General features: G+C 42.3%; 1 protein-coding gene across 1 annotated transcript; it reads right to left on the reverse strand.

Annotated features, from left to right (window-relative positions):
• Positions 1-39,878: 39,878 nt before the first annotated feature.
• Positions 39,879-49,469, reverse strand: BMP2 (bone morphogenetic protein 2). Its single transcript, XM_084777118.1, has 3 exons — positions 49,015-49,469; positions 47,600-47,952; positions 39,879-41,679 (listed from the first exon to the last, which is right to left on the reverse strand). Exons 2-3 carry the CDS (start codon positions 47,943-47,945, stop codon positions 40,838-40,840), a joined length of 1,188 nt encoding a protein of 395 aa, XP_084633244.1. The 5' UTR covers positions 47,946-47,952; positions 49,015-49,469; the 3' UTR covers positions 39,879-40,837.
• Positions 49,470-72,089: the final 22,620 nt, after the last annotated feature.

The raw sequence follows: 72,089 nt of genomic DNA on the forward strand, positions 1-72,089 counted from the left end.
GGTGACCTTGAAGAAGATATGTGCTAATTATGCTAAAGTAGAGAGATGAACCAAGATTCAGACTTTGATAGAGGTAGGGATCTTTTATCACATCCTTGTACTCTATTCTTCAAAACTTCAAATAAATTAAGAAAATCGCAGTTTAAGTCACTGTGCCTTAAGACTCTACCTTTGAAAGCCTCACATGTTCTAAGTGATAGTGAGACTCACTTATATGCACCCAAAAAATTGAACCAAAGAAAAAAATTTTCTCTGAACTTTCATCTGGTTGCATGAAAGACGTGGGCAAAAGTGTGTGCCATGACTCTTTTAAACTAAACTGGGTAAGTATAAAACATTAAGAGGGCCAGGAGAGATGGTTCAGCTGTCAAGAGTGTGCGTTGCTCCCCCAGAGGATCTGGCTTCCATTCCCAGCACCTGCACAATGGCTAAGAACTGTCTGCAGCTCCTTTTCTCGGGGACCTAATGATGCTCTCTTCTGGCCTCCATGGCAAAGGCACACATGTGTTTCACAGACAGACAGACAGACAGACAGACAGACAGACAGACATGTAGGCATAAACATCCATACACATAAAAATACAAATAAGGAAATCTCTCAGTATATGTGGTGAGTACCCCCTACTGGGAAGTCTTGTGGGTATCATAAGACATCACTCCTGATACTCTTTCACTTAGAAATACCACTGCTCTGGTTATGCCATCCACTGGACCGCACGACAGCCAGCCAGTGGGAAAACTGTAAGGCTGTGTTCAGAGTGTGGCCAACTCTGTTGTTTCCTGGAGGAGCCAGACAGCATCACCTTCAGGAACTCCCCCCTCTCAGGACCCTGGTCAGCAGCCTTGCCCTGGACTTCACCCTCTTCTGCTCTGAGCCCTCAATCCGCCCTCACTTTGTCTCTAGTCAGCCTGGCAAGAGAGTGGGGCATCCAGGAGTCCGGAAGCAGCTGCTTCTAAGGCAACAGCATGTGCACATGGGCTTATTTCCCCTTGAAGGAAGAACTGTTTATATCTGTCATGTTGGTTAACTTAAAAGTGTACTTGAAATTTTTACTGCCTTTTTTTTTTTCATCTTCAAGGATGGAAACTTGCCTCTAGAATTAAAAAAAAAAAAAGAATGTAAATATTTTAGAAAAGATAGTCTTTATCAAGGTCTGGAGATGTGTTTTTACGAAGTTTAGTAAAAGGATGTTATTGCAAAACTATTAGTCATCTGTTTTCATGAAATAAAGGATGAATGAGGAAGCCCCAGATACAGTCAACTTCCCATTCCACAGGGGAACAAATGGCAGTGTTGGACATTACAGGTCATAATATTTTGATAGAGAATTGGCATGGTTTAAAACCTCCGTCTGCCATCCCAAATGCCTTGATGTGCTCCAAGGAAACTAACACCTCTTATTAAATAATGCACACCCTTGGGTGGCTATTTTATTGGTTAGGATATCTTCTCAGTGAGCTGACGTCCTGTCCAGAGATGGGATCTTTTCCATTGCTTAGTTTAACTAAGGTGCAAAGAATTTATTTAACTTAGAAAATTTAAATTGAGTACTTTATTAAATAGAGTTTAAAACATTTCTGTTTGAAGGAGGTCTTCTAGAGCGGGCAAGAAGGCTTCCTCAGTCAGAGAGAGGGGCCGACATACAGAGAGGAGCCACTCGCCACTACCTGCACTCCCAGCCCCATACTCCAATGGCAGTATGAACAGCTGCTGCACTATTTTTCTATCCATTTGAAAAGCTACCCACCTACATGGTGGCAACTAAGAGAAACGTTCTCATGTTACTGCTCTTTGGCACATCCAATCCAACAGGATTAAACATCTTCTCTTTGAAGAAAAATGAACACCCTATTTCCTTTGGCTTTGGGGTGGGGGGGGGGTGAAGAAATTAAAATGAAGACATGTCCCAAAAAGGTTGGGATCATGGCTGGCCATTGTCTCTTTTCGGCTCCCAACAGTTACCCAAGCTACACTCTGGCCACCCGGTGTCCAGTCTGAAGACCAGCAACACTGTGACTTGGGAACTTGTTAGAAATCCATATACTCAGGTTCTGCCTCACACCTGCCAAACCCTCATGTTAAATGGAGGAGGACCGCGGGCTCTCTGGAGCTCAAGAAACACGTGATACTCAACCCATCCTGAAGTTGGATGAGAACATAACCAGAATGTCCTGGATTTGTGGATCAGAGTAGCAAAAGCCAATTAAATCCAGGCGACATCGTGCAGACAGACTTCAACTCAGGCGTTGGCTTTAAATCTGGCTTCTGAATGATGAGAGATTGCTGTTTCTCTTAACCCCCCAAGAGCATATGATATGTGAGTATAAGTTAATATTAATAAAGCTTAATATTAAAGCTGAAGTAAGTAAGCCCTCAGGAGACGAAGAAACATACCAGACTTCCTGCCCATGCTTTCCTCTACTGGGCCCAGGCACAGATAGCCGCGCTGCCCAGTTTTCTGCACAGTCTCCTTGGATTCAGCTTGGCTGTTTTTCTGTTCTATCTTTTGTAAAGACTGTTTGTTAATCATACAAAGGCCTGCCCTTAGAAGTGATGGAAGAGACTTTCAGTGACAATTTTTACAAAAATATGAGCATGTATAAGCCTATCAAAAACCTTTAGAAAACGTGTTCAGTTCACAAGCGCTTTCTTATTGAAAAGAAAAAATTTATTTGTTTATGTGTATGAGTGTTCCACCTGTATGTATGTACGTGTACCCTGTGAGTGCCTGTTTCCCAGGGAAGCCAGAAGAGTCCACCAGAATACCTGAAACTGGAGATGCAGATGGTCATGAGCCTTCATATGGGTGCAGGGAACCAAACCCAGGTCCTCTGCAAGAGCCATAAGAGCTTTTCTCCACTGAGAAGTCTCTCCACCCTCCACCAGTGCTTTCTTAACACATAGCTTGTCTTCAATTTGTTTGCTTCTGTGGGGTTTACATTTGCACAATGATTACACCCCATTAGTGCTGGCATTGATGCACAGTAAACTCATCACAAATCTTATTGTGGTAGGAGATTGAGAATGGATGAATAAGTAATTATTGCTGGGCTGGAGAGATGGCTCAGTGGTTAAGAGCACTCCGTTCTTCCAGAGGTCCTGAGTTCAATTCTTCGCAACCACATGGTGACTCACAACCATCTATAATGTGATCTGATGCCCTCTTCTGGCATGTAGGTGTACATGCAGATAAAGCATTCCTATACATAAAATAAATACTGTTTTTGTTTTTGTTTTTTTTTTGTTTTTGAGACAGGGTTTCTCTGTTTAGCCTTGGCTGTCCTGGACTCACTTTGTAGACCAGGCTGGCCTTGAACTCACAGAGATCCACCTGCCTCTGCCTCCCAAGTGCTGGGATTAAAGGTGTGCACCATCACTCCCAGCTAATAAATTTGTTTAAAGTAGTTATTGCCCAGGCTGGAAAGGAGATGAGTATAATAAATAAATAAATAAATAAATAAATAAATAAATAAATAGTAAAAAGGGTGAGTGTGAGAAAGGGAGCGATCACTGGAATGCTGGAGTGGTAAATGAAATCCACAGAAGTCAGGAAGTCTAAACTTTAAGGCTTCTATTGCTCTATTAACTATGCCAGGGATGGTAAGCCTCCCCAGCTTTGTGTGTGCCTTTCAATTCCAGGTCCCCTAGTGCTTATGTAACAGAACCCACTTAGGATAGCAATGAAGAAGCATGTGGCTTCCTGTGAAGGGAGCTTTAAATGCATCGAAAGATTAACAACTCGTCTAACAGGGTACCTTTTCCTATAAAAGTTTAATGTTAATTATAAAATCAGATGATGTTGTTATTGTGTGAAATATGTAACACACAGGGCAATATCCCCTTGGGGGGCATATTTGACAGGCAATGTGTTCATAGTGGAATGTTCCCAGGTTCAGTGTTTTTTTTTTCCACTGGGAAATAAATGAAAATTAGATTATGTAGCAAAATGCCAGAACCTTCATTCATTTTCCTTTGTATGGGAAAACATCTCAGTCTCTAAAGTACAGTTAACAATTTATTAATGAATGAATGTAGGGTCGGAGGTACAGGATAACAAATGATTCCTTCCCCCTCTCTTCTCCTCAACACCTGAAAAATCATAGGTGACTTTGGAAAGGCCCTGTTTCATTGTCTCTTCCTTCCTGTTTCTCTCCCTAGTGATGTCCATCCTCCACACATAGGTGGGGCTCAGAGTGTACCCAAAGAAGAGGGGATCACTGTAAGTGTGCCTCCACCGAACATTGAGACAAAAGCAGCTGATATCAATAAAATATCAAATATCATCTTCAGAACAACATGCCCTCCCCATAGCACAAGTAAGCAGTAGCCAGAGGGATCATTGGCAAAGAACATGGAAACAACCTACGTGTCCCTCAGTAGAAGAATGGATAAAGAAACTGTGGTACATCTACACTATGGAATACTACTCAGCTATTAAAAACAAAAAATTTCCAAAATTTGTGGACAAATGGATTGAACTAGAAATTGTCATAATGAGTGAGGTCACACAGAAGCAAAAAGAGCTAAATGGTATATACTCACTTATATCTAGACACTAGTCCAAGGTGTACGTCCCCATGAAAAACTGTACCTACCAGGAAAGTTGGTAAGAGGGGAGGACATCCTATTGAAACTTTAGGTGTGAGAAGCCTGGGAGAATGAGGAAATAGAAAGATCCAGCGGGTCCTGGAAAACTACAGGTGAGTCTGGGCCCTGGGGTTCTCCGCAAACTATGACAATAGCCAAGGAAAATATAGGCAGTAAACCTCGAACCCCTACCAAGACTAGCCGATGGACAGGACATTCTCCACTGTTGAGTGGAGAAGGAGATCTGACTTTCACACAAACTCTGGTGCCCCATATTTGAACATGTCCCTTGGATGGAGACGCCTGGGGGCACTCAGAGGAAGGATAATAGGTCACCAAGGAGAGACTTGATACCCTATGAGCATATACAGGGGGAGGAGGTCCCCCTCAGACACAGACATAGGGGAGAGGAGTAGGGAGGAAGTGGGAGGAAGGGAGGAATGGGAGGATACAAGGGATGGGCTAACAACTGAGATGTAAAATGAATAAATTAATAAAAAAACTGAAAAAATAAATAAATAAATACCAAAGCTGGGAAAGGGGAAAGCAAGAACGAATGATGCGGTTAAGCTGCTTAGTGGAGCTTAGGTACCTGCTGCAGAAGCCTTTGGTAGCTGAAGTTTGAGTACATAATATGTTATATTAACTACAAAATGGAAACCTGAGACCCATTTCAAACATGGAGAAATGCAGGATGCCGAGCAGCACACCAAAGCAAACCCAAGCTTGAGGGCAGAGACACCAAGACAATAAAGAAGACATTCGCTGTGCTCGGTCCATAGCTAATGGACAGATGTTCAAAATGCCCAGCAAGACAAGGCAACAAGTTTCTATGTTGACAATGTTACAGTCCCAACACCTGTCAGGAGTCCTGCCACTGCCACCGCGCTTCCTGGACGAAGGTGGCACAGTAGCACAGGGCATCCAAGTGCTGGAGAATATTGCAACGTCAACGACTCACAAAGACCTTGTGGAATCAGCAGCTCCTGAGCATCTAGGGTGCTAGGCCCTGGAAAAACTAAAACACAGATGAGTTCCTAAATGAATTTTAGGGACAGAGATCTTCTCAACCTGAGGCTCATTCCTTCATCTGTCCAGGCAAGAGATGCTGGAGGCATCTGTGGAAGGAACCGTGCTGATATTCAGTGCTGTGCCTTTGGGGAGAGGAACATAAGGGGTTGTTTGTGTGTCCTTAAGTATTGGTGCATGTGTGTGTGTGTGTGTGTGTGTGAGAGAGAGAGAGAGAGAGAGAGAGAGAGAGAGAGAGAGAGAGAGAGAGAGAGAGAGAAAGAAAGAGAGAGAGATGCATAGTCTGGGGAAGGAAAAAGAAACCAGAATCCAGCATTTGGAGATTCCACAGAACACTTAGGAAGATCCTTGAATAGACAGAAAACAACCACAATAGATGGATTTCCAAAGCAGGGTCTTATACAAACTTTTTTTTCCATGGGGAAATCCTGACAGCAAGGCCTCTAGTTTCATGAAATAAGCCAGGTTGACCCTGAAAACTGTTTGGCAAGGAAATTGCACAGGGGCAAGGGCACTTCACACAAATCTCCCTTTGGGTTTTCCATTCTTTTGGAGTTCCTTTCGGTGGAAATCCACACCTGCCGATTCCCACTCCCGCCCCCACTACCCCCCCCCCCGGGGGTCGTTGGGGAGTCAGGGAGCAGAAAAACAGGGATGACATGCATTTCCTAGGCTGCTGCTCTCCTAGAAGCCTGCAATGAGGCCACAGAGAAACTCTATCTCTAGTGCCCCCTTTATTTAGCATGTTCCTGCTGTTTGGAGCCTTGAGAACAGGAGATAGGAAAGTATCCGCGCAGAGTTATCTGGTGTGTAGATATGAACCTGGGTCAAATGCCAAAAACAGCATTGTTTTTACAGTGTTTTGGTAATGATAAGAGTTCTTTGTGTTTACAATGAGAAACTCTTACTCAATAAACCCAGGGGACCTTGAAATCTCTAAAAAGAGTTGCCTTCAGCGAAATCAGAGCAGAGAGTTTTACTACTTTCGGTGCAGCCTGCTGAAGTCACGGAGACAGGTGGTCACCAGCTGGTAAGCAGGAGGTCAGCCAGGTACCTCTGAGAGGCCCTCTGAGTAGGGATGCATGGTGATCCCGTTTGCACACACCACAGTGGCCTTGCTGCGTCCTGCCTGAGCTCCCATCTCTTTCAGATACCTGGCTAAGTGCCTTCCCTCTCCTCCCACAAGAATTTAAGTTGGGAGAAGTTTGCTTTGCAGTTCTCCCCACACTGGGAGGGGACCCCAAGCTCTCTCAGGGGTGTCGGCCAACAATGTGGCTTCTGAAAGGTGAGAGGTGTTAGGGGGTAACGAAACCTAAATAGAAGAAACAAAAGTGTGGATTCATTCACAAATGTTTAGGAATACACTGTGTGTGACCTCATGCAGTATTTTCAAAGAACACAGAACTTGTGTTGATTTTTTTTTTCACTCTGCAAAATTAGCCTTGCTTCTGTCACAGCATTTCAGCCTTGACCAAGATATTCAAGGTAAGGCTGACATAAATATAATTTGCATGCTTAATATTAATATCACTGGAGTTTTTGTATTTAGTTTGTGTCAGGGATTTTTGTTTTGTTTGTTTGCTTTTGCTTTTTGCTTGTTTGTTTGTTTGTTTGTCAACATAACACTAGGTACAGTCGCCTGAGAAGAGAGAACCTCAATTGAGAAAAATGCCTCCATAAGAATAGCCTTTAGGCAAGGCTGCGCTTTGGGCATTTTCTTGATTGATGGTTGCTGTGAAAGGGCTCAGCCCACTGTGGGTGGCGTCATCAATGGACAGGTGGTCCAGAGGCATATAAGACAGCACACTGAGCAAGCCCAGGGCAGCAAGCCATTAGACTGCATTCCTCCAATGCTTCTGCTTCAGTCACGGCTCCTGACTCCTGCCTTGAGTTCCTGTCTCTCCAGTGATGGAGTGTGATCCAAACTGAAGCAAAGCCTTTCTTCCCCAGCTTGCTTTTGTCATGATGTTTATCACCATCACACAAACTCTGATACAGCTTCTTTTCTTTGCTCTTTTAAAATCCTTTACACAGCTTTGGTGAGGTCAAGCTTGCATACCATAATTTGCCAATCTTCAGTAAGTTAAGGACTTTGAGTATACCTATAGGCTTGTTTAATCATTATCAAAATCCAATGTTAAAACATTTTCATCTTCCCCAAAAGAGCCTTCACCCCCCTTGCAGCCAGTCATTACTCTAGACAACTAGTGATGTGCTTTCAGTTTCTACATATTTCCTTTACTAGTCAGTTCATCTAAAAGGAATCTAATTTGATATACATGTGTATATGCAGATATATTATTATCTTATTATTATATGGTAATAATAATATGTGTGTCATACAATATCAATATATACAGATAAATATTGTATATCTTTTGCCTCTGACTTACTATTGTTGCATAATTGCTTTTATATTCATCCTTAACACTGCACAATAGTTTTTATTGTTTAATAATATTCCATTGTGTGAATATGCCACACTTTATCTGTATAATACTCAGTGGCATTTAGATGGTTTCCAGTTGCAGTTATTTTACATAATGGTTGTATAAGCACCCCTTCAAATTATTTAGGAGTAGAATAAAGTTGGAGCTTTATTTAACATTATCAACTAAAACAAAGCAAAACAAACAAACAAAAAAACAAAACTCAAAATTGTAATACTCAAAACTTAAAAGAAAAGCTTTAAAAAAAAGACCCAAAACTGTAACTCTCAGAAGAAAACACAGACGAAAGTTTACAAATTTTAATTTGCCAGTGATTTCTTAGATATAGCATCAGAGAAAGACCAAGACAACAAAATAGAAAGAGAGGAAATCACATATCATGCAACATGTGTAAGAATTTTTGTATCAAAAGATACAGGCAGTAGAGGAAGCCGGCAAGCAAGTGATGGTATTCCTGTAAATAATTTGTCACTGAGGCATTGATGACAAGAACATGCCCAGACCCCTTGACAGTCAACAACAACCCCAGGTGCCTAACTCAACAAGAGCCAAAGGACTAGAACAGTCTTTTCTCCAAAGGAGGCGTGAGAGGAAGCAATGAGCAATGGAGAAACTCCATCACTACTCTCACCACAAGGGAAATGGCACACTGTGCTCAGGTCAGGCCTTAACTACCTTGTCTTCTAGGACAAGTGCCATTTGGGTATGATACATAATCCTTATCTTGTGGGATCTGACTTGCTAATAATATTTCATGTGTACTTTCAAAGAATACTGCCTTTCAGAGGCTCTCTCCCAACCACTGTTTTTGTTTTGTACCAAATAATACTGACCTCCCAGAATAAGTTGAAAAATGTTCCCAATCATGATTTCTATGAGAGGGTATGTTACAGATCAGGTATAGGCATCTCTTAACCATTTAATGGGACTCACAGTGGAGCTCTCTGAGCCAGGCTTCACAGTCCAGAAAGATTTAATTATTATCCTGTCAGAACCCTAGCCATGTTTCTGCTGCTCCTTGCACCAGTTTTGGTCATTTCAGTCTTTGTAAGCTGATCATTTCATCTATGTTGTCCTTACTTGTTGGATGAATATTCTTCACAGTGTTTCCAGATACATCCTTAAATTTAATAAGGTTGGTACTGCTCTCCTGTCATTTCTGATGCTGTTGAGTTGTGTATTTCTTTTTTTATTGATTAGTGTAGATAAGCTATGATTTCTTAAGGCAAAAGCCTGGATTACGTTTGGAGTGTTTGCTCGAGTCTAATGTATTTAAACATTTAAATTTCTTGATAAACAATTTAGCTTTGCCCTACAAGTTTTGATGCTGTGATTTGATTTTTTTCCTTAGCTTAAACAATTTTCAAATTCCCATGTGGCCTTTTGATCTATAGGTTATGTTAAAAAATTATTAACTTAAACCAGACGCTGTGTTGCATGCCTTTAATCTCAACACTTGGGAAGTAGAGGTAGGAACATCTCTGTGAGTTTGAGGCCATCCTAGTCTACAAAGAAAGTCCAGGACAGCCAGGGCTTGATACACAGGGAAACCTTGTCTTGAAAAAAAAAACAAAAATTATTAATTTATATTTGTGAATAGATGTTCCTTTCCAAACTATTGATGTGGGTTGGTGATGTTTAAACTATAATTGTTAAGTGACTTTTTGTACCTTTCCATCCTTTCCATTTTCATATTAGGTATACATGGAGTTGGTGTTACATGTATACATATTGACTAGTATAATATCTTCATGATAATGGGCTGTTTTACATAATAAAATACCCTTCCTTCACTGTCTCTCCCTTTGTCTGTTTTCTGTCTTTTGTTTCTTTGTTCTCCTTAACTATTTCCTTTTATTGTCATAGTACTCTGGTATATTATATTAAATTCTTTTATATATATATATAAAACACACACACACACATATATGTTTTTAAATGGCCAATTCCAGACTTCCAATATAAATCTTAATTTATACTCTATCTCACATTAGTGTTAGTTCTTATAAAATGCAGGCACTAATTCTAAAACAATTCATTTGTTTCTTTTTAACTCTCATTTTCATATGCATTAAGTTTTTACAGGTGGTAAGAACACTCCTGCAGTTATATATGTGCTGGCCAGTTTTACATTGCTGTGACAAACATATAAGAAGAAAACTTAAAACGAGGACATATTTGGGCTGGAGAGATGGCTCAGTGATCAAGAGCACTAGCTCCCCCTCCAGAAGCCCTGAGTTCAATTCCCAGCAATCACAGTGGCTTATAACCATTTGTGATTCTGTCTTCTGGTGTGCATAAAAACAAAGCATGCATATAGATAAAACAAATATTTTTTTTAAAAAATGAAGCCTGACTTATTTTGGCTCATCATCTCAGAAGCATCAGTCTGTGGTTGGCTGGGTCTATTGCCAGAGTGATAGCAGCAACAAGTGAGAGAGGAAGCTGCTAACTCATCCTAACCTGGAAACAGAGGGAAGGCAGCGAGAGGCCAGGGATAATTTACAGCCTTCTTGTTTTGGTTTGAGTACGTAATCTTCCCTACAAGCCTATGATTTGAGTATTTGGTTCACAGATGGTGATGCTATTTGGGGAGGCTCTAAAAGAAACGATAACTGGGAGAGAGGAGAGAGAGGTCCTTGGGGTGCATTATCTCTGGCTGCCTTTTAGGTGAACAGTTTCCCTCTACCACTTAAGTGCATGAGGCCAAGTGACTATTTAAAACAAACCTGATGCCCTTAAGTTGCTTCCGCCATGTACTTTGTCACAGTGATAAGAAAAGATAGTGGGCACTTCAAGGACATAAGCCCAATAGCCTGGGTCAGTAAGAATTCAATGCGTTAGATCATAGAGGAATGTAGCACCTTCCTGATACAATCACCTCCTTGGAGGATCACCAGTGGACCAACATGTAACAAATAAAATGTGGGATAATTTTCTATCTAAACCACATAATTAGTTATAAATCTTTGTGAGCATACATTTTAAAGAAAAGGAAAAATATTCACTCAGTTTTATGTCTTTGTCTGCACATTGATCTTCTAGGTTGTTGGTTTCTTTCTGCAACTTCTAGTTACTATTTTGTGTAATTATTTGTATTGCCTTTAGGATTTTCTGTAAGACAGGTTGGCTAGCAACAAATACACCCATTCTTTGATTATTTGGTAATGCCTTTCCTTTACCTTCAGTTTTAATGGGTGGTTGTAATAGATTTTACATTCTGATGCACAGTCGTTTTATCAGAGTGCAACATGCCATCCCAGTGCTTTCATTTTTTTCTTTATTAATTTACTCAGATTACATCTCAATTGTTATCCCATCACTTGTATCCTCCCATTCCTCCTTCCCTCCTGTTTCATCCTATTCCCTTCTCCTAGGTCTATGACTGAGGGGGACCTCCTCCTCCACTATATGGTCATAGGCTATCAAGTCTCATCCTGGTAGCCTGCTTATTCTTTCTTTGAGTGCTCTCAGGCCTCCCCACCAAGGGGAGGTGGTCAAATATGGGACACCAGAGTTCATGTCAGAGTCAGTCCCTGTTCTCTGCATAACTGTGGAGAATGTCCTGTCCATTGGCTAGATCAGAGTAGGGGTTTGATGTATACTATTTGTATTGTCCTTGATTGGTGCAGTAGTTTGAGCACGATGTATAATATTTGTATTGTCCTTGATTGGTGCAATAGTTTGAGCAGACCCCGTGATATGTTTTGTTTTCAATGAGTACCATATTTTTCAGACTATAAGATGCACCCAGTTTTTAGAGCCGTAAAACAAGAAAAACAGTAAAAACAGCAATCGGACCATAAGGCACATCCTAATTTCCCCCTCACCTTTGGGGGGAAAAAGTGCATCTTATGGTCAAAAAAAAAACCGGTCATCAGCTGTTAATCCTGTTCTTGTTCCTTGGGCGTGGTGAGTTCATGTTTGTTATTCTTTTCATGATATTCTTTGCCTTTGGTTTCAGTAGCATGACAATAGCATGGCTAGCTTTGGTTGTATGTGCGTCTATGCTAAGTGCAGTTGTTGGCTTTGTAGAATCTGTGGGTTCATTTCTTGGTGAAATTTTGGTTTGGCGATTGCTTCTTTTTTTTCCCCCTTTAATGTGTTATCACACTTCTCTCCTTCTAATAATTCAATATGCTTTTGTGCATGATTAACGGTAACTAAGTGACATAATTGATAACTTGTGATCGACAGGCGATATCTTGAGAGTTCTAAAGGGGGTCTTTGAGATCTTTTATCATTTAAAGATAGCTTTCAGTTTTAATAATTTCAGTTGCAATAGTTGCAATGTTTTGATGCTTTCTTTTATGCACTCACACGCTATAGTAATTCTTCATCTTAGGTACTTTACTTTCAAGTATTAAATTTTTACTTGGTTGTTTTATATAAATTATAGCCCCTGAGTAAGATTATTTGATTAGTCTTTAATTCCTTAAAAGCTGCATTGTTTTTTACTTTCAACAGCTACTGGGAAAAACAGGAGTCCATCAGGCTGCTCTTACAAATAGCAGGGCTAAGCTTCCTTTAAATGTTGGTAACATTTTCTCTTTGTTTATTATCTTGCCCTTTACTGTTGAGAATTAGAAATGTTAGATAACGTGTTATAGCAACTCTGAGATTTCTATTGTTTTATTTAGGGGTTGTTGTCAACACGCTATTGTTCCCTTCTTTGTCTGGTAATTTCCCTGACCTAATTTTGTGGAGTCTGTCTTCCCCTAAGTAGATGGTTTACTGCTATCTTTGCTAGATCTCTGTTGTTACTGTTTTTGAACCCGATTTGTTGACTGGCCTCCTGCGGGTAGTTGTGAGTCAGCACAGCTCCATAGAAACTCAGTGATTGGCAGAGGTCAGTCTAAACCCTTTGAGCAAGTAATGCTTCTGTCATTTGATAATGCTGGTGTGGGGACTGGGAAGTGCATTTTGAGTTCAAGTGGTTTACTGAGATTGCTCTAGTTTTTGCCACCTTTGTATGCAAAACCCTGAGTGGAGACCCAGTGAGCATCTAGCTGAGCACTTCTTCAGTCTCTCCAGATGACCACAGGTACCTTAATGTTTAGCAAGGCTCCCCACATTCACTGGTACCCTTGTTTTCCCTGTTGAATTTCTTTTTCCTACCCGCAGTTCAAAGTCAGTTGTGGTGCTGCTCCCCCTGCCCCCGACCCTCGTTTGTTTGCCTGAGATGATACTGTTTTCAGGGACAATGAGGATGGGTTGTTTTTCTAAACTCTGCTCTAAAACACACCCTCGGGTCTGGAGTACACCCCTTGCTCCTTGTCTCTGCTTACCACACCCTAGGGGGACAATGCCCACCCTATCACTGCAATGGCTTTCTGGATGGGGTGAATGGGTGCACCAGGTCATCGATTTTTCACAGTGTTAGGCAAAGCTCACTATAAGGCTCTGTTTCATTTAAACAGCATCTCTTTCAAGGATTGCCATTGCTTTGTGTGGGACTGTGGGACAGATATCCTACCTCTAAAGTAAGACTGTGTGCCTTGTGAGTACTAGCAAAGCGTCTCTTCGGGGGCAAGAAATCTAGATAATATCACCTAATTCTAAAGTAAATATCAACAATTAATTTGGAATTTGCAAAGTCTGATCAAATAGCAGGTGTGAGCTGTAGTCACATGCATTGTGTGCACATTTCTCTTGACACATAATATTTTAGTGTGGGGCTAGGGTATCCTGGTTCTGACTTTGATGTTACAACCCAATAAATTTCCAGTCCTAACATTCTGCTCTACCTGGCTGAACCTTGCCTTCCTTGACTGTCAGAAAACAGGTATAATTTAAATTTCCAAAATATCTGGACAGTAATAATATTTGTACTTCGGGCTAAAATGGCAGAATAGCACTGAGCCATGCTCAAAGTGTCATGGCAACAGGAAAAGCATAAACAAGTCTGCTTGGAGCTAATGATGTTTGATTATAAAACTTGCTGGTAAATACGGTCTTAGCTCAGTCCACACTCAGTGAGGGGACATAAACATGCCCTGTACCCAACTGAGGACCCATAGCGTTGCAGTGCACTCTTACATGCATCCTTAGCAACATGACTTGCTTGTTTTAATGGCTAGATAACTGAAGCCTTGACACATCAAATGACTAATAGGACATAGTATTTCCTCATCTAAGGACAAAGGGTCAGACTTTTTCTCCCTACTCAGTAAGCATGGCAAATAGCCTTAGTCATTCTAGACCTGAAGTTTCTCATTTGAAAAATGGATATGGAATGGTTTAGTCCTTGGATAGCTAGGAGGATGAAGACGATGGGATGTTTCCGGTCACTGGGAGGGAGCCAGTGCTTGTTATCAGACTTATCATCAGTATGGTGTTCCATGGTGACAGTGAAGATGGTTCCTGCATAAAGGTGGGAAGCCACACCAGACTTTTATCTCTTTTCTTTTGTCATATAAGATGTTTTTTTTTGGGGGGGTGTGGTGGCTCACACCTGTAATCCCAGCACTCAGGGAGGCAGAGGTAGGAGGAGATCACTGTGCGTTTGAGGCTAGTTTGGTCTACAAAGAGTGTCTAGGGCAGCCAAGGCTACACACAGAAACCCCATCTGGGGGGCTGGGGTATGGTTAAGTGCTAACGACCTTGCCTCACATGTGTAAGAGCTCAGTCTTTATCACCCCTCTCCCCAAAGAGAAATAACACTTCCTACAAACCCATTGCATTATGTAGAATTGTGACAATTCTACGTAACTGAAGAACTGGGAGGGGAAATAGGATCGATGAAGAAAGCCAAAACACTGATCCGAAGGCCACTGTACCGCTTCGCCTGGCGCCATAGAATAAGCAAGGCTAGAGCAGAAAAGAAGCTCAGGTCTGCAGCAAAGCAGACTGACGTGGCCTGGAATGCCATGCACAGGTTCCGTGGCAAGGATCCAAGGGCTTCCCTTGCCTTACCAGCATCAGTACAGCAGATCTAGACCACCCCTTTCTCTTCTTCCCCAGTGAAACACAGTTAAGCTCCTCCATCTTGCCTCTTACTTTAGTTAGTCCAGAGCCCAGAGTGTTCTAGAACCGTGGTCTGCCTATCCTGCTTGGCAGACAGAACCAAGAGTGGTTCCCAGGATGACTTCTTGCTTCAATTGGCCACAGGTACCTGCTCTGATCCACCCTTCCTCTTGATGGAAGACATGGAGACAGACCATTCAAGTGCATCAGCATGGGCTAGAATGTTAGAGCACATGTTGCCCCCGTATCGGGCAAGGCTTGGCTGTAGAGTAGCATCAAATGTGGTTCTGTCAGGCTTGTCCGATGTGGTCCTGTGAGCTCTAGCCCTTGCTCGCCATCAGAATCAGCCCAGAGCTGCTTCCAGAACTGTTGAGTTCCTGTCTTTAGAGATGAGAGAATCTCCTTGCCAAAGTTTCCTTGAAAAACAAACCTATTTCTGAGCCACTGTGATCAGGGAATGCCAGGACCTGGTTAGCTAGAGCCTGCGTCCTGAAACTCACATTATGGCAAACTCCTAATTTCATAGCTGAATGAAAAAAGAAGAAGAAGAAGAAGAAGAAGAAGAAGAAGAAGAAGAAGAAGAAGAAGAAAAGAAAAGAAAAGAAAGGAAAGGAAAGGAAAGGAAAAGAAAAGAAAGGAAAGAACATGACTGTTCCTAGGTATGGTAGAAGAGTAAGTTTATTACAGAAACGTTGGCAAACATAGGCAGAAGTGGACACATCTGGTCCTTCTTTTTATTATCATATATGCTGCATACAGCAGTACCCCTGAGTTCTAGAGAGGCAGGAAAGAAACGTGGATAGGCTTCCACCTGAAGTCCACATATTCATCTAGAAAGAGGCATCTAGGGAGAAAAGGACAATATAAAAAACCACACAACCTTGTGAGCCCTGGAATTTGCCCACCCGGATACCCCAGTGAAGTAGCTGTCCTGGAGCATTGCAGAATGATGGTCACCTTTCAACAGCTGATGCTAAGATGAACGTTTGCGGGCTCCCTCCCCCATCTTGTCTGCTGGGGATCAGGACCCTCTGCCAGTAAGAGGGCCCTTTGGTGCTTGAGAGAAAAGTATTGCCCGGTTCCTACATTTCTCGGCACTTTCTCACCAGGAGGAAATGCATTTATAACTTCTACCTATTTCTTGGAGGTGTAATTAGCTTCTTGGCAGTGACAGCATACTAGATTGTAGATTTATAAGTACTTTCTTAAGGCTGTCCTGCCAAGCTCCAAGGGCTGAAGATTCTGCACTGGCTTATGTATGACTGGCTTTTTTACGGCGGAAGACTTAGTTAGAGAAGAGGAAAGAAAGCTGAAACCAGAGCTTTCCCATCCTATCCAGAAGATGCCCGAGACAGAAGAAACACTGTCGATCAAGGCTTTCATGGTCCCTGGTCCATGTAGGTCCCAGAGAACTGGGGCTTCACACAAGACAGCAGCGAGGAACCGGATCAGCAGCTGAGAGCAGGCAGCTCCCCACACCCCTCTGCAGGGCAGTGCCACGGGGCCTCAGCTGCTATTCCTGAATTGACGCAGTGGGAAGACCAAGGTCAGCCTTAAAGACAGAGAGGCTCTAGAGTAGAGCCTCCCCAGCGGGTAGCTGGGGTGGAACTTCAAATCCCCAGGTGAGTCCTGCCTGGCTGGAACTCTGACTCATCCTGAAAACAAAGCTCTTCTTTCATTCTGCTTCTACCAACTACCCTCTGCATTCTCTGTGTTCTTCAAAAGAACTCCTGCTACTTTGCCCATCCTCCCTGCCTGCAGCTCACACCGGGCTAGAATTCACTTGAGCGGATGGAGCACAAATGGCACAGAAGGAACCAACTAAGGGGCCAGTGGCACTTAGAGGTCTTTGTCTCCCAGCACCATCTCTAGGTGTAGACAAGTGGCTTTGAAGAGTGATGCTGAACATTGAAAGTAAAACAGGGCAACAGGGCCTGGAGGCTTGCGCACAAGTATTAATACAAATTTGCTTTTGCAATTTAATTCCCTGTGCTCTCGCTCATTGCATTTGAAACACAAAAGTCCTTAAGAACCTCCTATCAAGAGCTCTGAGGGAGTGTCTTCCTGTCCTTTTTGAAATGAAAGCCACTGAGACAGTGCCCTGGAGTGAAGGTTTTCTGCTAGAGAAAACAGGCTGAAGGTGACTTGTGACCTCATCCCCATTTCCGTGGAAGTCCTTGTCAAAAGACTGAGAGTGGTCACTATAAGTGAACCTTGCCACTTGGTTTCGGCACACCATGTAAGTGATGCAGTCATTTATAAGATACTCTGTAATTAAGAAATCATATAATTAATTTTTCTAAATGAACATTTCAATGTCCAGAGAACTCGTTAGTATTTGTTGACACTCCTTCCAAGTAACAAAGTGGTTACTTCAGCCTCCTCTGACTGTAACTATTCTTACCCTCCCCCACCACTCAGGTTTATTTTTTTAAACGAAATGTAGAGGCAGGGAAATGGAAAGGAAAGGAACCGCTAAAATTTCCAAGGTTTTACTGGAGACCAAGGTTGCATTTCTAAGAAACTTTGATCAAGTAAATTGCCCCTAAGTGTGGCAAATTTTCCCTCTAGAAAACTGAAGTAATGAATTACCTTTGATGTGAAGATTTGTCAGGGTGTTTAGAGACTGAGTAAAACCCATCAGCTAGGAGTCTGGTTCCTAGGAAGAGGCAGTTGCTATATTTGCCCTTTTCAAGCACAACTACAATCCCTGGCTAATAGGTAAATGACAAATTAGATAGATTAGCTAGATAGATGGTAGGTAGGTAGAGATAGATAGATAGATAGATAGATAGATAGATAGATAAATAGATATAGATAGATAATTGATAGAAAGATAGATACATAGATAGATGATAGATAGATAGATAGATAGATAGATAGATAGATAGATAGATAGATACAGAAAGACAGAAAGACAGACAGACAGACAGACAGACGGACAGACAGACATAGAGATAATAAAGATGGGTAATAGAATTACTGAAAGGTGAACAGAAAGAGGAAAATTGTATAAGAACATTATGGTTATAGGTGACAGTTTTTTGTGTTGTTGTTTTTGTAGTTTCTTCTTGCTTCATATGTTCGTATAAGATGATGAAGAAGTAGCCACACAAATACCCACTCAAATACACACACACACACACACACACACACACACACACACACACACACAACTTTATCTAAACATTACCTATTATACAGGAATGAACTCAAATTGGATCATAGATTTATTCTTGTTTTCTTTTATTTTTATATTTTTTTAATTATATTATATTATTTCTCCTTTCCCTTTACCACTCTAGCCCTACCTACGTCCCCTCTTTTCAACTGCTCCTATGTTCCTGCCCTGTATTCTCTCATTATTAGTCTTTCCATTGATTAATATTGTTACATACATATGTGTATATATATATGCATAAAAGTATAAATACAACCTGTTCCCATGTCCCCACACTCTCTCACTAATAGCCCTTTTCATTGATTAATATTGTCTTATATGTATGCATGAATATATAAGTACAACTGTACAGCGTAACTCCCTTTAAGCTACGTAAGCATTCCTAGACAGTGTGTACAGGCTGCCAACCAACAGTGAATGAGGGTTCCTCCTTTTCCGTGCCCTCACCAACATTGCTGTCAGCTGAGTTGTTGACTTAGGTCATTCTGGGTGGGATTCGATCTCTGAGTTCCACTTTGCACTCCTCTAATTGCTAAGCATGATGGAGAGTTTCTGACGCATTTCTTAGCCATTCCTAGTTCTTCTAGTTAAGAAGTGAGGCAAGATTCCATAGCCTATTTTTCACGTGTTTCCTTGACTGTTTTTTTGTTTTGTTTTGTTTTGTTTTTGAGTTCCTTGTATGTTCTGGTTATTAGTCTTCTGTCAGATGTATAGCAGGCAAAAGTTCCTCTCCCATTCTGTCGGTTTCTTCTTCACTCAGCTGGTTGTTTCCATAGCTCCACAGAAGCGTTTTAATTTTATAAAGCCCCACTTGCTGATTGTTGGCCCAATTGTTGACCCAATTCCTGGACAAATGGAGTCTTATTCAACAAATGTCTTTTCTATGCCTAAATCTGCTAGGGTATTGCCTATGTTCTAGTAATTTTAACATCTAGTTTTCCTAGCACTTGTAGCATTTGTTGATGATACTGTCTTTTTTTCCAGTGTAGGGTGTTTGCCTCTTCTCAAATATCAGATTGCTATAGTTACAAGCACTCATGTTTGGATTTTGTTTTTACTCCGTTGGTCTGCATATCTGTTTGGTGCTAGTTACCAGTCTGACTCTATAAACTAAACTGAAGACTGGAGCAGAAATTCCACCCAGAATTCTTCCTTCTGCTCAGGATTGCCTTGGCTATCAGGGGTCTTTTCTGCTTTCATATTAATTTTATGTCGTTTTTTTCTGTTTCTGTGAAGAATATTCTGGTATTTGGATTCCATTTACTCTACAATCTGCTTACAGTAGGATGGTCATTTTTACAAAACTAGTTCTGCCAATCCATGAACATGGGCTGTATTTCCATTATCTAGCATCTTTCTCAGTTAATTTCTTCACAGGTTTGAAGTTTTTATGTAAAGGTCTTTTACATTATTGGTAAGGTTTAATCCAAGATATTTTTACTGTCATTTATGCAATTGTAAATAGGAATGTGTCCATGATCTCTTTCTTGGTGTGCTTGTTTTTACTGTAGAGAAAGGCTACTGATTTTTCCCTGCCACTCTACTGAAATTGTTGGTGTTTCTAGAAATGTTCTGGTGGAATTTTGGAGCATCTCTTACCTACAATATTATGTCATCTGCAATTAGGAATAATTTCACTTCTTCTTAAATTATTTGTATCCCTTTATAATTTCCTTTTTAGCCCTATTGTTCTAATACAATGGCTCTCAACCTTCCTAGTACTACAACTCTTTAACACAGTTCCTTATGTTTTGGTGACTCCCAACCACAAAACTATCTTCTTGTTATTTCCTGACTGTCATTTTACTACTCTTATAAATGTTAATGTAATTATCTGATACGCAACCCCCAAAGGGGTCATAACCACAGGGTGAGAACTGCCACTCTAGTGAGTGCTTCCAGAACCATGCAGAGAAGGAACAGGAATAATTGACAGCCCTGTCATGTTTCTGATTTTAATGGGATTTCTTCAAGTTCCCCAGTTAGGATAATGTTGATTAGAGGTCCGTCACAGACAGCTTCACTGTATGGAGGTATGACCCCTACTTATTCTAGGACTTTTATCAGTAAAGTATGTTGGATTTTTACCAAAGGTATTCATGTATATCTATTGGGATGATTGTTATTTTTGTCTTTAAGCTTATTTATATGATTTATTGTATTTATTGATTTACATATGTTGAACCCTGCATTTCTGAGATAAAGTCAACTAAATTGTGCTGGATGATCTTCTTAATATTTTCCTTTATTTGATTTGCTAGTATTTTAATGAGGATTTTTGCATCTTCAAGGATGTTGGCTTAAAGTTTTGTTTTTGGTATTTTTTGTTTTGGTTTGGTTTGTTTGGTTTGGTTTGGTTTGGTTTTTCAAGACAAAGGTTTCTCTGTGTAGCTGTGGCTATCTAAGACTTACTTTGTAGAGCAGGCTGGCCTTGAACTCACAGAGATCCACCTGAAAGGCATGTGACACCACCACTTGGCTAACATTTTATGTTTTTATTGTTGTAGTACATTTTCCTATCTTGGTTATGAGAGTAATACTAGCTTCACATAATGAATTTGGAGTGATGTTTCTATTTATCTTCTTTTCTTTGAATAATTTGAAATATTGATTGTAGTTCTTTGAAAGTCTGATCAAATTCTGCTGCGAATCCATCTGCCCCTGGATTATTTTCTTAGTTGGAAGGTTTTTTTGGTTCATTCGTTTGTTTTGTTTTGTTTTGTTTTACTGTTTCAATATCTTCTCTTATGGGTCTGTGTAGGGTGTTGATATCTTGATTTAACTTGGGTAGTTTGGATAAATCAAGAAATTAATTTCTTTGAATGAATGGATGGATGGATGGATGGATGGATGGATGGATGAAATCCTAGCCATGCAGTAGAGGTTAGCAACTGCACCTTCACTTATACCAGCTGAGAGAAGGAAAATCCCTACTTCAGGACATGCCTCATGTTCAATGGTTGACCAACATATAGCTGGACACCACGTTTTTTCTCTGTGCTTTTATTTGGTTACAGTTTGGCTTTTTGTTTCTTTGTTTGTTTGTTTTTCTCTCCTCCTCCTCCTCCTCCTCCTCCTCCTCCTCCTCCTCCTCCTCCTTCTCCTCTTCTCCTCCTTGGGACAGTTTTATCTTATTTTATGCCTTTTAAAAGATTTTGTTGTTGTATTAGGGTTTTCTTTCACTTTTGGAAAAGAACTTAAAAGTTGCAGGGGTAGGGAGGGGGAGAGGATTTGAAGGGACTTGGGGGAGAGGAAGAATATGACCAAAATATATTTGAATTTGAAAATTGTTTTAAATAATGACAAATATAATTTAAAATTAATTTAAACTAAATTCATTTGTTTCTTTTCGATTTTCTATCTTAATGGGGTATAGGTTTTTTAAGTATTACCTTATAATATTCTATATTTCTCTTGTGTCTGCTATAATGTTTTATTCCTGTAATCTTCATTTCTGATTCTGTTAAATTGTATCATCCCTTTCTTCTTTTGCTCAGTTGTATCAAGGCTCTATTAATATTGTTTATCTTCACAAGAAGGATCAAACAAACAAAGAAATTCTCTCACATGTATTGATTCTTCGTACTGTTTTATTTGTTTCTATTTTATTAATTTCTATTTTGATATTTATTGTTTCTTGCTTCTACTGGGTTCAGTTTTTTGCTTTTACAAATTCCTGAGTTGCATTATAAAGTCATTTATTTTTATTCTTTCTTATGTTTTAGCATGGGCATGTTGGGCTATAAATTTCCCTTCTAGAACTGCTTTTAATGTGTCCCAGAGGTTTTGTTGTTGTGTTTTTATTTTTAATTACCTCAAGAAATATTTTGATTTATTTTTTGAATCATCCAGTAATGGGTTATTCAATCTCTATGATCTTATATGTTTTCTAGAGTTTCATTTGCTGCCGACCTTAAATTTGATTGGCCAGTGGTCAGATAAGGTACCCGGGATTATTTCAAGTTTCATTATTTGTTAAGTTTGTATTGTAGTTTTCCATGTGCTCTGTTTTAGAGAGACTTCCATGTACCAATGAGTAAAATGTGCAATCTTCGGCATTTGGGTAGAATCTTCTCTAAGTATCTGCTAGATCTATGTGATATAAGATGCCATTTAATTCTTTGGTGTCTGTTTATATTTTTGTCTAGATGACCTTCTATTAGAGAAAATGGAGTGTTGAAAGAGTCTACTGCTATTGGGCTTGTATTCACCTGTGTCTCTAATTCCATTAGTATGTATTCAATGAACTTAGGTGCACCAGAGTTTGGTGCATATATATATTTATTAGTGTAATATTTTCTTTCTTAGTTGATCCCTTGATTAGAATAAAGTGCCCTTCGTTGTTTCTTCTTATTAGTTTTAGTTTTAATCCTACTTTATTAAATAATATGATAGAAATACCTGCTTGTGCTTCCTGCCCTCGTTTTCTTAGATTATGTTTTACCATCTCTTCACTTTAAGAGGGTGCCTATCTTTGAAGTTAAGATGACTTTCCTTGTTTTTGTTTTTCAAAACAGGGTTTCTCTGTGTAGTCTTGGCTGTCCTGGACTTCTTTTGTAGTCCAGGCTGGCCTCAAACTCACAGCGATCTGCTTGCATCTGCCTCCCAAGTGCTGGGATTAAAGGCGTGTGCCACTATACTCAGCTAAGATGATTTTCTTGTGGACAAGAGATAGATGGATTTTGTTTCTTTTTTATTTATTTATTTTTATTTTAGTCTGCAGTTTCTCCTCCCTCTTATCTTCCTCACAGTTCTTGGTTTCCATTTCCCTTCTCTTCAGAAATGAGCAGGCCTCCCAAGGAGCTTATCAAGTTATAATAAGACTAGGCACAACTCACCACCAAGGCTGGATGAGGCAACTCCATATGAGAAAAAGGGTCCCAAAAGGTAGCAAAAGAAACTCCTCTATTTTGTTTTTTTAATCCATTAAACTAGTCTATGTCTTTTGATTGGAGAATTGAAGCCATTAACACATATAGTTATTATTGAAAAGTATGTAAAACTTGCAGTCATTTTATTATTATTTTATTTGATTTATTTTTGCAGGTTTGTGTTCTTAATTCTGTTTTGTATTTTATTAAACTATATATTTTTTGTTTCCTTCCTAGAGCTTCTTGGCTGTTCTTATTCCTCTCTCTTCAGTTCATAGTATAGTTTCCAAAGTTCTGTTGTTGCTGCTACGATTTTTTAGACTGCTTATATTATAAAGTTTTATTTCTCCTTTAACTGAAGCAGACAGTTTTACTGGGTACAGTAGTCAAGGTTGGCAGTTGTGATGATCTTTTAGAACTTAGAATGCACTGCTCCAGGCTCTTCTGGTTTATGGGTCATAGATTAAAGTGTAAATTAGTAAATCTTTTAGAGGAAAACATAGGCAAAATCTTCAAACCTGGAGTTTGGTGAAAAGGTGTTTACTTTGATAGTGGTCCACAAAAGAAAAATCAAATATTTGTACTATGAAATAACCTGTCGTGAAGATTTTTTTGAAGCAAACTACAACACACAATAAGATTTTTGCAAACAATAAACCTAACAGACTCATGACTAAAACTTATAAAAAACAAAAAACCTCTTAGAATACATAGTTAAAAAGCAAACAAGCAATCTCAGTTTTAACATGGGTAATACCCAGAGATGTGATTTATGGAAGAGAAAAGAAGAAAGAATAGAATATGCGCTGGACATTAGTAAAATGAACATTAAAAGTAGACCCCACCCTAAGTCCCTATGCCTAGAGAAGGCCACAGATGGTAGAGGAGAACCTACTACTACTTCCATTTTCCTAAATCAATATAATTCCAAGATGTGCTCTGAATACTTATCCTATACCTATAGGTAAGATTATATCACAACTCTCAGCTAAGAAACTTCTTCTTATATGAGACAGGGATTACAACAGAAATCCCCAACTGGTAAAACAGTGTGAGTCCTAGTTCCATCTGTGAACCTATGATGCAACCATACACCTAAGACTCAAGGGACACTGTGGAAGAGAAAAGATGGAAAGAGTGTACAAGCCAGAGGACTGGAATATGGGTCGCTATTTAGTGTCCTCTATGTATTACAGGAAAGTTACATAAAAATAAATAATTAAGAGGACCTTTCTAACTCTCAGTTTCAAAGAATAGTACACAACCTTCAGTGCAGATAAAATATTTTTTCTTTTTTTAATTAAATATATTTAAATTTTCACATATATATTTATATTATTACACATATATGCAATAAACTACCTACAGTAAGAAGAACCAGGAAACAGTCAGGAATTCAGTGCAGATAAAATTTGAAGAAATATAAATGCTGTGAGGGAGAAAGAGCATATATATGTAGAGCTGCTCTGGAAAGGAGTGTGGTCCTTTCACAACAAAGCCAAAGGGAGATCATGGTCATACCACGTGATCCAGCATTTTCCCCAGAATGCACATTCATATCACGTTCCAATGCTGCCTAGTAATACAGAACTATATTTTTATAGCATTTTAATTCACAATTGCCCAATTGGAATTGCTCAGATGAATGGCTAAATGATAACACAGTTGCCTAATGGAGCACTGCAACCAGCTGCTGCTAGATGCACTTACCTCCTATAGGGCACCAGGTGTTATGAGAAAAGGCAGTTTGAAAAGTTCAGGCAGCAGGGCTATAGTTGAAGGAGAAATAAAACCTGTGACCCAATCACTCGGGGAGGCAGAGGCAGGTTGACCTCTGTGAGTTTAAGGCTAGCCTGGTCTACAAAGAGAGTCCAGGACAACCAAGGGTGCATAGAGAAAGCCATGTCCCTCCCCTCTCCAAAAAGCCAGGAAGTCACCTACATGTACTAATACCACATTCCAGGGTTTACAATTGTACTATGATGCTCTAAGTCACAGCCATATGGGAAAGCCTTGGATACGAAGACACAAGTCTCTGATTATTTTATGTCCACATTCTGTTTGCTTGGTTGGTTTGTTTTCTTTGGTTTGTTTGACAGGATTTCTCTGTGTAGTCTTAGCTGTCCTGGAACTTGCTCTTGAGACCAGCCTGGCCTTGAACTCATAGAGAGCCTTCTGCTTCTGCCTCCCCAGTGCTGGGATTAAAGGAGTGTGCGCCATCACTGCCCAGTGTATGTCCACATTCTTGTTTTCTAGTTTCACCTAGAGAAATGCCAATGTTTCTATTATGTATTATGTATCCAGCTGCACTAAATTTTCAGAGACATGGCTCTGTTTGAAATGCTTCCATTCCTTTGCTATTAATATTTTTTCTTAACTAAGTTCATGACTTAGTATCACATATTAAACAAACATGCATAAATGTATACATATACACATGCATACAAATATACATATATAAACATGACTACCCACAAACAAAGATGGACACTTACACATACATATATACACACATTATATATATATGTATATATACTTTTATATTTATATGGAGACATACACATATACACATTTATTCATGTACACAATACCTATACCCATATTCATGCACACATTATATATATGTATACAATGTGTATACACACATACTATAATTCATAATCTTTAATTTTCCCCTGAGTTCAAGTCCAATATAGCCGCTACTTACCAATAATCTTCTTGGACATCTCTCTTATCTCAATTTTGACACATCCATACTTGCAGTGGTTTGAATAAAAGTGTCTGCCATGGGTTCTGTTATTAAAACTATTGGGTCCCCAATTAGTTGAATTGCTTTCAGAGATGACCTTGCTGGAGGAAGTCTGTCATGGCCAGAAGGCCCTGAGATGAAAAATCCTTGCCTACTTCCAGTTAGCTTTTCCAGCTTCTTGGTTTTGGTTCAAGACATGAGCTCTCAGTATCTCACTCCTGCTGTCACACCTGCTGCTTGCTGCTGCTCCTCCCTGCCACTATGGACTCTTTAGCTTTTAGAACCATAAGCCAAGTAAATTCTTCTTCCAGGAAGTCAGTTTTGGTCATGGTGGTTTATCACAGCGATAGAAGTGTAAGTAATTTAAGACTGGCCTTAGAAATCTGTTCTTCCTCCATACTTTGTAGACAAGCTGCAGCAGGAGACACTAATTTCCTTGAATTAAAGCACTCTTTAAAAAAAACTATTCATTTATTTGTTTATTTATTTGTTTATTTATTTATGTATTATGTATACATTGCTCTGCCTGCGTGTACACTTGCATGCCAGAAGAGGGCATCAGATCACATTATAGATGGTTGTGAGCCACCATGTCATTGCTGGGAATTGAATTCCGGACCTCTGGAGGAACAGTCAGTTCCTTTAACCTCTGAGCCATATCTCCAGCCCCAAATTAAAGCACTCTTAAGCAAGCAATTTTACTTCTTCTCCTCCAACAGCATTCATCCCATCAGCCCATAATGTCAACTATATTTATAAAGCAAATCTCAACTCTGTTTATTGCTCCCTCCCTGTTTATTCCTTACCTCAAATACCATGAATGGCTTAGTCCTTTATTGTCTATTGAATGACAACTCAATGACAAAAAGTAACATGAATTTATTACCTCATCATTTTCCTGAGGTGGAAGTCCAGGCCCAAGGGCCTGATCTACTAGTCAAGGGTTCATCAGGATGTTCACGGTGACTGCAGCTTCACCTGAGGATCACCGTCCTCACTTGAGCATATTGTCACCAGCATTTATCTTCTCGTGGGTTGAAGTCCCTGCTTTGTTGTCAGCTAATGGCCTGAGGTTGTTCAACCCATGCCTCTCCTAGACACCTGACTCCCTGCCTTCAGGCTGCCCTTTGGTTTCTTCTCTAGCTAGGGGGCTAGCATGGCCTCCTTCTTATACACGACCCACCTGCTCAGGTCATGTGACCCAGGAGACTCTCATCTCCATCAACTCAAACTCAACCGATTTTCTTTCATCATATTTACAAGCCAATGGCCGCCAATGGAAGGGAAAAATAGTCAGATCTCTCTGTGAGCCCGCAGAATCGTTCCTGACACAGACGCTCCATTAGTCTTCATCTTTCCCTTCCTTATCCAATGCATTCCTCACGCTGCACTTTGGCACCTTAAAAACATTAACTAGTTCAAATGTGTTTAACCTCATCCCCCCCAACTCCCTTTTAAAAGAAGCTTAAATAATTTTCAATCAGACTTAGACTGGCAGAGGGATATAATATGTCTCTGCTTGCTTCCCAACCTTACCTTACTTATATTTTATATCTTACTTGCATGTTTCTATTGCAAGACCCATCTTCATTAAAAACACTAAACTACAGCACTCAGGACAACACACTGGACCTATTTTTAGGTAGGTTTTAAGAAATAGTTTAATGGATGAATATTTATAGTGAACTCACATAAGAAGAATCTTACTTCAAAAGATAAATTGGCATCCAATTCTTAACACAGCATTCAATCCTGAATATTTCTTCAGATATACAAATCATTCTATTAGTTTTGTTTGAGATTGAACATTTTAACACAGATGTTAACATTTTATTGGTTTCTATTTCTCTTATTTTTACTCTCATTAAAAAAAAAAAAAAGAGCCAGGCCTGGTGGTGCGTACCTTTAATCCCAGCACTCAGGAAGGCAGAGGTAGGTGGATCACTTTGAGTTCAAGACCAGCCCAATCAATCTACACAGCAAGGCTAGGACAGCCAAGGCTATACAGAGAAACCCTGTCTCAAAAAACAAAACACACAGCCGGGCGATGGTGGCACACCCCTTTAATCCCAGCACTTGGGAGGCAGAGGCAGGTGGATTGCTATGAGTTCAAGGCCAGCCTGGTCTACAAAGAGAGTCCAGGATAGCCAAGGCTACACAGAAAATCTGTCTCAAAAAAAAACAAAAAACCCAAAACACACACACACACACACACACACAACAACAACAACAACAACAACAACAAAAACAAGTTGTTGGTGTGCTTTCATTTATTTGTCCTTGAGTTATAGGGAGGGTTAATCATCCACACTTGTTTCCTGTTATCTGCAATAGAGGGCTGAGTGGTAGTCACTGAACCACATGCTTTTTGTCTGGCAGTTGCCAAACTTGACATTCAACTGGCCAACTATCTACAAAAAGCTCTGGGAGGTGTTCATCTACCTGCAAGAAAAGACAGAACCTACGGCATAGGTTTGCATGCATAAAGACTCCCCGAGTCACTGTTTGCTAACTAGAAAGGTTTCCTTGAGACCAAAGGGCTATGATTAAGAAAGGCCAGGAACTTTAGGTTGTTACAAAAATTCCCTACTTGTTATCCCAGAACAGCAGAGCAGGGAAATAGCAGGAACTCAGTGTGCATCCTTCAATCTAAAGGAACGGTTCCCTCTTTTAAAAGCCTCAGGAACTACAACCGCCTTTCCTCTCCTTCGCCTTGAGACAGGGCAGGATTTTGTGACTTGCTCCTAATGAATGAAGCAAAGTAGAAACCACTGACACAGATGACACACAGACCATTCTCTTTGGCTTCCTCCTTGTTTTGTCATGCTGTGAAGACACCCAAGGAGCCATATGTGTAGAGCCAAGGAGGACAGAACAGATGGGAGTGAGCCATCTGAGAAGAGGTTCCTCCCAATGGAGACAACCCTTCAAATAGAGACTGGCTGACAGTTTGCCTGCTGTACCCTGAAAAACTGAGGCAATATTATCTAAGTCATTCCTGAATTCCCAGCCCACAGACACCATGCAAAATGATAAGCACTTATTATTATTCTTGTTTATTTTGTTTTGTTTTGTTGAGACAAGGTTTCTCTGTGTAGCCTTGGCTGTGGTGGAGTCAATTTGTAGAACAGGCTGGCCTCGAACTCTCAGTGATCAGCCTGTCTCTGCTTCCTGGGATTAAAGCCATGAGCCACCGCACCCAGCTCTATAAGCACTTCTTATTGTAAACCACTGTTTACAGTAATATATTTTACAGTAATAGTTGCCTGAAGCAAAGTCCAGTTCTTCATCGATGTTTACCTTCATGCTGTTTGGTTTTTGCCAACTTGACACAAACCTAGACATAGCAGGGAAGAGGAGATCTTGACTGAGGTAGTGCCTCCATCAGATTGTCCTTAGGCAAGTCTGTAGAGCATTCTCTTGCCTAATGATTGATGTGGGAGGGCTCAGTTCACTGTGGGTGGTACCACGCATGGACTGGTAGCCCTGGATTATTTGAGATAACAGGCTCATCAAGCCATGAGATACAAGCCAGTAAGCAGCCAGCATTCCTTCATAGTCTCTGCTTCAGTTCCTGCTTTTAGTTTCCTGCCTTGAGTTCCTGCCCTGCCCTCCAACTTCTAGTCAGACTCTCAACTGAAGCTAAAACAAACCTTTTCCTCTGCGAGTTGCTTTTGGTCATGGTCTCTTCCACAGCAACAGAAATTTAACTAATACAACCTTTGCCTTCATAGACAACCTACATTTGTGTTGTGTAATGGGGCATTCATATACGCTGTCTTGGGCTTTCAGTCATTGTAAAAACCCTATGGGCTGGGAAGAACTGGGATAATGTCTGTTTTAAAGGAGAATAGGTAAAGATTCTGATAGGCCACAACACTTTTTGAGAGGCTCAGGGTTAGCTATCTATAAAGCTGCAGGTATGGCGTTAGAAATTCCATCAATATTGAAGGGGTTTTTTTTTGTTTTGTTTTTTGTTTTTGTTGTTTGTTGTTGTTGGTGGTGGTGGTTTTGGTTTTTCAAGACAAGGTTTCTTTGTGTTGTCACCCTGGCTGTCTTGGAATGAATTTAAGTAATGAATCAACTCTAATGTATTGTTCTAAACTAGCATTATCCAATTGAAATGTAAATTCTAGCAACACAAACATTTAACATTTTCTACTACATTAATAAATAATGAAAAAAATTTGAAATAATTTTTATTCAACCTCTCTCTATATATATGTCGAAGAAACATAGCAATTATTTATATTACTTTTTTCTTTCTTTTTCCTTTCTTGTCCTTTTATTTCTTTCTTTTTTAAAACTAACCATGAAATCAAGAACATATTCAAAATTACAACACATTGCCATTTCAATTAGGCACACTACCGGGCTTTCAATGCCTCAATGGGTAGTGGCAGCTTTATTGGACAGTGTGTTTCTACTTACATCTTGCACAAAATCATATACTTTGTTTCAATGTTAAATGGCTAGAGGCACAACTCACAACTGATTTGCACATGTTGGTGAATATTGGACCCAGGGAACTGCCTCTAATGCACTTTTCTTTTCCACAGTGCCTTCTCCTGGAGGACAAAACTGGAAGAAGAGATGATGGTGAGAAGGTACTGTGTGCAGAAGCCTAGGATCGCCTTCCTCGGCATAGCAAGAAAAACAGGAATCAAAACATCATGAGAGAGTAGCAGGACTGCTTCTGAACACCCGTTCAGTCATTAAAGGTACACATGCTGCCTGGAGTGATGGCCTTTAATCCCAGGACTCAGGGAGGCAGAGGCAGGCAGATTGCTGTGAGTCCTGTGCCACCAGCCTGGTCTACAGCGAGAGCCCAGGACAACAATGGCTTTACAGAGAAACCCTGTCTTGAAAAACAAAACCACTGTTGAGTGGAGAAGGAGATCTAACTTTCACACAAACTCTGGTGCCCCATATTTGAACATGTCCCTTGGACGGAGATGCCTGGTGGCACTCAGAGCAAAGATAATAGGTCACCAAGGAGAGACTTGATACCGTATGAGCATATTCAGGGGGAGGAGGTCCCCCTCAGACACAGACTTAGGGGAAGGGAGGGGAGTAGGGGGGAAGTGGGAGGAAGGGAGGAGTGGGAGGATACATGGGATGGGCTAACAACTGAGATGTAATATGTATAAATTAATAAAAATGTATTTAAAAAAAAAAAAAAAGAAAAATCAAAGCAAAAAAAAAAAAAAAAAGAAAAACAAAACAAAACAAAATAAAAACAAAGTTCATGTGCTAAGCTGATTTTAAAAACCTGTGACTTTCAAGAAAGTTACAAAGCATCAGTTCTCTGCACTTATTCTCCGGCTGTCAAAATTGTGAGACTGGAGCTGTTGGATGAATCTTGTATCTCACTAGTTCATTGTAGTTTTCCCCATAACAATCATCTATCATAAAAAAAAAAAAACCAGCAATTCATAGCTGTAGAGCAAATTGATCATTGACGATTTTACTTCATATTGGCATGTTAATAACAATGTGTGTGTGTGTGTGTGTGTGTGTGTGTGTGTGTCTGTGCAACAGGGTCTGTTTTTAATCCTTGTGACAAGACATGTCTTCTTCTCCGATTATTCAGAATTCCTACAGTGCCCTCTGTAAAGCCTGAGGTAAGATCAAGCTCATAATACAAACAGGAGAAGGATTAGCCTGTTTAGCAATGTTACAACAAAGACCAGAGAAGGAAAATGACAGTGTTTACTGCTCAGTGCAAGATAAGAGGAAGCTTTAAGATAAAGCCAGCAGGCCAACAGGCAACACTAGGGACTTGGGGAATGTCACTGCTACAGAGGTGCGGGTGGGAGGGGGCGGGGAAAGCAGAACTTTGACTTGCTTCTGTGTTTTGCAACTTAATGAAGTGTTAGTGAATCTTCCCTTCCAAAGGAGAAACCTGTCTTCTACTTGGTGAATGCATAAGTTCCTGAAAAGTAGAGAACAGTTTCAACCTTTTAATTCCACATTAAACTATCAGTGAGTCAGAAGAAAAAATGCTACCATCAAAATTAAAATGGAGCGAATCACTCCCTCTGGCTATGAAGCCGAAGCACTTGGCTCTGTGTACATTACGCTTTGTGAACACGCTGATCTGTGCACATTCATTTTCTATGCACACTCACTGTGCTCTGGGCCAATTCTACTGTGTATCCATTAAGTTGGCTCTGTGCATGACTGTGCACATTCATTCTTCCCTGTGCACACACACACTACTGTGCACATTTACTATTCTCCGTATAGTCTCATTTTTCTCTACACATTCGTTCTTAAGTACACACATTCTGGTCCGTGCATAAACTTGTCTGTAGACATTCTCCATCTGTTGCATGCATGCCCCCGACACACACACACACACACACACACACACATGAACTTAAGTGGCTGCCAGTGCTTTCCATCAAAGCAGCTCTTCTCCCCAGCATTGTTGAGGTCCTGTTGCATAGGTGGTAGGAAGGTAATTTCTCCTTCACTATGAGCATTTTCAGGGGGGAAACTCAGTGGAGTTATTCCACCCCACAAACTCAGTCCCAATCAGTACTTCAACACACCCTTAATCTGTGATGACATGGAAAAATCTCCCTACCTGAATCCCAGTGGGTTGGCCTCTTCAGTTCCTTATCTCCATATATGGTCCTAGGATGCGGGTGGGGGAGAACAAAAGAGAAAGAGGGAGAGAAGGATGGATGAAGGCAGAGGGGGAGTGGAGGGATGGAGGAGAGAGGAGAGACTTGAGATGCTGAAACAGAAAGTACAAACAGGAAGATTCACAATACAGTCTTGATTAAGGATCTGGAAAGAGAAGGCAAAATGATTCCAGAGAATAATTTCCATGCCTGCTAAACAGAGGTCCCCCTGCATGGGAAGCCTTGTCTCTCTGCTGTGCAGATTTCTAGAGCACAGCATTGGCCCATAGATGCCATCGAGAAAGGTTATAATTTTGTCACCACTGGAATTAAAATACCACCTTGTGAATTTTCTAGGAACATTACATAATAACAGGACTGGACTCCAGCCCCTGCCCTACGGAGTGCCTTTATTCATTTTCCAGGATTAGTAACAGGGTTACACTTGTAATGTCTGACTGTCCATGGCTTTGGATATGGGAACGCCTTGCACACCATCTGCCATGCTGTGAGAACGTATCCAAATGTGTTGTGAGGTCATCCAGCAAGACCCTCTAAGCTCCTCCATCATGCCACATTCTTTTTTAAAAAGTACCTTCATGAACTTGCAAGTGGACTAAAGACTGGGTGGTACAAAGGTACCAAGAGCATCCTTCTTCCATCATCCTGGCTTCAGTCTGACTGTATCTTATGAAAGTGATTGTTAAACATGAAGGGTACACCTAACAGATAAAAACAGAGTATTAGAGCCCACTCATGACCCCATAGGACAGCCAACTAACAATATATTTCTGCAAAATGTAAGACCTGAAGTTTGTGTATCAGTCAAGAACATATCTTCCTTTTGAGTAGCTGTTTCTGGCAAGAGTAATCTAGACGACTTAAGCTTTTTTGTGTTTTTGTTTTTGTTTGTTTTTTTTGAGACAGAGTTTCTCTGTGTAGCCTTGGCTGTCCTGAACATGCTTTGTACACCAGGCTGGCCTTGAACTCACATCAATCCGCCTGCCTCTGCCTCCCAAATGCTGGCATTAAAGGTGTGTGCCACCAGGTCCAGCTTAAACAACTTAACCTTTAGTTCTTCCTTTCTTTCCTCTTCCCCTTTCATCATGCAGATTATAATTAAGACTAATGAAGACTAAAGAAATGTCGGAGGTAAAAGCAGCTGTGAATAGGCCTAACACATTTGTAGGGGAAAGATAAGCTGGAGGAAGTAACACCAAGCCACAGAGTGAAATCAGTAGATGCATTCATGAGACAAACAAGGCTGGACAACTGAACCAACAGTAAACCGAGATGATCTGTGTCTACGATCTAATTTATGATAAACACAGCAAAATTTGGTGAATGGTTTTTCTTACATATGTGTACTCTTCTAAGAATCTTCATTCCAACATAATCCAAACGAGGTAACAGCAGCACCATCATTAGAATAATTGGGGAAAATCATAATTATTAACCTACATCCATATTTTCAGTGTTGACCAGAAATTTAAAAATCTTCATGTTAACTTATTCCTTGAACAACTTTGTATTACTATAATTCAGCCAGGCCAGACATGTTTGCATCTTAAATTTTACTGTGTTTCATCACAGTCTTTTTTGATGGAGAACTGTTCTTTATCTGAAGTTTAACAAAGAGGAAATTCTTGGAAGTAACTTCTGAGACCTTCTCTACACAGGAAAAACAGGATGTCACTAGCATCACAAAGGTAGTTCTACACTGTGACGCTCTTTAGAATGGTTCCACTCTGCAAATGTGCACAAATCCATGAATATGTAAATACATGTGTAATATATTTGAAGTACATGTACATATATATCTTAATATTTAAACCAAAAAAGTTGCTTAATTTAGACAATCCTTCCCATTTCTTACTGTTTCTCCTGACTGGATTTGATGAAATTAGCAAATGTTGGATATTAGGAGTTTTCCCCTAAGATGTGTGTGTGTGTGTGTGTGTGTGTGTGTAATTGTTCCCCTATGGATTGCTATTGTTTGCTTCCCAGTTCATCTCGGGGCCTCAGTGCTTAAACATGCTTATTTTTCATACTGTTATGCCTTATAGAGCTGCAGGCTTATTGGAGAAAGTCTGATGGTGAGGTTTCTCTATCAGAGACTGGTTTGTCAAATTTCTCTGTACAGGCCAGATGGGCTTCAAACGACTCTAATTCCCAAGCCAGTCTGTGATGAGCCACCCTCAGCCCTTCCTCCTTGATCCCTGTGCCAGGAAATCCTGCCTGTAAATGAATCAGGAAAGTGGTTAAAGTTTTCCATGGATTTGACTGCATTCCAGCCCAGGGAACCCCACAAAGAGAGGAGCCAGAGCAGCAGCAGCAGCAGCAGCAGCATGTCAGCCGGTAGAGGAGGGAGAGAGATCTCAGCGTGGAGCCCAGCAGCTGCCAACTGTGTGCGCATGTGAGTGAACTTGTGAACACAAGTCCAACTTGGCTGGTCTATAAAGATCCCGGTTTTACAACATGCTCCTGGAGCACGGTACAGAAATCAGAAAATGACTTTGATTTAAAATTAGGCACTCATGATGAAGGCTTTAGAAAACATCTTCAATATATCTACCAGAAAAAAAAAAAAACCTGGGGGAGCTTCTTGGAAACGGTGTGCTCCACACCCAGGTTCTGTGTCCCTGAACCTTACCTCAAGAGGATCTTCCCTTTACTTCGAGACAATCGGAGGAGCTTGGAGCTGTGGAGGAGCTTTGCCAGTGATGTAAAACACACCCTTGGAAACCAAGTTAGCTTCCAGGTGGGAAGCAAGCTCCAGCAAATGGGAAACACAGTTAGGAAAGCTCTCCGATGGACAATCCTGTAAGAGCCAGACTTCAGGAAACTCTTCTGGGTTACGGAGAGAGATGGCTCAGTCAATAAAGTGCTCTCTGCACAAGAGTTAGCAAGTGAGTTCAGATCTTCAGCACCCACATTAAAAAGCAGCTGGGCATGGTGGGCCATATGTCTCTAACCCCGGTGCTGGGGGTGCACAGGGGTGTAGGCAGGAGGATCCCTGGGGTTCGCTGGCAGACAGCCTAGCTAAAATGATGAGAACCAGGTTCAGTGAGAAGTCTCTTCTCAGAAAACCAAGGCCCAGAGTTAGTGAAAGGAATACTGAATCCCCAGGCCTCTATGGGGATGTACACACATGTGCATGTGCACTAGTGTATTCACATGTGCAAACACATGGACATTGTACGTGCATAAACACACACACACACATACACACACACACACACACACACACACACACACACACACACACAAAACCCTTCTACCAGTCAGCCATCTAGCCAACAAAAGACAAAGGGATCTTCGTAAGAAACAGTACCTTCCACATAAAGACAGAGATAGAAACAGCTCAGCCGCCCGAATTTGGCATCTTTAAAAAATGCCTTTTGAATCGCTAAATTTTGTCTGCTTGGTTGTCTAGCAACCAAGTGCCGAACAGAAACTCCACCCAAACACAGTGAGGCAACACATTCAGCTCATGAGGCTATGCGCATGCGTGTGCATGTGCAGTGCCATCAATGTATAAGATAGAAACTTGCCTGCATATGAAGCAGAGAAAGTCTTGATTGAAGATAGCAGGGAAAAGACGTGGGGAGCAAGGAAAAAGCTACGAGAAAATGTGCAATGCGGGATGAGGGTATAGTTTCCACACACTGGGCTAAAGCAAGGTTTACACTCTTAAGCAATAAAAACAAACCATTAAGCGAGGCCCAGCACCGTCAGGAAGTGTAAAACAGTTCTTGAAGCTTTGCAGTCACTATACAAACGCTTTTCATAAACTCTGTTTCCTGATCTTCATTAAATGTTAACATCAAGTTGCCATGGGGCAATTAGCTTGCCTCCTGAAATCAATAAAAAATCAACAATTTGGAAATAGTTGTACAGTAAAATAGTTCAATAATTATTCTCTCATAGTGTTGTGGCCAAGCGGTTCCAGGGTAAATTTGGTCCAGATGAGTCCCTGCTCCTTATGAGGAGAGCTGTGAGCAGATCGGGGCTTTGCTGGGAGGCCTCCTCATCAGAATGGACTGCAGCAGTAATGGACTCCCGGCAATGCCCTGGCGTGGGGCCCAGCACACAGACAAACATGGGCTTTTAAGTGCTGTTAAAGGCATGGTCTGGTATAGCACCTCAGAGGGTCGCGAGTCAAAGTTTAGAGACCTAAACAAAATGATAAACCCATGAGGGCAAAAAAATAGCTGCTCTATTCTCAGCATTCAGACTCTAGACAGGAGCAAATGAAAACCCCCTCAGTGATGTGCATGCATGTGGTGTGTGTATGTGTGTGTGCACATGTGTTTGTGCATGTATATGTGCACATGGACATGTGTGTGCACGGAGTTGTGTGCATTTGCGACTTACACAACAATAGATTGGTTGAGATTAAGAATTTATTATTCCCAACATTGCTTCAATAGGTACTCAAACCTGAGCGCCTGTAAGAGTCTTCTGAGAGTTGGGTAAGGTGCTCCACACACCACCCTCAAACCCTTCCCCCACCAAAGGGCATTCTGCTAACAAGAGGTGTCGATGCCAAGCAGAGGCAGGAAGTTATTTCTGTGCTGACCCTCTTTGTAGGGAGAAAACCATTCCTTTTTCCCCCTTTGCTTAAACCCATCCTCACAAACCCTTTTTTTTTTTTCAAGCCAACTGCAGCCTAGAAAATTCCAACTTCCACTAGATCAAACCTCAAATATCAGCTTTGGAGTCTTACACCACCCTTTAGCCTCAGTGAAGTTATACAGCATACTGTCTTATAACTTACACGCACACACACACACACACACACACACACACACACAATCAAGCATCATTTTAGTATAAACAAATGCTTCAACTGAATGACATCTCTTGCTGCCTTCAAAGAGAAAACTTCAGCTCAGATGCTTGGCACTAACATCACAAGGCCTCAGCACAGTGCACTGACTTAAGTGTTATAAGTTTTTTAAAGAACATTTTTTAAGGGCTTGCACCTGCTCCCCCATACATATAGATGTACTGACACGTATTTGACTAAACTGACTACAGCATGCCCGAGCAAGCAAGCAGAGCAGATTTTACAAGATAAGCAACCAAGTGTTTTCATGTCTAAGAGTGGCTGGAACATAAGATTGCCAGTCATCTCATAGGGGAAAAGAATGTCTTTGGAAAAAAAAAATCTGCAGGGCACTGTTTCAGATGCCAGGCCGCACAGCTCTGTGTTCTGTTTCTTTTCGTTTACACATGGCTGTCTATCGGAGGGGCTGCGCTTGTGCCAGCTCCTGTAGAGGGAAAGAACAGCCAACAGGAATCTTGCTACTCACACTGTAATCTTTTAGCACATGGAGTCAGGGTTCACCTAGGGAGCTCATTAGAAATTCAGGACCTGGGGAGGGGGGAGCTGCCCAGACCACTAGGGTAGCCTGACCCTACCATGAGTGTTGTATACATATCAAGGTTTTTCTTTTCCTCAAGGCATTACTGATGATTGAGGTGCACGCTGAAGTCTAAGAAGTTTTATTTAGAACTTCGGCCCCTCAAGTTAGGTAGATGTTCACTTTGAAGTTTGTAGGGCAAGGAGCTGGTCTAGGGAGTATCGTACGGCTCTAATTTATGTCAGCAGGGTGAAGGAAGAAGGAAATACCATTTACCTGAATAGATGTGTGCGCCTTCCCCTAATCTCTACCTGTCTCTTCCCCTGCAAGACGTAAAACAGAGACAGAATAGTGCTGGATGTTCCGATTTCCTCAGGCTGCCAATCTGTGACAGCCTATACTCCTCCACATTTTTTTTCTTTTTCACATTAACCATTCTTTACTGTAAAGCTCTGTTCCTTTGCCCTGTCAATCAAAAAGGGGGGGGGGGGAGGGATAGTATCTTAACAGCAAGCCAATTGAATAGAAATTTGGTAAGTCTTTTGGTGCATTTTTAATTGTACGGATGAATTTCCTCCATCCTAAAATACACACCCACACACCCACACACACACACACGGAAACCCTGAACCACTCAGGATGTCTGAGAATGCCATGGCTCCAGTGATTGCGAAACCTCTGAACCTAAACGGAAACTGAAAACGCTACCATCTACACATGTAACATATATAATCTTCACACATACATGCATAAATTAGAACATTCATATACTATATTCATTACACACACACACACGCATCTCACATGGGACCTGCTGCTCTACAAGTAATTTAGCTAAGAACATCTGAACCAAGGAAACAGACAACAGGCAGAGGATGGATCTGCCAGAAGATGGAATCCTTATTTTGAATACTCCCACTCCCATCTGAAGAATTTGGAGATGGAAAAAAAAAACATGGTTTATTCTTTTTGAAGATGCTAAGACTGTAGTCTGTTACAAGCACCCATGGACAAGAGACAGTAAAGAATGACGACAGAAGGACAAGGGCCGCCCGGAGTTGGATCTAATGGTTTCTACCTGTACAAAAGCCATAGCAAAAGGAATAAGACAGAACGCTTTAAAAGACAGTCAGAATACTCATTTAAAACAAGGTCTTCAGAACCTCGAAGCTTCCAAAGGTCAGTGTGCTCACGGGCGTGCAGTGGTGGTACCTGCTTTCCGATTCAGTTCTAAGGCGGGTTGGGAAAGGAGGTGAGAACTTAGGCCTCAGCATGACAGAGGACTGCAGGGGACACACGTTCTGGAAACTGACCCAAAAAACCTGACAGTAACTAGCACTGTGGATGGCCCGATCTGCAAACATAGCCACAGAACCCGGCCTAGGTTTCCAACCTGAACACCCGGCCATTGCTGAGGGTTCTCACTCCAGAGCCTCATTTGACTTTGCTCTGGTCGGGCAGCTGGCCAGTTGGCAGATGTGTTGCAGAAGCTGATCACAGACACTCTCCCTTTCTAATTTTTGGCACTGTGGCCTCTGGTGCATATCATTCCTGGAACTCCACCTTGCCCTCTGCAAGCTTTGCTTCGTTCTAGGCACCGGCTTCCCCCTCACTTTCTCCCCCTGCTCCCAGGAAAACTACTGACTAGCTGGTAAGCCCTTTGGTTCAAATGGGGTTTGCTTGGAATTCTCCAGTCATGTAAGACACGGTCCCCCAACCTTGAAATCATTCACCTCAGAAATGAAGATGCAAACACAGGGAGACATTGGGAACATGCAAACATGCACCATTTGCTCTCACGGGGTAGAGCTCAGAGGATGGAATGCCAGGATTTTGATATTTATTATCTAAAACAGGCTTAACACTTGGAGAAATGTTTTCAAACACATAGCCCTGGAAAGAAAAGGAAGCTGATAGGTCCAGAGAACAGAGTATGTGCAGAAATCATGATGTGCTCAATTTTGCTGAGTGTTGGGCAAACGTAGAAAACTGGGTGCTTCAGAGAATTAAGATCTTGCCAACGAGGGAAAAGCAAAATACAAATCAATGTCCACTTTTTTATGAAGGCCACAAGACAATCAATTGTACATATATATATATATATATATATGACCACAATGTTAATAAAGAAGAAATATTATACTTTATTTCGCACTTTGGCCAGATCAGCCCCCCTGGAAGGGATCATAGGTTTAAGAAAGAACAAGGCACTATTATCACGTCCCGACATGGTCACAGTTTTCCTAATTATTACCACTGGTCCTGCTTTGTTCTTTCTGCTACGAGGGCGGCGAGAGCTTTTCTATCAGATCAGTAATGTCTGGTTCTTATCCAAATAGTCCCCCTAATAAGAATGAAGTTCTCACGGATTGGACAACCACTCTGCAACATTCCTGAGAATTGAATAATATAATAATCTTGAAAGTCAGCAGAGTGGATTATCCTTTTTTTTTTTTTTTGGACTTGAACTTGTGAACTTTAACAGTAGTGCTGCAAAAAACAAAAAGCAAATGTGCAAGCACTTTGCCCAGTAACCTTCCATGTAGACGACTTCGCATCTTAAATACACACACTGAAAAACAACTACAATTTTTTTTTGGAAAATTATATACAAACCCGATATTTCTTTTGATTACATATAAATACAAATTAACTATTTCTTCCTAAAAAGTGGTTATAATAGTAAATAAATACAAAATAACTCTGACCAATTATACTTCATGTGCTGGAGTTGAACCCACATAAAATGTACAACTAAATACATTTTAAATCTTTAAGGAATAATTCTCTGATTAAAATATTTGTTTTCCCAACTTCTTTTCGTAGATATAAATATATTTTCAAAATAGCTGTGTTTCTTTTCCATTCCATCCCATAAATAAAGTCTTCATTGGGAAATAGTAAAGTGTCAGCTGGTTTTTTTTGGGGGGGGGAGGGGGAGGGGAGAAGGGAGCAGGGATGTTTCTTTTTCTAAAAATATATATATTTATGTTTATGCTGTGCTAACGACACCCACAACCCTCCACAACCATGTCCTGATAGTTTTTCAGCACAACCTTCTCATTCTCATCTAGGTACAGCATGGAGATTGCGCTGAGTTCAGTGGGGACACAGCACGCCTTCGGGATTTTGGAGTTCACAGAGTTCACCAGCGTCTGTACGATGGCGTGGTTCGTGGAGTTCAGGTGGTCCGCCAGGGGAAAAGGACACTCCCCGTGGCAGTAGAAGGCTTGATAGCCTGGAGGGGCCACGATCCAGTCATTCCACCCCACGTCACTGAAGTCCACATACAGAGGATGCCTCTTACAGCTGGACTTGAGGCGCTTGCGCTGTTTGTGTTTGGCTTGGCGCTTTTCTCTTTTGTGGAGTGGATGGCCCTTTCCATCGTGGCCAAAAGTCACTAGCAACGGCCTTATCTGTGACCAGCTGTGTTCATCTTGGTGCAAAGACCTGCTAATCCTCACGTGTCTCTTGGAGACGCCCGGCTTGTCCTCTAAATGAGCCACTTCCACCACAAAGCCATGGTTGGTGTGCCCCTGGGCAGTCCACCGCATCACAGCCGGGGTGACGTCAAAGCTCTCCCACTGACTCGTGTTCTGATTCACTAACCTGGTGTCCAACAGTCTAGTCACAGGAAACTTCAAGTTGGCTGCTGCAGGCTTTATAATCTCATAAATATTAATTCGGTGCTGGAAACTGTTGTTTCCCAAAGCTTCCTGCATCTGTTCCCGAAAAATCTGCAGTTCTGCAGATGTGAGAAACTCGTCAGCGGGGACAGAACTTAAATTGAAGAAGAAGAGGCGGGCCGTTTTCCCACTCATTTCTGGTAGTTCTTCAATGGCCTCTAGTGTGATCAAAGTGGAGAGAAAAAGAAAAGCATTCGGTAAGGGAGCCAATGGTAACTTAATTCCTTATGAGCACTTTAAAACTTCAATGCAGTTTGAGTTAAACTACATAAAAGTTTGCAACCAGAAATTTAAAATGTCAGGGCTAGAGGTACAGTGTCTGCCTTCTGTCCAAGGCCCTTGGTTTACTGCTTAGCACTATAAAAAAAAATTAAAATGAAAATGGAGTCTCTTTTCCCTTTTCTATATGGTCACATTAACTTGTAATTGCTATGTCTTTAATCCAATATATGAATATAGCTTCTAGGTAGCTATAATAATGGAGGAAATAGTGAAACACCTCTTTGGAATTCACAGACTTTAAGGGGAAAAAAGTCAGCACTATAGTTAGTTGAAGGCTAATGACTGAGGAGTTGAGGAAATTATTACATTTCTTAACTAAGAAAACGAGCTTTAATGTCAATCCCTTAAGCGGCATTTGAAAACATTACTCTACAATTTAGACGATTTACAAATCTCAATATACAGATTTCAGCCTCTTAATTAAAGACTTTGAAACTCAACATCAGTGATGACATTTTGCAAAGCACACCCTACCATTTTACTTGGAATTCTAGAGACAAAGACATTCGCAGGATATAGCTCCTTGGAAAGGTATGGGTGGTGCAGAGATACTGTAGTAATTAACGATAAGGAACTTCAGGAGAAATCACTCCCTAACGCTCATCTCCCATCTCACCCTCATTTAAAATAACCTCTGTGTTGATACAGTTCTTAGACTTTGGCCTGCGCATCAGTTGGTCTGGGAAAGGCCCTGTGGTCCTGCATTGTCATTAAGCTCTTAGGCAAGGGATGCTGGAAGTTTATGGGCCACACTTCAGTGTCATGGTTTAAAAGGATGCTTCTCATATTCAAGGGTATATTGGCAAAGGAGCAGATTTGGAAAGTACCTTTTATAGAAGAGGCCTTAGTGTTGGCCAGTGAATAAGGATTCAGGCTATGGTAAGCCAGGCAGGAACTCAGACAAGGGAGTCTCCTACAGCTCTTTTACTTGACAGGAAGACACCATTAGGCCAAGACAGGCATCATTCATAGTCCCTGTGCACCTGCCCAAACGTTCTTGGTGATATCTTTGGGGACCCAATTATGTTCTGAACTCTACTATCAGCAAATGGGATAGCTTTTAGGGGCATTTGTAGAAAGTATGAAGGACTGTATTTAGCTTTATATAGCCTTTTGGATGCCATTCTGGGTTTCCTTCATGTTTCTGCCTAAGGCACTTCTTCAGTAGAAGATATAAACCAGTAGCAACATCCCTCAGACCCTAATCACAGCAAATGACACTGGCATCTCCTGACGTTGGTACAGTGATGTGCCCGTTATTTCCTGTAAAGACAGAGTATAAAGGCCAATTACCCCAGAACCTTACGCAAATTGCTACAGCAGTCAACAACAGTGCTCAGAAAAATCACTATGGCAACAACAACAACAGCAAAAATATCCCCTAATCCCAACCCACAAACAAAAAGGAAAAAGCAAGACTCCTAAAGACACACACATGCATACAGACACCTATATGTCTAGAGGACAAAAGTAAATGGGCAATACCCAAGATAAATATGGAAGACAGGTCACTGAGGTAACATAGTGTCTGTCCAAGAAATCAAGACAAGATTGGACCACATGGAATCGCCATCTTTCAGCTGGAAGCATAGAAACAGCCCTTCCTGTGGTTTGCCACTATGGAGGTTAAGAAGTATCTGCAAGATAGAATAAGTGGCCTTCACAAAGGAGAACGGCGCACTACCCAATACTAATGACAAGAGAAAGGTATCTACTGTGAGCACTCATTGAAGTCATGCACAGAAGTCAAGAATTTACAGGAACTCTCAAGACAAGAAGCCAGCTACCCAGCGTCAGGACACACAAATACCCTTTCTCCATCAAGGGACAAGTTTCAACCTCTTCTTGAGGGTGGGGAAGTTGAAAAATCTCTTTTAAATAAAGTAAATTATAGGAAAAGACCTCTACAAATTATCACAGCAAGCCTGGGGTTCTGAAAATACAGAGTAGGTAATGTACACTTTTTTGGAGGCTGGGATAGCTGTTAATGCTCTGTAAATATCCCTTGTTGAATCAGCTGAACTTGCTAAGTGATTTTCAGGAGTCTGACCTGTCTCCAACCTGGGTAGCAGCCTCCTGTTCTCAAGCAAGTGGAAAGAATGAGGAATGCAAGAATGCGTAGAGGAAGAAAGTGGGGCAGCAAAGCCATCCCACCATGTTCCGGACACAAAGCCCAGACTTAATGTTCTGCACTATGTTCCTTTACCTCGGAGTGATCCAAAGGTCAACATAAAACATCAGCTACTGTTCTGAGTACCCACTCTTCCTTCCTCTCTACCTCCCTTCCTTCCTTTCCTTTCTCTTTTCTATTTATCAATGTATCTACCTATCCAGCTCTACTTAATTATTTATTTGCGCCAAATATGGTGCTCTGAACCATCTTGCAACAAGCTTATTAAGAGGAGAACCAGGATTATCCTCATTTTGTGAACTTCTTTCAGGTCACACAACTGTTAACCTAAGTTTACTGCAATGCCCAAGTTCTGGCCATTGGAAGGCTTTATTTAATGCAGGAGAGAAATAAAACCCTAAGCAACCGTCCATATCTTTAAGAATTGGTACCTGATACCATGGTAACTACAGAGTGAATTTGGCCCGGAGGATCAAAACATATTTCCCAGCACCCTTTGCACATGCAGGCAGAGCTAAATGAACAGAAAAGTGAAGGGCCACAGCTACATGGGACACCAGAGTTTGTTTGGAACCTGCTCTCTGTGGCTACTTGTTTGCCCTAAAGTAGGGTGAGTTTTATTTCAAAAGTTATCATTAAGCTTGGAGGATTTTGCAACACTTTTTGGACAGAAAACATGTTCCATCCAAACACTAACAAAGCCTGAGGCTGTTCCAGATCAGCAGCTGCCTCTCACCCCTGCAACAAGATGTAAGGGGCTTTGGGCAGCACATGATTATCTACAGGATGAAGGAAGTGACACAACAAAGAGGGTAGAAAAGTTAAAATACACAGAATTAAGTCTGATTTTTAAGGCAGCGAAGGAAGTAGTGGGAAAGGAAAGCAGAAGCTGCTGGTTGCCACTAACCAGACTTTGTCCCTGTTCCCCTGAGCACAGATAGCCTCTTCAGGAAGACCTGAAGGTCCAGGAGAGATACTCTGAAAGACTGAGTGAAATACCCCAAGGCACATCTACAGGGGACAAAAGCAGCCTGAAGAAAATGAGTCAGAATAGGATGCAAAGGGCCCTGAGACAAACAAATATCAGTGACAAGGAACATCTGCAAACTGAGCAATTGTTTCCCCCGACTGGGCCTCTGTAATCACATCGCAACAGCTAGAGGTAGCTAGGAGCATTGCTGGATGCCTATGTCCAAACCCATACTGGAATTTTAGATCATGCTTTCATCATCACAAGGCAAGTTGTACTTTGAAATATCCTAGCCTGCGGGTATTTTCTGGGCAGTTAACACTTGTGTCAATAGTATTACTCCCTCTTTGAAAACTTGAAGTCACAGGGCATGTAGTTGATTTATTTCATACAGAAAACAAGACTGTGTCTCGGTGGTCAGAAGAGCAAGCAGGAGAGGCTTCTGTATATGATCTGCCATGAAAGCAGAAGTCTCTATATGGTCAACGCAGCCACGCACTTTTAAACTCTTTGCCCTGGCAGCCGGCGGGGGAAGGGTCTTTAGTGGCCTTAGGGTGGGGGTGGGCGATTCAGCAAAACCTGTGCTCTTCAAGATAAAATTCCATGGTAGAACGGACTTCATGTTCAACAGCAGATTTTGTCTAGAAGCATCTGCTACTGGCTGAAAGGCTACCATGGTAAATCTTGACTCACATTACCACTAAATCGCCTTCTAGCATTATGAAGAAGCCTACCAGGCAATTCTTTAATAGGGTCCTTAAGGATTCTTTTTTTTAAATAAATGTATATGTTTAATGTGTATGAATTCAATATTTCAATTCTGATCTTGAATACATAATTCCATACTGATCTTGAGGCAGCAGCCTTACCACGTGCCTTACTAAGGTTTTGTGTTTTGTTTTAGTGGCACAAGGATGCTTACAAAAGTCAGACTCTCAGTTACACAACACTGGTGAACAGTCTTCCAAGATGCCATGTGCACCTGATGATGACAGGAAAGACATGGTTTTCCTGGAATTTATAAGCAAGTTAGTGACTTCCACACATCTTTACACCTGGAAAATCACTTTTAAAGATATAAATTTTGTTATGAACTGAAGCACACTGTTAAAAATAAGACACACAGGCAATGCTTTGCCTATGTTTTTATCAAGCCACTTCCAAGGGAAGAGTGCAAATATGCAGACCTTATTGATGAACCTTCAATTCAACTGGATTTTTGAGCTTTAATTGCCTTAAATGATTCTTTTACATTAGTTAAAAGAAAGATAAAGAACCTTCCTTGGTTTTTACAAATAAAGAATGATTCTCACTCTAGAAAAGGCTAATAAACTATAGATAAATAAAGAGTTTCTGTTGCTGCATCTCCAGAGGCAGCAGGGAAAACAGCTGTGCTGGTTGGTTTTTAATCTACACAAACTTTCCAATCACTCACTATCATCTGGGAGAGATTAGCTTAGGCCAGAATCACCTCAGGGAGGCTAAGAATTGGGGTCTCACAATCTTTCAAAACTGAGTGTTGCTCCCAGAAAACTTTAGAAACCAACTTGAAAGAGATAGGGGTAGAGTGCCCTTCACAAGCAATTGCTGCCTCAAGGAAGATACACCTCTTGCTACGTGACCTGCCTGTGGGACTTTTCTCTATTATCAACCAGACTTCTCAAAATTTAAGCCATCCCTCACGTGTGGGGGTGGGGGTGGGGGGAGCTACCATTTCAGAGCATAGATTTTTACTTGAAACTTACATCTCAGCAAAGCAAAGCAAAAAATTTTAAAAAGGGAACTCTTCTCCTCGCTCCCTACTGTTCTATAAATTGCAGCTCACTGACAGACAACTCTGCATTCTTCTAGAATTTGAAGGAACTGATATTCTACTTAGAATGCATTCCGCCAAAAGAACATTTAAAGTGACAGACACAGAACTGCACAGGGACTAACTGCTCTAAAACTTTGGTACAAGAGACTTCAGGAGGCCTCCATGACATTTCAAACCCACTAAATGTCTTTCTGGTGGAATAAACAGAATTATCCTATGTTGGGAAGCCATATTCATATCTTAGGGGGAAAAATAAAAATCCCATTGCCTTGCTTATGAAGGTAGCAGACAGTGGCAGAAAAAGCTTTTATCTGAAGGCTTGCCCTGTCTCCACTTAAAGACTAAGATTTAAGCACAAGAAGGGAAGGTCACTGTGGAAACAATAAAGTGGATTGTAGAAATGATCTCCCACAGGGGTTAGATAGGGATTCAAAATCTTTCAAACTAGGCCCGAATCAACAGTAAAGTTGAATGCCATGCGAGCCTGGTTTTCATGTGTTAATACTATTTCTGAACATTCTGCCCTTGTCTAGCCTAAGACTCCACCATGAAATGAAATCACAGATTTGAACTTCCAAACAGACTTAAGGAACCCCAGTCTGTGGAGCTGACAAGGGACTAGCCAGCCTTTTAGCCTCTTCCCTATCACTCCATTTCCCTCCAGTTCTTGGGGAGGGGGGAGCGGGGGAGGAGTCTGTCTTTTGGCTACCGGCCAGGAAAGGGTGAGGACTCACCAGCGGGGAATCCCTGGCTGGGGGCCACGGAGGGGACGGTACGGAAGCCTAAGGGCCGTCCCCTGTGCTAGCTGAGGCCCGGGCTGCCCGCCGAGTCTCCGCCCGCCGTCCCCGCCCCACCACCCGCCGTCCACCGCCCGCTCACCTTCGTGGTGGAAGCTGCGCACCGTGTTGGCGCGGCTGGCTGCCCTCTCCAGCCGGTGGTCCGGGGCGGGCGCTCCTGGCTGGCCCGAGTGCCGGCGGTACAAATCCAGCATATAGGGGGGCACCACGGCGTCCTTGCTGGGGGTGGGTCTCTGCTTCAGACCAAACATGCTGAGCAGCCTCAACTCAAACTCGCTGAGGACGTCGTCGGAAGGCCGGGACAAGGGGCGGCCGGATGCCCCGGCGGCGAACTTCTTGCGGCCCAGCTCCGGTATGAGGCCGGCCGCGCCGCCCAGGAGGGCCTGGGGAAGCAGCAACACTAGAAGACAGCGGGTCCCGGCCACCATGGTCGACCTGCGGACAGGGCCGACGTGAGTCACCCACGTTCCCCGCCCAGTCCTCCGCCCGCTCCCGCCGCCCAGGCTCCCATAGGGCTCACTGGCCTTCTCCAGGATGCTTTCCTGGCATGCCATGCTCGCGGGCTACGTACAGCCTAGATGATCAAGAGGACGGAGGAGCCTCTGCCCCCGTGCCGTTTCCTTCTCTTATCCCATTCGTCTTCACTCTCAATAAAATCAATGACCGTCTGTCACCTTTTCTTGTGACACTAGCTAGGAAGGCCTGTGTCAGAAGCTGGGAAGCCACTGGTTAGACTGGCACAGGGCATCCCTTATAAAACTATATTGTGCAGCGCCCATTTGGACATAAACAGACACAAATGCACATGCGACTTCCTTAGAGGCACTGTGCAGAACTTCCTGGTACTTCCTGACTTGTAGATTCTGTAAGCGCTAAACTCAAAATTACTATTAATGACGCCACCTGCAAACTGTGGCCCACGCCCCTCTCCTCAGGATCGACCCCTCCCCTTCCCAAGACCCTTGCGCAGTCAAGAAATCCATGCCCCCCTCTTACAATTACTTGTAAATATAGTTTCTATGAATGCACGTGTAAACTGTGACACGTCCGCACATACAGTAAACACACTCGGAGAACCCCAAGTTTTAGTACCTTCCTAAATGGGACCAGTTCTTAAGACAGACTTTCCGGATCTCAGGAGTAACTTAAGGATGGCCAAGGTATCTCTAAGGCCTGGAGTACTGGTCGGCAACCGGCCATACTCTAAGTGGATTTCTGTACCTTTCCCCCCTTCTGTAAAGCCATTAAGTCCTTAACAACCCTAATAATATACCGAAAGTTGGGGAGGAGGACGGGCTGGAGGAAGAGGTTAGGCTAGGTGGGCATGGCAGACGGGACTGGGGTTTGGGATGTTTGATCCCTCTAGGGATCCGCTGCACGTGCACCAGGAGAGGGTCTGTTTACGTCCACTCGTCCAGTCTTCCCAGGTGCCTAGCACCGTTGGGCGGGAACGCGGGGTCAGCCGCCAGCCCCGGGACCCAGGCCCAAGTCCTCTACCTTTAGGAGACCGCAGTCCGTCTAAGAAGCACTCGGGGGCACGTCCATTCAGAGAGTCTCCACATGGAAAAAGCTCTGTCCAAGGAGCTGAGCAGGGACCGGGCTTCTGTTGCCTTTCTTTGCCTCCTCCTTCTTCTCCGGGTGCTCTCCCGGCGAGGAGCTGTGTCTTGGGGTGGACCCAGCGGGCCGAGGAACAGAGAGGAGACCGGGCTGGAGGCGGCAAGACTGGCTCCGCCGGGCAAAGATACCAGCGCGAAGTGGGGAGCCCAAGTCACTCTCCCGGCAAGTTCAAGAAGTCTCTAGCCAAATGCTGACACACAGCCTCAAGCACGGGGAGGGAAGGGAAAAAGGCTGAGGCAAGGCTGCGGCTGTCGTCGTCCTCAGGGACTAGTGCTGTTGGGGCGCGGGGCCAGCTCCGCGACTCGCTGGGCGAGGGTCGGCCGCTCTGCGCTAGCTCGGCCGCGACCCATGGCTCGGGGCAGCCATCCTGGGCGACGCCGGGTCCCGGCAAGGGCGCAGCGAAGATCTGGGTGGCGAGCGGGCCGCCACTCCGCATCCCTCAGCCCGACTCTGGCGCACCCCCATCAGCGCTCGCCAGTGGAGCCCGCACGGCTGCGGAGCCCCGGCGTCCTGGGGCTCATTCTCTGGCAGTCAAACCTCGTCCCCGACCGCCAAAGCGGGTGACCTCGCCCTCGGAGCCCTAGGGCCAAGTGTCTTTTGTGGCAGCCTGGGGTCCGCTCACTCCTCCGCCTGCGCGCCGCGGGCGCTCACTCCCCGGTTGGAGTTGCGGGGCATTGCAGGCACAGCTTGTGTTCCTGACTCCCGGCTCTTCGCGTCAGTTCGCAACTCTGTCTTCTCCGGGGCAGCCGAGGCCACAGCGGCCGGCACACACAGTCAGGAGCTCCAACCCGCGGCGTGCGGGTACCTCGAAACCCTAGGTGACTCTCGCCCCTCTCGCCCCGAAGGAGTCCGGTGTCTGGCAGCGACTGGGAAGGAGATGTCCCGGGCAGGCTGTGGGAAGCGCAGCGACGGGCGCAGCGCGAGCAGGGCTCAGCGCGGCAGGGCGAGGACTCCGGCGGCGACGGCGGAGGCGCCGTGGCGCGGCGCTCGCGGCTTTTAAAGGGGACGCCGCCTGTCGGTTCCCTCCCGGCCGTGGCCGAACACCTCCCCCTCGGAGGCGCAGCGCGCCGGGGATCCCCAAGCGGGCGGGAGCAGCGCGCAGGGGTGTGGACGGCTCGCCCAGCGAGGCCGCCGTGGTGGGGCGGGGCGGGGCGAGCGAGCGGCAGCTAAGGGGTCGTGTCCCAGACCTGTGTGAAGCCAACCCTCGGGACCTGGATCTGCTCCCACATTTGCCCTAGTTCAGGACAAATCCAGGGTCTGATCGCCTCTGAGTTCCCTCACTGGGCCGTTATTCAACTTGAAAGTGAAGTTTTTAGGTAATAGCCCATTAAAAAGAAGAAAAGAATTATCAGATATCTTGACAAAGATGTGGTCGAACAATTCTATGTTTTGAATAGTGAGAAGAAAATGTCGAGAAACAGCCAATACACATCTGAGTGCATTATTACATTTGTATAAATACATATGCATTTATATTCACATTCATGTGCACCATTTATCCATATTCAAATAAATGTACCTAATATAAAAAGACGCATACAATTTTATATGTATTTGTGTATGCAAATTATACAAATGAAGACACAGGTTTCTGTACATAGATGTATGTACACTTGTGAAGTGAAGTGGATGTCTCCTATGCTTTTGGAGTGTGTGTGTGTGTGTGTGTGTGTGTGTGTGTGTGTGTGTGTGTGTGTGGTGTGACAATGGAAGTTGATAGACGTCGTTCTTTTTAATACAAGGAATCACTTCTCTGCTTGGATTATTTATCTGGCCTCCTACCCTCACTCCCACCCCCCCAGAGACAGGTAACAAGACAATTCCTGTTTAAGACCTTAGAATTTTCTGCCTGACACCAGGTCTCTAGAAGCAAGATTCTGGCAGTGGCCAAGCCACTTTCTTCCTCAGCTGGGCCCTCCCCAAAGCTGCTGAGCCAGGATTCTTTATTGAACTCTTTCCACTTCTCCCTGAATTTCAGGAACCTTCATGCATTCCACCACTTGGTTGCCCACATGACGCCCCTCCCCCCTCCCCCTCCCCCCTCCCCCAAAGCTAGGGGCAGAACATTTTTGTTGAAGACCAGATTGGTAATATCAGGTTCAGACCTTTCAAGTTTATAAAGCAGAGACAGAGAAAAACCAGAAGCAGGGGCTTTAATAATCTGTTATCCGTGTGTATTAGCTTTTCAGTTGGGGAGCTAAAATAACTCTAGGTTCCACTCACCTAAATCGGATTAGCAACCCACAGAGGGAAATTAGGCCCTGGCTGTTTCTAGAGCTGGAAAGGTCAAATAAGGTATTTTGAAGGAAGACTGTCTACTAAGAAAATTAAAGGAGAGAAAGGGAAAGATTCAGTAATCTGCAATCTGCTACTGTATTCCTTTAAAAAAAAAAGTGTTATAGAATTTGTCACTCTGTATCTTGAGACCCCAAACAAGGAGGCAATAAAACAGTAAGTCAAAAGTGCTGATGGCTTCTGAAACCATTTCCTTCCCTATCAAGTTTAATTGAGAAGTTAACAATTGCTTCTGTCTGACAGTGAGGCGTGTAAGAAGCAAAGCAAAAACCCAAACCTATGTGAGATTTAAATCAGAATGTTGCCTTTCATGAGGAAGAGAAAGCTGTCAGCTGTTGGACCCATCCCCAAGAAAAGATGAAAATGAATCCTCTGGTGATGACATCAGCAATTCCTTGCAGCTTTGGGCCTTCAGAACTCCAGAAATGGGAATTTGGCTGTTCATGATATCCTTAGGAAAAAATGGATACTTCTGGACAGTTTTCCACCTTAGTGATACCTGGAGGCTTCTCCTCCTCTTCCTCCTCTTCCTCCTCCTCCTCCTCCTCTTTTTTTTTTATAGGGCATGCAATAGGAGAGGTGCTGCTGAAAGCCTTTCCCAGGAACTTTCCTGAAGTTTAGCCCAACTTCACTTAAGAGCACAGACTGTTGTTTTTTAGAGATGGCTGCCCTCTTGTGGTTGAAATGAGTGCAAGCGAATGCTTACCAGAAGTGGATCCAGTTTGAATGACTTCCCTAAAGAAGGTGTGTGGAGTGCGAATTCGACAGTAACATTCAGTCCCTTTTCCATGAAGTAGAAGTAGTGGAGGAGCCGCACATACGGAGGTGTCCTGCTTTTTACGCTCTGTGCTGAGGGCCACCTTCCACCCACAACTAAAAATGTGCGGTCAACTAATACTTTTGAGGAAACAGCATCCATCGTCTACTCCTAGCCTTGCTTGATCTCACCATGTACAACGTTTTGCTTAGTATCTGTCAGCTCAGAAGGTGAGACTGTCTCTAAGTTGATCGTACTTAGTGCATCTGTCAGCAAACCAGTAACGGGTCAGAGCGAGCAGGGGCAGGGAGTATCGGGGCAAGAGAATTACAATCCCAAATTCTTCAGAAGGGCCAGACAAGTTATATCAAAACAGTCTGCTGGCAAGGATTCTATGGAAGCTGCTGCTATTCTATCCTAGTCGGTTCTTGCCAGTTTTTCAGGAGATACCGGAAATCCTCATTGGATTGTTTGTGGACATGACCTGGGATGAAATTAAGTACTTAGGGAGTCATGCTTTGGCAACTTTTCCTTTAGCAGTTCAGCCCAGATAATGTTTAATTTTATTGCATCCTGCAGCTATTAGCATTCAGCATTGTTCCTAGGAGGCCTGACCATTATGCAAATTAACATTAAGATAATGATCCTCATGTATTGTAGAGGTCACAGCAGGTGTGACAGGATCCATCTACCTCGTCATTGTCATTCCATTGAAACCTGTGGCAACTCCCCTGAGAAACCTCTCTGCCTGTGTCTCATTTGTTACTGCTGTGACACCCAAGCCTGGCCCTACTGTGTCACCCAACCCTGGCAGTACTTACCCCTGGTTTGGATTCTTTCCTAGGAACCAGAAGCCACAGCCAAGAGAGGCATTTGGTATACCAAGGGCTTACCTATTCAGTGTTTGGTCAGACACAGTAGGAGCGATGGGTGGAGTGATGTGTATGCCAAAGTAGGCCAGGTTGGCCAAGTCACATTGTTTTAGGCAGCCATCAAATCTTATTTAATTACCATATAGCAATATACTTGCATATGTGACCAATGGTGTTAAAATGTTTTGCTATTGTATTAGGGTTGTGAGGAGGGAGGGTTGGGAGGAAATGTAGAGGAGAGGGAAATGGTGTAGTTATAATCTCAAAAAAATAAAGAGTCACCCACAGTATTGACCTTTTTACAGGTTAGCTATGAAGTGAGGGTTCTCGCCTAAAGCTTCTGCACTTAAGTATTCCCTAGTGTAAGTGTTCAGAGGTGTCATTTTGGGGGGTGTGACTGGGTCATAAGGGCTTTGACTGTCTCAGTGGATTTATCCATCGACAAGTTCCACTTTGGATAGCTTTATTGGGAGGTGACCTAAGTGTTAGGGAGTGGGGACTGGCTGAAGGAAGCAGTCACTGGAGATAGGCTTTCAAAGTTCCTTCCTGTCGCTTCCTGGGTTCCCGCCTGTTGCCCCTTCCTGGTTGGCAGGGTTTTTTTGTTTTTTTGTTTTTTTGTTTTTTTTCCTGTTGCCTCTTCCTGGGTTCCTTCCTGTGACTCTTCTTGCTTCCTGGCCACCATGAAGTAAGAGGCCTTCTCTTCACGTGTCACTTCTGTCATGCTTTTCTGCACTTTAGGTCCAGAAAAAAAACATTGAGCTGATCAACCATAGACTGTAACTTCTGAAACCATTAACCACATGAGGCATAATAAATATGTCCTCTTTTCAAAGCGCTTTTAAGTATTTGATTTAGAAGCAGAAGTAGCAGACTGATGAGTACAATCCAATCTAGAAATCTTTATTGAGGACCTGTGACCCCCCCATGGCACTGTGTTACTTGGATCCAGTGCCTACAAGACACATAATCTCTGCACATCATTTATTTAGGAGGCAGCAGAAGGAGTATGATCTGGTCAGAGGTCAACAAATACAAAGCATAGGAGGTGCGATGCAGGCACTTTAAGATAGCGAACAGTTGCTGAGGGACAGCAGGGTGAACTCAGTAAGTTCGTGGTAAAGACAGGATTATGGTATGGACGCGAAATGTCCCCTGAACTCTCTCATACTTGAACAAGTGGTCCCCATCTGCTGGTGCTCTTCCAGAGGGCTGCATTATAGAAACATAGGACGTAGAGCCTTGAGAAAGCAAGTAGGCCGCTGAGGCAGTGGGCCTCAGGGTTTTACATACATAATTCCTATCTGCTTTGTGCTTGCTGCTCTGCTGAGATGTGCTCCAAGCTTTGTTCCTGCTCTATCAGCATGCCTTCTCCGCTACGGTAGACTGTTTGCCTTCTGTTTTGAGAGCCAAAATAGACCCTTAAGTTGATTCTTCTTGTCAGCTATTCGGTGACAGTACTAAAAAAAGTAACCATAATACCGGAAACGTTTCAGGGGAATATTCAGGTGAAGACAAAGGCTGGCAGGGAGGGGGGCGGGGCTACAGTAGGTGACTTCATAGATGGCACTGGCAGAGAAATTTCATCACATCAGAACTGTTAATTGCTAAATTTTAGATACTGTTTCCCATGTGTCATTTAATTCAATTTTTACAAAAAAAATTTCTCGGTGGATGTTATTAACCATATTTTATAGGCGAAGAGGCAGCTTAGAGAGTTCAAGCACCTCCCCTAAGGTCTCACGTCTGTCAAGCATCTGAAACCTGGAGCCAAAACATCAGGCGAGTGAACACAGAAAGAGGCACAAGGAGGTAGCTCCAGATTGGAGGTGGGTTGGAATAGGAATAAGTGAGGACTAGAAAGTGGATTTATCCTCAGGAAGGACAACAATGGCTCATTCTAGAGGGGAAGTTGAAGCCAGCTTCACAATGGAGTATTGTATACAATTGTGGGCAGAGAAGGGAAACAGTACATGATAGTCAAGTCCCCTGGCCCTGCTGGGTCAGAGGAGGGGTAGTTGTAGCTGAAGGCCAGTCATTGGCAGCAGTGGAGCGCTGGAAGCAGAATAAACACTTCAACCTTTTTCTCTCCCCTCTCCCCTTCCTTCCCCCCCCCCCCCGTTTTTTTCTCCTCAGCATTTATGACTATCTCTTATTGATCTAATTTAACCACAAGGGCAAGTATATTAGCTATCTACTGCTTCGTAACAAAAGATCACAATCTTAATGGCTTAATGCGCATTTACCAGGTCACAGTTTCTGTAGGTCAGGCATCCAGGCGCATGGTTAATTGGTTCTCTCAGGATCTCACAAGGCGGCAATCAGCCGTTGCCCAGGGCTGTGGGTGTCATTTGACACCCTAGATCCTGTTCCAAGTACGGGTGCTTATTGGCAGAATCACTTTCTTACAGCTTTAGAACTCACCCTTGATCACTTCTTTCGACAAAGCCAGCAGAAGGACCATCATTTTAAATATTAGGCCTACAGCCTAGGATGATCTGCATTTTGATTAGCTCACCATCAGTTGACGACAACTATGGAAATCCCTTCATTATTACCACATGATACAACGCAACAATGAGAGTAGCACTCTGCTGTATTCAGGGGTACAGCTTACACTCACAGGTAGGGGCTTACGCAAAGTCTACCTACCAGACACTCAGAGCCCAGTTCTAACCTATAGCATTAAGTGTGTCAGGTGAAGGCTGGATCTAGAGGTATAAAATGAGATGATCTGACATAGGATAGCTGCAAGGGAGGCAACTTTAGGACCTTGTAGCGCTTGGCTGCTACTCTGTGGAGTGTGGATCAAAAGCAATCATCTGACCAGAGGAGTACCAGAGATGGAGATGCCTATTAGGAAGATAAATCTAATGTTTGGTAGTATGGAGAAGCAGAGGAATGGTAGGTAAAGCGCCAATGAATAGCTTTGGAAATGATATGCACAAGCGCTGGTGTGTGTGTGTGTGTGTGTGTGTGTGTGTGTGTGTGTGTGTGTGTGTGTGTGTGTTGGGGGCAGGGAAGTCCACATGAAAGCTGTTATTGTAGGTTGGCAGGGCAGGATATGGCATTCAGACTTGTGGTGGAGCTTTGTGAGAGAAAAGAGTCAGCAATACTTTCCAGGTTTGGATTCTGGATGACAGAAACAACAAACAAACAATAAGCAAATAAACAAATAAAATGGCGCACAGAAGAGTGTGATGTGAGCCTCTGGTCTAAATAGCCTCATGGAAATCTAAAACAGTCATTAGACCCTATCCTAAGTCTCAGGTTAGGCTTCAGGCAACGGGAGTGTAGATTCCTCAGACAGAGCTTAACTGTCTGGAGGAGAAAGGATTGTTGCGAAGAGATAAAGATGTCCCTAAAAAAAGTATTCAGAGTAGGAAGATAGTGACAATGGTTGGTTGTCTTAGAACGCAAGTGGTTGCAAGGCTTTCAAGGGCTGATCTACTATTCCAAACTCTGGTGGGGAGCAAGGACCAGAAGATCCAGTCACCAGCTCTTTACCGATGTTTCTAGATCACAGATCCCGAAGGAAGTAGGGGGGGAGGGTCACATGGAGTGAGGGAGGAAGAGGTGCTGAGGAAACGGAAAAAGAACAGAAAGCTGGCCCTGGGGAATTGGAGGGAAGGGATAGAGGGATCTGGGAAACTTAGATGGGAATTTCACTGTTAACTAGAAAAATGCAGCCATTTAAGAGTACCAGTTTTCAACTGAACTACAAATTTGATCAAATTCTTCTCATATGATCCTTTAAATAGATCCAGCAAAGGCCCTCTCCACAATTCTTAAATATTATGGAGACATTTTTTTTCTTTTCTTGAGACAGGGTTTCTCTGTGTAGCCTTGGCTGTCCTTGACTTGCTTTGTAGACCAGGCTGGCCTCTCAGACTCACAGAAATCCACCTGGCTCTGCCTCCCTGAGTGCTGGGATTACAGGTGTGTGCCATTGTGCCCAGCTGTGGAGATAAATCTTTACCCTTAATGTTTGTTTAAAAAAAAATCAGGCCTTGAGCGTAAGTTCAAGTAATCTTATCATGTTGAATTCAACATAATCTTATTATCTTCAAATAAGATTAGTTTGGTAAAATATTGTCTTCTTTTCAGATTGTAAACATATTGTCATCTAAGGATGGAGGAAACCAGGACAACTTGAATAATAAATCTTTTTTGCAAATGAAAAAAAATCAGCCCTTGTAGTAGAAACCCATTATTAACAATATATTTGCTCAGATGTAGAAACGAAAGGTATTTTTCACCTTAACAATTCATGTTTAAAATAACTTTCAGCCTGGCATATCTCGTCAGCGTCCCAACCTTTCCATTCCTTAAAGGACAGAGCTGCACAGATATGTGACATTTTTATAAGTGAAGGCTGTGCCTAGGGAGAGTTAGGTAGCTTGCTTCTTCATCATGCCTTGACAGTGGCTCTGATAAAGCCCATTACTTTCAAGATAAATGTCAGATTCTCCAGAAAGTTCATTATTAAACAGAATTAGAGTAGTGCCCTAGTTTCTATGAAGACAAAGATTGTCTAAGGAGACACCACATATCTGGAATTTTTTTGGTTCTGATCCACATTAAATATTATACTGTCTGGGTCGTTGAACTGAGAGGTAATTAAAAAAACTTAAGTCAAAAGAAAAACTGCATTTGTTTTAGGGAGTAAGATTTTAAATATAGGATATGCGATTTTGTTTAGGTCTGAGATGGTCTTGAGAGACTCTCCAGTCCAGGGCCAGAAACCTTCAGCTCAGGTGATTTCCCAAGGGACCTTTGGAGACATTAATGGACTTTTTGATGGTAAGCATCTGACTTTTGACTCTTGTACCTTCCTGTTTATTACCTTATTCTTATTGCCCTGGGGTCAACTTGACTGTCAGCACAGATCAACCCTGGGATTCCAATGTTTCTTTCAATTTCATTTTCTCAATAGGGACATGGAGCGATCTGTTCTTTAAATGGGTCCATGTTTTCGAGTCTGAGATGGCAATAAGCTAGTAAGATGGAGCAGGATGTGTAAACAAAGGCTGCCCCAGCAGCCCAGGCATCTGCTTACTCCATCTGCTAATGTTTCTAGGTCCTAGCACATCCCTTTCTGTGATGCCTTGGCCAAGTCATTGTCCCTTTCACTTTATATGCACTATTTCTAGGCCAAATCAAGTGCTCTTGAGAGTCCCACCATTTATTTGTAATTTTCCTAACTTTATGAACTGCTAAAAAGTGTTAGTAACTCCCGCCTGTCTGAGGAGTTAGTTAATGTCTTGAAAGGGTTTTTAGTTTATATTTATTTACCAGATATAATGATTCTATTGTTTTCATATACATCTATTTGAAAAAAATTAAGGACTATTAGGGAATTAAATATATCTAAACAGGTTCCTTCTTTGACTGTGAACTGCTTACAGTCAGAATGGTTAGAAATTAATCAAAATAATTCTTCCATGCCTGGCAAGTTATCTCTCAACTGCCAGTAGTTGTCTGCTTCTATCCCTAGGACCATCATGGACTGGACAGACTAAGAATCCTATTGATCTTGGTTACTCATTAATTCAGTGAGAGAATTTTGCAAGGTGAATAAGAATTTAAGAGTGGTAGCTTTAAAATTCAGTTTTAAAACCACTTGGGTTGAACAGTAGCAAAGCAAGAGAGTTACTTTGACCATTAAGTCTTTGTGGAAATACACCTTGGGGGATTACAATTTTTGTTGAGTGAGACATAAAAGGTCTTCTTCCCCAATTACTGTATGGCTTTTTTCCCTGAGAAAATGGGGCCGGATACATATGACCCACAAGATTTTGAGATGTATCTTTCTTTTGAGGGGAGAGCACTAGTTTGCTATGTAGACCAGGTTGGCCTCAAATTCGTAACTCTTTTGTGTTGGCTCTTAGTGGTAAGATTTCAGACTTTGTCACCAGATCTAGTGAGAAATACAATATTTCACCTTATGGTGTTTGCTCTGCAATTGTGCAGGAAACCAGATGTAGCAGATGTGTCTTTTGACTACAGCCCCCACCACCCTAACCGTTCCAGTGTTTCTTTGTCTGCTAAGCTTTGCTCATTTGGTTCCATTGCTCTTTGTGTGTGTGTGTGTGTGTGTGTGTGTGTGTGTGTGTGTGTGTGTGTGTGTGTGTGCTCTGCTGGCCAAGCCCTCAGCCAATGAGCAGTGAGCATTGCAGTAGCAATTCCACAGTAGCTAACCCCCAAAGCTCTCCCTGCTACAAGAACACTGTCTACGTCCTTTACAACCCAACTTTCCTCCTCCCTTTCTCTCTTTCTCCTAACTTTCTTTGTGTCACCACCCCTAACATACTTACACTCAAATTCTTGCCACTGAATCAGGAATTCTGGCTGTTCAAGTGGCACGAGACAATGTTTATCAAATTGCTTTAAATGTAAGGCTGAGTTGCACTTTGAAGGAAACAAAATAAAATCGAGGATTTTGAATTGCAGCTTGCTCGGCTCGGGTTGTGTGTTCATTCACCAACATTCACTTTTCCAGGCTCTGCTAAGTTTCTGGAGTGACAAAGTCAAACATGTCAATTTAACAAATCAACCAAAGAGAAGTTTATACATGGTCCAGAAACTGAGCCAAGAATAGAGTTACCACCTTCACCTGAAGGTCAGAGAAGCTTTCCTGGGAGGACGCAACACTTGCATTGGATCATGAAAATTGAGCAGGTGTTAGGCAGACACACGGGGGTAGGGGAGGGAATTCCAGGCAGGAAGAACAGCAGGGGTAAAGGCAGAAAGGCATGAAACATCAAGATGCATTAAAGAAATGATCTGCAATTAAGTGTGACTGGACGGAAGAGGGGGAAGAGGGGAGAAAAGTGCCAGCATTTTGCTGGGCAAAGGAATTTGGTCTTTTCCCCATAGGATCTACTTTGCACATGAGAAAAATCTTGTTGGTAGAAGTGGGCATGATGGCTTGGCGTACAGCCAGATGACAGGCGAAGACAAATTAAAAGGTTGTAATCACTTAAGCATGAGATGGGGGGAGTTTGCACTCAGCAGCTGCATAATATGAAAGGGAAGGGCCAGAAGAAATTGAAAAGATAAAGTTTGACGGAACTTACACAGCACACAGGGATAAGAAAGGAGTTGTAGTGACGTGGCAACAGAAAGTGCAGGACCATGCCCTGCTAATAAAAAAAGTACAAGGGGAATGCGTAGGAAAACCATATTGTGTTCCCAAATCCAAACCCTCAGTTTCCACAAGGGTCAATGATGAAGTTCTTTCAAAGGCATCATATGGCAGCAAGTGCATATTCAAGGGCAACCAAATCCTTTCACCCAGCAGCTTCCACCTTAGGGAGCTTAAACAATTCCTTAACTAAAGACCTATTTGCCTGTATGAAATGTTAACAGATGGACAATATTTGTCTGGCCCAGAATGGAAACTGTCATAAGACCAATAAGAAAAACAGATATGACTTCATTACATATCATGAAAATTAATCTTAGCGATAGATTTACCTTCCAACAATTGTGTTTTTGCTGATTTGCATTTATTCGGCAGATGGCTGTTTCCACATCTTTTTTTTTTTTTGACAAATAAACTACTAAATGCCAAGAAAACATGAGGACTCATGAACATTGGTTACTTTGATATGCTGATGGGTGGGTTATGATGGAATCTGCAATAATTTCAAGGTGAAAATCAAAATAACTTTAAAATAGGATTATGTACAGATTACATACAGTTGTAAGAAAATATCAGGGAAGAGGATTCAATCTACTTTTACAAAGTTGGCGGGGCTGAGGTTCCTGTTATGAAAATGTGGGGCCATGTACCACAAAGTTTGCCCCTTGAGCCAGCTGTGCATCTGGAAAACCACAGAAGTTGTCTATTTGTCCCGAAGAACTACCAAGGAAAGCAAAAAGGAAGTGAAGAACAGTCATGGCCAGGAGATAGATCACACTGTTTACTTCTCACAAGGGGATTGGAAAGGGTCCTCTGGAGATTCAAATGTCCCACTCCAAATTCAGACTGGCTTTGAGTTTGCTCATACTGCAGAGCGAACAGTACCCAAAGCATCAGGCACACTCAGAAGCAAAACTCTGTGGCCACAGGAGGAATTGATGCTCATGGTCATCATCCCCTGCCTTTTTAGTTGCTGGTTATGCTTATTGCTGTATAGTGCTCCATAGCACATGCACACCTGTGTTTTTTTCAACTGTGGTTCGGCTTTCCTTTTAAATACCTTGAGTAAGGCAGACTGGCTGTAAAGTGCACGAGGGATTTAGTGAGCACCTTCAAGCCTGACTCTAAATCACTTCTCCTCGGGTGCTTCAAACTGTGTGTGGGTGGGATGGTCTCACCCCCATCTCTACCTAATCAGAAGATCTCACGGCACCCCTGTTCTACTGATTCATATTAAAACAATGTAATCAGCAAATAAAGACAGAATCTATTCAAGATATGCATGTTATTTCATATACACATATGTGATGTAAATTCATTGATTCACAACCCCACAACCACTCAAGCTATAGGTTAAATCCGTAGATCTTGTCCACCCGATAACAGACACTTTGTACCCTTGACCTCAAATCTCCCTGTCACTCACTCTCACACCCAGGTAAACACTATTTTCTTTGTATCTGTGAGCATACTATTTCTTGATTCTTTATGCGTGTGAAATCAGTATTTGTCTATCTGGTTTATTTCATTTAGCACAATGTCTTACTTCATCCATGTTTTTGCGGGCTTCCTCATAAAGCTAGCTAGTATGCCACTGTGCATGTGCACTACAGATTCTGCCTGAATGCATTTGTAGGGGGGATAAACATTTGCATATGTATGTGTGTTTCTTGGTGTGTTCATGTGGAGCCCAGAGGACAACTGTTGACCTTGTACAATTGCTGACCTTGTATTTTGAGGCCTAACCCCTTGCATGTACCTGGTGCTCACAGCAAGGTTGGCTGGCCAGCAAAGCCCAGGGATCTGGCTGTCCTTGCATTCCTAGTAACTGGGCTTACAAACAAACACCAGCATGCCCAGCTTTTTGTATGAGTGCTGGGGTTCATGCAGGCCTACATGTTGTGTGCCTACCACTTTATCAGCAGAGCCATCATCTTTCCAACCTTCACAAATTCTGATCTATTCACTTATCAAAAGACACTTAGGTTACTTCTGTATCTTGGTTATTGTAACTAATGCTGTACAAACTTAATCAAGGTTATGAAAGATGGGAACATACAACAATGAGGAAAATAAGAAATATTAGAATAAATGGAAGACTCCTTGTGCATATGGATTTTAAAAAGCTATTATTATGAAAATATCCACTCTACTTAAAGTGGTCCACATGTTCAGTAGAGTCCTAATTAAAATTCCAATTCTTTTTTTTTTCAAAAAAATAGGAAGAATATCTTAAAATTTGGTATAACTATAGAAGAGCTCAAATAGCCAAAATATTTTAAAATAAAAACCATAGACATCATACTCTGATTTTGAACTATACTACAAAGCTAGACTACTTGCATAAAAACAGATCATTGTAACAAATGGTCAAGAAATTATGCCCCCCAACACACACATTCTGTTAGTTAATATTTGACAGTGTCACCAAAAGTATACCGAGTCTGCTGGTCCTAAGGCTATAACAGAATATTGAGTAATTTTATAATGAATAGATATGTGGGGTGGGAATTATTAATCAGTGGGAGCACTTGCCTATTATACAAAAGGCCTCAGGATTTGTCCTCAGCTCCACAAACAAACAAACAAACAAACAAAAAATACCACAGACTTATCAGAGTCACAGTTCAAGGGGTTGAAACCTATGTCAGACAGTCGTGTGTACCGAGAGCCTAGTGTCTTTTCATCACACAGTAGGGCAGCAGCTGGAGGGTGGGAGGCCATGGTGGAGGTCCAGACAAAAGGAGCGATCTTGATTTATAAGGATTTGTTCCTGTATTAATAAATGCAGGCCCATGACAACAATATAAAATCTATTCATGAGGGTGTTGCCCCCATGACCTAAGTAAGATTCCACCACATTCCAATACTGCAATATTGGAGTCTAATTTTCTACACCTAAATTCTTTAGGATGTACAGCAATGTGGGAGGGAGGACCTCCTCGATAGGTAATGCTGGGGAAATGACACTCACAGGCAAAACAGTGACCTCTGACCCTGCCTGACATCATGCAAATTATTAAGAGTTTGTTAAAGGTTTAGAAATGCCATAAGAGCAAACCTAAAAAGATAGTTTCTAGACATTGGCTCTGGCAATGCTGCTGTTGTTGTTGTTATTGTTATGGTGTCAAAAAGTAGGCAACAAAATCAAAAATAAACAAGTGGAGATATACCAGGATAAGTGGTTTTGTGCGGCAAAGGGAGAAACCCAAGGAGAGGTGAGCCACGGGTTGGGAGACATATCTGTAGGCAGACCTGTAACTGAAGGGACTCCCGTTTAGAAGCAGAAGGTCCAGGGCCTGGGAGGTGGGGCAGGGGAAACAGACCTGGCTCTCCCATGTAGACCAGGTAACAGTAGAATGCACCTTCATTCTGTTCACACAATAAGTGGAAAATACTGGAACTGCCTTTAAAACACCTCACATGTAGAAAATCAGATTATTGCTTGGACTTTACAAACTATCAGAATATTTTAGGGAATTATTTTCTTTGTTAATAGAGAAAATTATAAATTAGGGAAACTTGCATAATAAGCATTTTGTTGTGAACGATATTTTAAAAGTGTTTTCTTAGAGAAAAGTAAAAAGGTAACTATGGCTATCCAGGGTTCTGCTGCTGGATAACGTAAAAATAGTAATAGGTACATATGTTAGGATAGTTAAGCACCGTAAAAAGGTGCAATGTGAAAGTAACAATCTTCTTTTCATCTTGAGTGACCTTCCCTAAAGGTTGCCAGATTAACAAGCCCATGTATAAGCTTATTGAAATCAAGACATGATGTGTTTGCATACGCAGATATTTGTATTTCATTGTTTTCTTATAGAGGTCTGGCATCACAGGCACTAATTCATATCTTACCTTTTTTCCCTTTAAATTATGATTTTTTTTTATGTGTAGGAGTGGCTTGCTTGCATGGATGTCTGTGTACCATGCGTGTGCCCGGTGCCCATGGAGGCCAGAAGAGGGCATCAAATCCCCTGGGACTGGAAGTGCAGATGGTTGTAATCTGCTATATGGGTGCTGGAAATTGAACCCAGATCCTCTGCAAAACCAACCAATGTTCTTAACTACCAAGCCATCTCTCTGGCCCCTGTCTCCCCTTTAAAAAAAACAAGTGTGTCTTAGAGATCTTCCCACATGTGTCTAACTCCTTGTTTTCACTGCAAGTATTGCTTGACTGGGACTGTTGCCTCACAGTTAATTCCCCCTTCTCCTGGGCGTTTAGATATTTCCTCTCTCTCTCTCTCTCTCTCTCTCTCTCTCTCTCTCTCTCTCTCTCTCTCTCTCTGCTCTAGTAAATATGTTTAGTAAGCTTATCCACAACTATGCATTTGTACCCAGAAGGCGTATTTAAAATGGATTTTCTAGGATTTTGTGCATGGTTTTTAAAGCTACTTTGAAAGACAGTGATGAAGTGCACTCCAGAAAAAAAATGTTCATTGGTTCCCTCGCCTACCAACGGAATCCTCCACACTTTTACATCCCAACACATGGTAAACAGTAAGATAAGAATGATGCTTCATTTTAATTTGCATTTCTTATTGTGAATGCAGTTGGAAAAGTCCTACAGTTAGTACTGTTTTCCTTTCCTTGGTAACGTGAAAGGCACACACACACACAACACAATGTCACTGTCATACCTCCTTTTTTTTTTTTTAGTAATTTTTACAGGTTATTGTACATTAAAGAAACATATGTCTTCATATAGTGTTTAAATATTTATGTAATTGAGTATACTACTCTTTTGTGTTTTCTATGCTTTCTGTCTGTGTGTATGTGTGTGTATGTTCATGTATGTGAATGCAGCTTGTGTTCTATGGCCTATACATGGAAGCCAAAGGACAGCCCTAGCCATCAGTCCTCACTTTTCGCTCTGGTGGAGGCATGTCTTGCTCACTGCTGTCTACCCTAGGCTAGCTGGCCCAAGAGCATCTGAGGACTGCCTTGTTTCTGCCTCCCGTCTTGCTGCCAGAACATAGGAATTACAGAGTCTAGCTATTGCATCTATCTCCTATGAGGAGTGGGGATTTGAACTCGGGTCTTCATGTTTGTGCGGTAATCACTTTACCTACTGAGCCATATACCCAGCTTCCTAGGACTTTTTTTCTAGTGTTTATAAATTCACTAGTGTCATTTTATAATATTTCAATGGCTTCATTACTTGTCTTTAAATTTTCACTCATCTGAAATTTATTTTGATTTACCAGTTTCTCATCACATTTTTGAGTTATCTTTTAGTTATTATTGGCTTGAAATGATATCTTTAGAATATGAATTCCATTTACATTTGGGATGTTTTAGCTGACCCATTTTCTGCTTACCTAATTGCATTTGCTGGTCTTTTGTCACTAGAATATAATGTAAGAGGGAGTGTATACAACTTAAAACAGATATATATATATATACATATATATATATATATATATATATATGGCACTCAAGTGCTATATGAGTATATAATAGCAGAGTTCCTTTAACTACACTTTATCTAGTCTCCATACAAAAATGTGGAAAGTTACACATGGACATATCCTCCCTGCTTTGTCCCCACTCTCCCAATATCTTATCGCTCTCTTATTTTTACATTTTAAAGGCTGAGAATAGAAATTGGGCATAGTGATGCATTCCTATACCCTCACTTCAGAAGTTCAAGGTCATCCTCAGCTAGCTAGTGAGTTCAAGGCCAAGATGGGATGCTTGAGATATTCCCCTCAGCAAAGGAATGAGAAAGGGAACTTGTTGCCGTTTGTATCCTCACATCGTGTTAATCTTAGTTCCCTGGGTGTGAGTCCGTTGTGTGCACTTCAGTGTTCTGTGTGTGTGAGCCCAGTCACTCACTTCAGCTTTCTGTGCGTGAGCCCTGTACCCATACCACAGCCCCCTATCCTTTCAGCAATATTGAAAAAAATGGCCATTTATAGATAAATAAAAAGCCCAGAGTGGCAAAGTAACATACCACCAGCCACTCAGGTCCAAGTCGCAGGAATGGGATTCAAATCCTAGTGCCCATGTCTAGTTCTCTTACCTAAGATATACCAAAGTCATATCATGTTCTTTTTAAAACACATGGACACTTTGAAAAGAAGGCCCCGGCCAGACACACCATGCACAGCCAGCCCGCTGACCAGGTTTATGCACGTCTAGTTCTCTTACCTAAGATAAACCAAAGTCATGTCGTGTTCTTTGTAAGCCACATGGGCACTTTGAAAAGAAGGCAGAGGCAACTTGCTGTTGAGCTCAGCTTTGCCAGACCTGGCCAGACACACCATGCACAGCCAGCCCACTGACCAGGTTTATGCACATTCTTGCTACACTGATTGGATCTGATTTCCTATCGGCCCGTCCTTAAGTAGCAGAAGCTTCGTGGATGGCTCCTTTAATAGTTGTCTGCACATTCAGAGGAGGAACAGCAGAGCAGGAAGAGGTGAACTGTCACTTTGCAGGGCCATCTTTTGCCTGGGTGTGTGTTGGGGTGCAGAAAGGGCAAGCCTGGCAGCCAGCCACATAGTTAAGATTAACCCTGGCTGGGACGGTGGAATGGATGAATCAGCCAATCTCGCTGTGTTGTATGTGTGTGCAATTTCTATCGTTGGCCAATGCAGAAGGAAATACCTCATCTTTTGAAGTTTTTCTTTAGGTATCAAACAGATAGTTCCCTTGGGATATATCATAAAGAAATATCATTGGATTCTCTAATTGTGGTAGTGACCAAAGTTATTATTATTATTATTACAACAGCAACATTAGTCACAAACTCAGATTTTAATCAAAACCAGAATTCTAGTGAATGAAATTATTTCCCAATATCTTTCAGCTGAGCTTTTTTTTTTTTTTTTTTTTTTTTTTTTTTTTTTTTTTTTGTCAGTCATCAGGATCATAAATTGAATTTTTACTTTAAAGATTTCAACAATATTAGTTCAGTGGTTTACATTTCTCTTTGAAGACAATACACACACACACACACACACACACACACACACACACACACACACCAATACAATCTTACCAAAATACTTTACATATGCTATGCTGCGTATTTCTCAAAAGTGTCTGAAAGTTTAAGGTCTAAACTTGGCAACTGCGTAATGTTCCCAAGGGAGAACCTCCAGAGGAATTTAAAGAAAATGAGCTTAGCAATGTGTTTTGAATACAGGTAACAGAACATGTTCTGTGTTGGTAAACTTGAGTCAAAGGAAGTCTTGTCAGATGCCATTTAGAAGACTGTCAGAGTTAAAGGAGATGTCAACACACCAGTTGGAGCAGAGCATTTCCTGTCGTATACAAATGAAGACCAAATACAGGAAGTCATAAGCTCATTTCAGCAAATGAAACCAACCCACCCTCCTGGCTATCATATATTGTACTTATTGGTGCTCGTATTTTGCTCACTGTGAGGGAATCAAAGCCTGCGTTCAAATTCCTTGACACTTTACCACCCCTCCCACATGTGAGTAGGCTTGTCACTGCTGTGCCTGAGAGATTAAAGCAGAAGTTACACTCAGTGACTTCTGAGGCCACATCATCAAAGGCCAGGCAGGTTCTGCCTTGTTTGCTGAACGCTTGCTCGTGGGGTTCTGCATGCCGTGCCATAGTGCTCACCGCCTTTCAGCTGCCATATTGGAGAGGCAGGACAGAACAATGCAGGTGCCAGAACTAGATTGCCTGGGTTCTGACCGTCCAACTGCTTCATGGCACATCTTCAGGACTCTAACCTCAACTCTCCATGCTACATTTTCCTCACCTGTTTAATTGAGAGAAGGGATATTTATATGCCCATCAACTTGTCTTCACAGCTGGTCCCTTTCACAACTGCTTAAAGAGTCAACGTGCCGATACTTGTTAAATACTTTGAATAATCAAGCTTTGGCCACTAGCCTATTAAAGGATTCGCGCCCTTGCAGATGTGACCCCCCCCAGCCCCGCGAACTCTGAAGCAGACCCCACTAAAGATGGTTCAGAATCAAATCACTTCTGCTTTGGATTGCAGGGAACAAGAGTTTCCTTGGCAGTCATTGAAGAGCTTGTAAAAAAAAAACGCCGATGAACTTGAATGGTTCAGACCAAAAGGACTCGCAGGGAAGTTTCCAAAACACTTCTTTTGCTAACATTTCCCTTCCCACATCTCTGATGTTTTCTGTGTTTACATCGCAGAGGCAGGTATTTCCCTACTCATGTCCTAACACTAACCTATTTGAACTTATAAAATTTACAAGTCTAAAATAGTTACCAGTGTGTACTCTCCCACCTCCCGCCCCCAGCTTGCCTCACCCTCTGAGGGATTAGGTTATAAAAATGAATGAAGTCATCACTCCTGTTTACTGGATACTCCAAATGCTGAAATTCAGAAGGAGACTAGAGAAGGGACTGCAAAGAACATTTGAGAAGAAAAAAAAAAAAGATGGGGACGATTGGGACAGAGACCATACTAGCTATTTCACAGGTGAATAAGTGGCAAACACATAGAAAGCCTCATTGGCTAAAATTGTCTTTCAATCAAGTTTAAGTGAAACTTCTTTTAAATGGTGTTAGAATCTTCTGGTCAAAGTCCACTCAAGAGCTGATTCAATGAGCTAGTGTAAATACAGAAGTACACAGGCTCTGAGATGCTGGGACAGATGTCCAGTGTTCTGATGGAGTCCGGCTTACCTTGGCCTGGCAGGTTCATCCAAAGGGAGGTTCTGTGGGAACACTGGGCCGGTGAGAAGCTGTGTCATTTCCCCCAGCTCTGTTCTCCAGGTCTTTGGCAATGGAGGCTCCTCTGTGATTCATTTTCTCTTGAAGATATCGCCTAAAGTTGACTCCTTCTTTCAGTTAAGCTTAGATTTCTAATCTCTGGGTTGCTTCATTGTTCCCCGTTGTGGCTCCTTCACTCCAGCCCACCCCCCTCCACTCAAGTCCCTTTCTTCAATGCTTTCTGTCTGAAAGATTAGAAGATCTTTATTTTCCTAACTAGACCCTCACAGATACCCACCAGAAGTTCTTTCTTATTTCAGACCCAAAATAGAAATAAATAGTATTGTTCAGCTGACCTCACAGTCACATATAAGATATGCCGTTTACCTAAATTAAGGAGGCTACAATAGGCCCATCCGTTTTGCTTTTTCCTACCAGATAACAAGCTCTTGATAAAGAAGGAGTGTGTCCAATTGCTCATTTGCGTATTCTCACGTGAGAGCTGAGTCAACTGCTTAGATGAAGCCATGTTACTTTTTAATTTTTTTCTAGGACTCTTAACTGTCTTGTTTTCTATCACTGTTTTAACAACTGTGCAGCATGTTAAATACACACGGCGCACACAGGACAAAACGTCACTGCTCAGTTGAAGAGGTGACTTTCGCTAGAGGAGTAACTAATGCATTTGTCTTTACACTGATGATTCTCTTCTTCCGATAGGCTTGGTACTGGAGCTCAGGCCCACCAAGCACTGCATAGCCATCAGTCCCTGCCACCTATTTCATTTGCTTGCACAACACCACTTTGGGTACTGGATTTAGACGGAGCCTGTGCCCACAGGGACCTGCTTCTCAGTGGAGAAGATAGGACCCAGCAGTCAGAGAGCGCTTGTTTGTGCGGTGGCTTTATTGCAGCTGCAGACTTAGCACATATGAAAAGGGTTTCTGTGCTCTGTCTCTGGATAAAGCACATTGCATCATGAGGAATTCCTGTCCTCTAACACATAGTGACCAACACGCCTTAATAAGCATTTGCCTTTTTATTTTCAGGTCAGTAACGTAATGCTGCTTTCTGTTTATTATAAAACCAGTTTTTAAAAAAATTTTTCAGTCCAAGCAGAAGGAAATACATAATATAACAACTCCAACCCTCTGAATCTGGTATATCCTTCATACATTTACCAAATTGGCTGGACTTAGTATACACGTTGGGGCGATGTGTGCCTGAATACAAGGCAGAGTTTCCCAGGCACAACATCTGGCAGCTGAGTTTGTTGTCAAGGGAAGGAACTTGTGTGTCTTTCCGTGAGGTAGATGCTCTTGGAGAGGGCAGGAAACTGGCCCCACGCAAAGTCAAGGACAGCATCCTCTTAGTAACAGAGGGGTCAAGAGCCAAAAGTTCAAAGTTATCATCCTTTGGTTTAAAAAAACACTAACATCAGGAACTGAAAGACACAGACGTAGCAAACAGGATGGAGCCCATCTCAGAAGCCAGGTCTGGCCAACGTGCAGACCATAGCAGAACCACTTGGCCCTATTAAATGTTGTAGAGAAAGAGGCTGGGGAAGTTGAGGAAGTTTTGGGCCATAAGCTATAGGTGTACTAAGCAGACAGATCTAGCCCCAGGGCTGCCTTAAGGAGTTGCTCCTTCCTGTACATTTTTCCTAATTTCAGAATTATCTTATTTCTTTCAAGTTCTTAGATATGACAGGCCATGAAAAGTCCCTTCCAGGAGCAGTAGCCCCAGGATGCCCCGAAATGCCATAAGGTAGAGCAGGATACTCTGGCAATCAAGTCTCCATACAGATGGAGAGGCCTTTAGCCACACAGGGACAAGCAATAACGCAGATGGGTTTTCTCCAGGGAACAAGGAACTGCCCAATATGAACGACATTCCCTAGGATTTAGAAAATATTGTGTTACTCTCACTGGGGGTCTAGGGAAGAACTTAGAAATCTGCTTACGCAGTAGTAAGGAGGCATCTCCAGATGTGACACAGACAGATCATGTGTGATACAGGCTTTCAGTGTTCTTATCCAACTTTGACTTCGAAGCCATAAATTTCAGGTTAGTGCCATAGCAACATCATTATGGAGACACCTCCATATTCCAATAGCAAAGTGCACCAGAGAGGAGCTAGGCTATCTGTACACAGACTGAGTGTCAAGGAGGGGGTGTGATGACGTAAGCAGGCAGGAAGAACGTGTGGGAGTGGTTTGAGCGTGCCTATTCTCTATGCTTGAGAAAGAAGTGACTATGAAGCACAGGTATAGGTGATCAGGACTTAGGACTGGACTGTCCCCAAAGCCACCTTCCTGGTAGCTTCTGCCAGGGACCCTGCATGCAAGCCGTGGAACAGCTGGAACTGCTGGCCAAGAAGTGGCATGAGGCTTTAAGAGGATCAGATTTGACCTACGAAATGCTTTTCAACTTTGTTGTGAATTTGGACAGGTTCACATAAAAACTCAAAACTGCCACAGAGAGAGAGAAGAGAGAAAGAGAGAGAGAGAGAGAGAGAGAGAGAGAGAGAGAGAGAGAGAGAGAGAGAGAAGAGAGACAGAGACAGAGACAGACACACATACACACACACAGAGAGAGAGAGAGAGAGAGAGAGAGAGAGAGACAGACAGACAGACAGACAGACAGACAGAGACAGAGACAGAGACAGAGACAGAGAGACAGAGAGACAGAGACAGAGACAGAGAGACAGAGAGACAGACACAGAGACAGAAAGACAGAGAGACAGAGACAGAGACAGACACAGAGAGACAGAGAGACAGACACAGAGAGAGACAGAGACAGAAAGAGGACACCAAGGCAGTGGGGCATCCCTCCTGGGTGCACAGAACCTATTGTTTTCTGTTGCATTCCTGACCTTGATTGCCATTGTTATCACACTCATAATTTGTTTTGTTAATAGAGAATAAGATAAGCAATATGCATTGCGACAACAGTGGTGCTGGGTACAGGAAGCAGATGAATATGTACCATCCACACAGTCTAAAACTAATGTTTTTCACCTGAGTCATTCATGCGGCTGTCACCTTCGTGGCTGTTACAAACATTGAATTTTGTGTCTGAGTTAAAGTTATTTATAATAGAAGGGTGTGAGCAACATTGAGTTTGACTGTGACAATCTATAATATAAATGTGATTACTTTGGGGAGCATCATTATAATCCCCTTTATTCTGTGAACAGCCCCGTTGACATACAC

The sequence above is a fragment of the Acomys minous genome (assembly GCF_964271855.1).
Source record: "Acomys minous genome assembly, chromosome: 3".
NCBI classification, from domain to species: Eukaryota; Metazoa; Chordata; class Mammalia; order Rodentia; family Muridae; genus Acomys; species Acomys minous.

What these genes read in the sequence shown, in the direction of transcription:
- BMP2 (XM_084777118.1), bottom strand. Translation starts at nt 47,945, where the DNA reads ATGGTGGCCGGGACCCGCTGTCTTCTAGTGTTGCTGCTTCCCCAGGCC. An exon ending in GCGCAGCTTCCACCACGAAG is followed by an intron (nt 41,680 to 47,599) that starts GTGAGCGGGCGG and finishes TGATCACACTAG; the next exon opens with AGGCCATTGAAGAACTACCA.